Raw genomic sequence first — 72,089 nt, forward strand, 5'->3', positions numbered from 1 at the left:
CTACAAGCGGTTTCCACTAACCATATTATATTTTTTATTAAAAAATATAATGCCCCCCCACGTATGGTATTGACACTTCAGCATGACCACAGTAAAAGGTCACCGCTCGCCACTGCTATACGACCATATAAATCAGCATGAAAGTATAAAGAAAAATCAATCAAACTGAAATTATATTAACAACATTGAAAATATCTAGTGTAAATAACAAGCATATCAAAAAAAGTAAACATAGGTTACACATAATTTCCCCTTACATAGGTCCTATTACAAATACTCCTTAAACCTGTCAACCACTCATTTCTTTTCAACATCAGTGAACACTGATGCAGCGGCAAATCTTGGGGAAATATTGACCGTCAGCGCAAGGTCAGTTTAACATTAAATGAATGAGCAGTACCTCATAGTAGGCCCAGAAACCAGCAGTCCGAGTGTAGGGTCCAGCATCTGCAGGGCCATTAGCTGGAGCTCCCAGGCCAGTAGCACCAGTGCTGAGGCGGTAGGTTCGTCCGTAGGTGGGGAAACCCAGGAGCAGCTTCTCAGCTGGTGCTTCCAGAGCCAGCCAGTGAGATACTGAAGAGTTCTGACAACAAGGACAACGAGAGAGGCACTGCAGCATTATCTCTATATGTTGGACATAAAACCTTAGGTCAGATGCCCCCCTGTACTGGAAAATGTTTGCCAGTATTGTTGATCCAACTGTAAATAGACATAACACTCTGCAGGTCATTTTTTAGCTTTATGGGTCAAGCAGATCCCCCCTCAGGAGTTGGTGGAGAAACTCCCAAACGGGAGCTAAAAGTGGAGTAACTGACAATCAAATTCTAAGATAGAAACACGACTCTGAATTAAAGCTTTTGTTACTTGTGTCTTAAGGCTACATCATTCAGTATTGTATAAAGTCTCGCTGCAGCTTTAAGTCTACAAAGCTTTCTGAAAACCACCAATCAAATGTTCTCTTCAGTGAAATTACTCTTGAACTACATTTCGACAGTCACTGACAGGATATAATGTCAAAGTGTGTCAGATGGCCGTCTTTTGTCTTACGATATTGTGATAAGTGTGTGAGCCGGCGTCCACAGCGCTGCGGTACAGTGGGCTGTTGTGTCCAGTAGTTGCCTCCCAGTGTCCATGGAAGTCATAGGTCATGACATTCATGAAGTCAAGGTGACTGTTGATTAGAAAATGGTTTCCTTTTAGATCAGCAGTAGAAGAAGTTTGAGCATTGGTGAAGTATAAGGTACATGTCATTTATTGGGTTAAACAATAAAAGCTGCTTCACACCAAAAACAGATTTTCATCCAAAAATGGATCCATGTAAATGGACATAAACAAGGATTCTGTACCGTTTTGGAAACCTTACTTTTCCATTGAGTCCATTGAAATCAAACTCACTTTGCAATCTTCTTGACCTCGTAGGCTCTGTCGATGGTGGGACGGAAAGAAGCGACATTGGCTGATAGCAGCAGCTGAGTCTTCCTGTTGTCCTTGGCGTCGTCCTCAAAGGCCTTGTTCATCTCCTGAACGAACGCAGAACAAACAAAAACACCTCAGATTCTCCATCTGATTGTTTCTACGACACCACAGGATGATGAAGACCCCGAATAACTGACCGATACTTAAGGTGCCATACTGAATGAAATATATTAAATACAAATACATAATTAAAGAATGGCAGAATTAGCAAGATAGCTAACTAGCTGCCATCTGTCTGCTAGTTTGCTAGCTAGTGTTCTAATTCCGCTGCTGCACTGGTCGAAGTGATGCTTAACTCATACTGTGTAGTTGACACATGGGGGATTAAAGAGCCAGCAAGTCTCGAGTCATTTTTGTGAGAGTCAAGTCAAGTCATGGCTTTGGTCAAGCAAGTCACAAGTCAAGTGTTAGAATTATAATAAGCTGGAAGACAACTGTCTTAAAGTGCTGGACTTATATTTGCAACAAATATTTCAATATGTCGCAAAAAAAACATTGTATCAAAACAAAAATAAACTTCAACAAGTATGACTTCTATGTCCATTACTCCTTCAAAGAGGCCTCACTCTTTTAAGTGAGAATGAACCTTTAATGTAACTTGGTGTTTGTGTCATGATTAATCATGTTTGCATGTGAGGGCGAGAGAGAGACAGAGAATATCGGTACAGTCGATACAAATTATTTATTATGTGCATCACTTGGTTAGATTGGTTGCCAGGTTCGCCCACATGCAACAGGAAACATCCGATCGGAAAAAAAATCATATTTTGAATAATTCACATATTAACAAAGACAGCAATGACTTGCCAAGTCATTCCATGCAAGTCTAAGTCAAGTCTCAAGTCATGAATAGCAAGTCAATGTCAAGTCAAGTCTTTTATCACTGTTAATCAAGCAAGTCACAAATCCTCAATCTGGCGACTTAAGTCTGACTCGAGTCAATTCACTTGACACATCTCTGGATTTTACCAAATACATGCAAAACTAATGAAGATCCCATCAGTTACTGTGCAAATTTGCTAATTATGCTAACATGCTAAAATGCAAGACAGCAATGTAGAAGTGCCCATGTACCGAACAGACTGAAATCAGCATGAAATTCAACCCTTTTGAATAATATTAATATTATTAATAATATTTCTCACACATAGGGTCCAGCACTAAAGGTTTTTTTTGTCAGGTTTAAATGCACCAAAGGTATTGAATGGTAAGGTAAACACTGTGATCCATGCTTACCATGACCAGCAGCGTGAACTTCTCCTTGTCCGAAAATGGGCTGCCGTTGTGTCCAGGATATTCCCAGGCCAAGTTCAGTCCATCAAAGTTATGGGCGCGCAGGTAGCTGATGGCCGACCTGATGAAGGCTGCACGACTCTCAGGCCTGGCAACCATGGCGATGAATCTGGTGGGATGTACATTTTGGTGATACAGCAGCATAGGGAGGCATCTGACCTCTGAGTTGAACGGTGTCAAGGATATTGAGGAAGATTGGGGTTATATGTAGATGTAGATGTAGATGTAGGTTAGATGTAGGTTATATAACTTACGGGCTCACTCCATTGGCTGTGCCTCCGACGGACAGTAGAGTCTTCAGTGCAGGATTCCTAAGATTGGGACAAACAAAAACAATGTTTTCAGTCAAACTGATAACTTTTTTTTTTTTGTAAACAGCAATGATGTATTTTGTGGGCAGAGCAAAACTAATGGGCCTATATAAAAGTTCAAACTAGTTTCATGGCTGTTAGTCACCAATTAGCAGGGGCGGACTGGCCATCTGTGTGATCTGGAGAATCCCAGAACGGCCGGTACTCCAGGACGGCCGGCGGGCCACACCACCCGCCACGCAGTCATTACCTGTTTTTTTCCCCCTGCTAATCTACTGTTTCACACTCCAGTACGGTAGGTGGCAGCAATGCACCTTTAAGTTGGATGCCAGCTGCCCCGAAGAAGAAGAAGTAGTAGCAGCAGAAAGAATCAAGACTTTGGGTAAAATTTGTTGCTTTGTCTAAACCTAGTTGTACAGAGATATTTTTAGCCCAACCGGAAAAACTAAGTGGTTTTGAACGTAATGACAGTGGAAAAAAACATACTGAATAGAACATATCTGTACTTCCCGACTGGACACCTTTCTAATGACAAAAACTTAAAAACAGGATTCCTGTCTGAAAATGGTTTGAAAAGTAAGATAAGAGTACAGAGTGGAGGGAACACTGAATGCTGGTCTTGTTTGGGCTTTAACGTGTATATGAAAGACATATCAACTCACTGGTTCTTTAGGATGTTGAGCCTGACAAACTGCTGCTCATCGTTCCACTCGATGGGGCTGATCTGGTTGAAGCTGTTGATGGTGGCCAGAGAGTAGATGACGTGTGTGCACAGGAAGGGATCGATGTTGTCTGCGGTAAATTTGGCACTGCTGGGCCTGTACTGGGCCCAGTTGGTCATGTGGCACACCAGTTTATTGGACGAAGCTGAGGGGCGATAGTGTAGAGGCCGCAATGACACTTTGATTATAATAGTATTGGTTATAGTTTGAGGCTGAATTAATGTCTGTATAAAACTGATGCTTACCGATGTGCAAAACGAGCAGAACGCCCAGAGCTGCAAAACACAGAGAAAACATAATGTGAGACTTTGGCATATTAGACATGTGATGTATGGAGTAATACATCCAAGGGAAGAACATGGAGAATGAACAAGGCCCTGGTGTGCAAAACCATAATCAACTACAATTAAGGTAACTGCAAGTAAAATCAATTACAGTATAAAAGTATCACACAATTCATCTTGAAAAGTGGTGTACAATCGATGGTCACTAACAGAGCATTATTTACAATTTACTATTATTTACTCTGCATTGCTCTGGCAGAGAAATAACAGTTGAGAGTAGAGAGAGAGTGAAACAAATCTATGAAATGTAATTTTATAAATGTATTAATTTGGGAAAATAAATGTGTTGCTCTAGACCTTAACACAGCATAACAGCTTACCAGGGTAACGTAAATTACAACAAAATAGATTCAAAAATGTATTTATTGAGAGAAATATATGTATGAAATGTATTATGGCCAGTCACTGTCCTGCACTGCACATTTTAATTATGCGACAACCGTCCTCTACATAGTCCTCTATATAGTCCTTTATATAGTCCTCTATAGAGTGGTGAAGTCCCGCCCCTCCATTTCCGGGACATGGGTCCTCAAAAGCAAAAAAATATCAATGCGATTCAATGGGTAGATACAAATTATTTTCTGGTCCCGTTTGAATTGTGCCATGGATTTCACATATGTTCTTTGTGATATTTAAAGAAAATTTTTCACGCAAAGAAGACGACAATTAAGCGCGAAGAGTTTTGATAAAGTTAGGTTTTGTGTGAGCCGCTTTGTGAACTACAGCTCCTCGCTGTTCTCGTCGCGAATGATATACGTCACCACCCGCCGAGTCCGAAGTCCGCCGAGATGGCTGTTTCTCTGCTCCACTTCACCGCTTTTTTCCAAGGGCAGAATAAAAGTATCGAAAGGGGGGAGAACCACTATAAGTCGGGTCATGTGGAGAGCCTCAACTTCGCCGATGGGGAGGGAAAAGGGCGATGACGTGACGTCACATACGCGACACAACATGTAGTCTTTATCATTGTGTTTTCTCAATGAATTTTAACTGAAGAATTGCACAATAAACGGTCAAACTCTTGACATGGAAAATTATAATTTAAGCCTATAAACAACATTTGTGTAATCCAAGGCATAACGACCGGGGGATCAGATAATAATTATTTTCCGTCCATTGAACACCATTCATTTTTTTCGCTCCGAAAGGACCCATGGCGCCGTTACTTCCTGCTTCCGCTTCGGCACTCTATACAGTCCTCTACACAGTCCTCTACACAGTCCTCTACATAGTCCTGTATATTGTCCTCTATATAGTTCTCTACATAGTCCTCTATATAGTCCTCTATATAGTCCTCTACTTGGTCCTCTATATAGTCCTTTATATTGTCCTCTATATAGTCCTCTACATAGTCCTCTATATAGTCCTCTACATAGTCCTCTACATAGTCCTCTATATAGTCCTTTATATAGTCCTCTATACAGTCCTCTACATATTCCTCTATATAGTCCTCTACATAGTCCTCTACATAGTCCTCTATATAGTCCTTTATATAGTCCTCTACACAGTCCTCTACATAGTCCTCTACATAGTCCTCTATATAGTCCTCTACATAGTTCTCTACACAGTCCTCTATATAGTCCTCTACTTGGTCCTCTATACAGTCCTCTACACAGTCCTCTACACAGTCCTCTACATAGTCCTCTACATAGTCCTTTATATAGTCCTCTACATAATCCTCTACATAGTCCTCTATACAGTCCTCTACACAGTCCTCTACATAGTCCTGTATATTGTCCTCTATATAGTCCTCTACATAGTTCTCTACACAGTCCTCTATATAGTCCTCTACTTGGTCCTCTATATAGTCCTCTACTTGGTCCTCTATATAGTCCTCTATATATTCCTCTATATAGTTCTCTATAAAGTCCTCTATATAGTCCTTTATATTGTCCTCTACATAGTCCTCTACATAGTCCTTTATATTGTCCTCTATATAGTCCTCTACATAGTCCTCTATATAGTCCTCTATATAGTTCTCTATATAGTCCTCTATATAGTCCTCTACATAGTCCTCTACATAGTTCTCTATAAAGTCCTCTATACAGTCCTCTATAAAGTCCTCTATATAGTCCTTTATATTGTCCTCTATATATTCCTCTATATAGTTCTCTATATAGTCCTCTATATAGTCCTTTATATTGTCCTCTATATATTCCTCTATATAGTTCTCTATATAGTCCTCTATATAGTCCTTTATATTGTCCTCTACATAGTCCTCTACATAGTCCTTTATATTGTCCTCTATATAGTCCTCTACATAGTCCTCTATATAGTCCTCTATATAGTTCTCTATATAGTCCTCTATATAGTCCTCTACATAGTTCTCTACAAAGTCCTCTATACAGTCCTCTACATAGTCCTCTACATAGTCCTCTATATAGTCCTCTATATAGTGCTTTATATTGTCCTCTATATAGTCCTTTTATATTGTCCTCTATATAGTCCTCTATATAGTCCTTTATATTGTCCTCTATCTAGTCCTCTATATAGTCCTCTACATGGTCCTCTATATAGTCCTTTATATTGTCCTCTATGTAGTCCTCTACATAGTCCTCTATATAGTCCTCTATACAGTCCTTTATCTTGTCCTATATATAGTCCTATATATAGTCCTCTATATAGTCCTCTATATAGTCCTTTATCTTGTCCTTTATATAGTCCTCTATATAGTCCTTTACATTGTCCTATATATAGTCCTCTATATAGTCCTTTACATTGTCCTATATATAGTCCTCTATATAGTCCTTTATATTGTCCTATATATAGTCCTCTATATAGTCCTCTATATAGTCCTTTATATTGTCCTATATATAGTCCTCTATATAGTCCTTTATATTGTCCTATATATAGTCCTCTTTACAGTCCTTTATCTTGTCCTATATATAGTCCTCTATATAGTCCTCTATATAGTCCTTTATCTAGTCCTCTATATAGTCCTCTATATAGTCCTTTATCTTGTCCTATATATAGTCCTCTATATACTCCTCTATATAGTCCTCTATATAGTCCTTTATATTGTCCTATATATAGTCCTCTATATAGTCCTCTATGTAGTCCTCTATATAGTCCTCTACATAGTCCTCTATATAGTGTTGTGGAAAAATGAATCTGCCCAATAAAGATTAACAACCAGGATCTGCTTTTTCTCCGAGGTTTATTCCACTAAGTATTCTAATCTGCAGAGGAGGGACTGGTCACCCCTGCCTTCTGATGCAAAGGTTCAGAATCAGCAGGAACGACCCTGAGTCCAACAACAGTCTCCCTTTTAAGGAGGAGGAACCAAAGGACGGATCATGTCCTATCTTACAAAGACAAGATGTACAGGCAAGGTCAAGATTTACAGAACACAGGCGTCATAGTCCTGAAATTATCTTATGTCAATGTGGCATTCATGTTCATATCATCTACAAACAGGCATTCATTTTCGTCATAGCATAACAGTCAGATGAGGAGATGCGGATCGACGTCTGGCCTGAAAAATATTCTGATTATAAAGTACAAACATCCAAAATTCCCATTACAATAGTCCTCTATATAGTCCTTTATATTGTCCTTTATATTGTCCTATATATAGTCCTCTATATAGTCCTCTATATAGTCCTCTACATAGTCCTATATATAGTCCTCTATATAGTCCTTTATATTGTCCTATATATAGTCCTCTATATAGTCCTCTATATAGTCCTAGTCATTTTGACGTGTCATTGCAGGATAAACCCAGGTGCAGCTAATAACAATAATTATGGACCCGTTCCATTTCAGTGGTTCATGCTCACTGGAACTGCTGTGACACACTCAATAGAATGAGACCTCACTCTCTAACTTCTATGTCAAAATGGACGCTGTGAAACAAGCACATTTGTTACGTTTGTTTCTGATTAATCAAGGAGCTGGTGAAGGATTTCAACTCAGATGTGGAAGTTTACATAAGGATGGCAGCCTTATTGTAACGTGCTGTCATATAAAATATACAAATATTATATGAATATATATCATTTATTCCAATGTCCTGCTTATGGGGGAAAAGTATTTTCAAAACGAACGCCTTATGCATGTTGCCTATTTAGATGTGTTGGAGATTTTAATTTTGATGTGTCATTATTACATTTAATGTTAACCTTTTTGATGTTAATGCACACTAATTCCCATGAAACTATAAAAATGGCATATCGGATCCACAAGAATCTCAGCTTTCTAGTCAGAACCAATTCATGCTAATGTTTAGTTTTCAAGTACGGAGAAATATCATTTTTAGAAGTAATGAAAAACATCTATAATGCATGCAAACAACTGCATGGGATTATCATAGTGGTCATGTCTGTAAATGGGAGGATCGTTGGTAACCATAGAAACCAGTTCCAATCACATATTGTGAGGTCAGAGGTCAAGGGACAAAGTAGTGTGCCACAAGATAAATAGTTGAACATTCAAATATTACGCTGGTATCTTTATTTAAACATGAGTACAGTTGTACTAAATTATCAAAATGGTTAGAAAAATGAATTCAAGATAATTTTGAATTCTATGTTTAGTTTGAACTGTTTTCTTCAGGTAAGCTAGCGAGTATACGGCCTCCCTGCCTCTTTCTCCTGGAACTTAAAAAAAATATTCTATTTTGTCATGTATGCATGTTTCTGTGTGCATAGCTGGTATATGGAATTTAAAACATGAAATGAGTGAATGTTATTTACCTGTGAGGAGTCTCGTCATTGTGCTCTCTGATGATCCAACCAGTTTTCTGTTGCAGTGGTGAACCTCTGAATGATCATAAAACATTCATATGAGACAAACATGAAAAACAAAAGCAGACATCATGCAGTTACTGCTGAAATAATCAGTATGTTAACTAAAATTATTTCTACATTTAATACTCTTTCGTCCAATTTATTTACATTTAGCATGATTATTTAACATTTCATATCCTAAACAATTGACTGAATATTGAAAAATATATTAAATAATCCTGAAATAAATCCATGATGTACTTCTTAATTGTAAGTCTACACCTGCAAATATTTGCAGTAATCATATTTATGTTTTGCGCATGCAGCAACTTTCAGTTAAATGCTAGATGTACACGACACAAACATGATGCTGATGATCTCATTACCTTTCTTCAAGAGGAACCGAAGCGAAGTCGAGAGCTCGGTGGACTCGGGTCAGATTTATATTTCACTCATTAATGACTAATAGCTGGGAGCAAAGTGCAAGGAGGTGTGGTGGTGGGCATCCCGCTGACGTGTATAATAGCCCCCACTTCCAGGTAAGACGGGGCAAAGCCATGAAGGAATTGTACCTGCCCGGAAATGAGCGACATCACAGCCACTGCAGTGATAAGTGTAATCATCTGCAGGGATTAGTTAATAATGAATAGTAATAATTAATTAGGAAAAGTGGTTAGGAGGTTGTAGATGGAGACAGCCTTAAAGTCAAGCTGAACTGAAAAAGGTCCTTTTAACCTTTAAGTCACATTCCTGCACATGTAGTTCACCAACAATATATGCTGAAAATCTGTATTTTTCAGTCAATATCCAATTATTCTTCCTAAATGACATGTATCGACTGATATCAACCAATAGCATGACATCCATCCATCAGAGCTGGAGAAGGTGGTAAGCTTACCTTTTCAACGCTCCACCTGTCTGTCCTGTTTCACTCAGAAATATATCACCATATAGAAGATAGACTCTAGAAATTGTGTTTCAGTGTGTTTAATGTACCTGAAACCTGAAACTGAGCTTGCAGCTTCTGAGAATATGCTTTTCTGAGAATGCCAACTTTGAGATCAGAACCAGCATTCTCCAACTCCTCTGGTTGTAAAAATAAGTCTGATTGTATAGAAGTATGAGAAAATGAGCCTACTTCTCTCTTGATTTATTATATCTGTAAACATTGTAAACATGAGTTTATGGTCTCAATCTCTAGTTTCAAGTCTTTTTCAATCCAGCATGATGTTCATTAATGATGGTCCATTTAGAGTCAAACAGACCAGAAAGCAGGGGATGCTTTCAGGTGGGGCTACCTGCTGATTCACAGGTTGGTTGCGAAAATCCAAATTGAATCCAAAATGCCCAATTTGAGGCTTCAAAACCATAGTCCCAATCCAATGGCCATGATGACGTCCACTTCTTATATACAGTCTATGGTCTGGACCGATGGTTGGATCAGGATGTGCATGTGCCCCAGGTGACTAAATCTTATCTTATAGACATATATGATTTCAATTTAAAAGATCATTTTGAACATCAAGAAAGTCTTATTTCATGGTCGGTTGAAGTATAAAACTGTAAAAAACACATAATTCTAAAGACCTTCCACCAACAATGGAACAGTGATGTCTCTCTATGTGTTCAGTACGAGGATGTAACGTTACTATAACAACAGGTCTCTCTGTGTGTTGGGTACCAGGATGTAACGTTACTATAACAACAGGTCTCTCTGTGTGTTGGGTACCAGGATGTAACGTTACTATAACAACAGGTCTCTCTGTGTGTTGGGTACCAGGATGTAACGTTACTATAACAACAGGTCTCTCTGTGTGTTGGTACCAGGATGTAACGTTACTATAACAACAGGTCTCTCTGTGTGTTGGGTACCAGGATGTAACGTTACTATGACAAGAGGTCTCTCTGTGTGTTGGTACCAGGATGTAACGTTACTATAACAACAGGTCTCTCTGTGTGTTGGGTAGCAGGATGTAACGTTACTATAACAACAGGTCTCCTTCCTTCTCTTCCTGATGATGCAAAGAGTTACTGGATAAAACACATCAGCTAAGATAACTTTACATTAATGATTGAACGTAACTAAGTTAGCCAGCTAGCTAACAGGCCAATCTAACGGGCATGTTGGTAATGTATGTTGTGTAAGACCAACGACCAGTTTGGGATATAGGAAGGAACAGACTCTCCTCTCTATTCAATTGACATTCACTTCTTGTTGCAAAAGATCAAGATGGCCAAAATGTTGAACTCCAGGTAATCAACGTGACCGCACTGTATGTGTGTAACACCTGTGAATGTAGTAAATAAACACTTTAGCCAGATTTAATCCCAAGGTGTTTATTTGAAATCATATTTACAGGCAGCAACCCCTCCCTCCCGCCCCCACATTTCAATTCAATCACAGCTCTGAAGAGGCCCAAAGGCTACATTATCCAGTGCATTCAGCCGAACCGATGAAACACGGGCTCACTGTTACCACCTGAAGTGAGTGATGAGACCAGTCGATCTGCCCCACATTCAGGGACTGGTGGAATTACTTTATGGCTCTTCCATGAATAGAGGCATTGAGAAAACACAAAAACAGGACATTGCTTTAGTGCAAAGATGAATGTGAGGCTCAATATTTCTGACTGAAAGACAGTGATGGTGATTTAAACTAGAACTAGTTGGTTTTGGGCTGGCACCTTAATGATACCTACTGAAATGATAGTGGGCCCAGACTTGGACCAAGCTCAGTCCACCCGTATATTGGTCTAACCCAAATTTTAAACTTAAGTGTCAAAGATCATGTGAGCAATAATAATAATGAGTGTCTACAGCTAATAGCCTACAAAGTGGAATTCAGCGAAAGCATATTTGGACGTTTGTGATATTTCTGTTGCCAGCGTTTGTAGATAATTATTTTGTTTGGCGAATACATTGGTTTTGCTGCACCCAGAAGTATGAAGCATTAGGTGAAAAGTTACATTTCTCTGACAAAATAATACATGTTGATCAAGTCATACCATTTGATCCCTTGCAAAGCATGAAATGTAAAATAAAGTGGGTTCCTCCAGCTGTGGTAAACCAGCCGACGTGTGTCTTGCTAGATCCAGTGAATATAACTTGGTGAAATTCACAGAGCACCTCTGGATGATGTCATGAACTCAGACAGTATGGTGGAAATGTTTGGCGTGAATGCAGCGGAAGGCAACAACAAAAGACAGAAATTGTAAGCACTTGATGTCCATCTTTTCCCTGCTGACCAGACCTGACCTGGACAGGATAACTGTGTCGATGAATGAGAGAGACTAGAAGTCACATCCGCCCTGTTGTGAAGCAGACATGTTACATAAGCGCTGATAGACGCTGGCAGGTTTACAATGATATATGACACTGTTAACTGTTCTCTCTGATAACTTTGGCGACCGACTCTCATCTCCAGCAGTGACTCGTCTGTTTCATATCAGCATAAAAGAAGCCACAATAAACACAATAAACACCGGAGAGAAGCATTTTTTACATTGTTATTAGAATTATTCAAACAATGCAGGCACAAAAAATGTAAACGCAGAATTAAATACTCCCTTCATCCATTCAGTTTACCCCCCCCCCCAAAAAAAAAGAAAAATAGAAAAATGGAAACATTCGTGTGGACCGGTGATGTTTTTCTGTAGCGTTGCCATAAATATAGCTGAGACAAAAACACAAAACAAGCATACAGACGTTAGCAGGAAAACCAACGATAGAAACGTTTTCATGAGCGACAGATTCTGTGTTCACACTGAGAGCAACAAGACCAGCGAGTCACAACTACTTTAGTCAGGGGGGGTTGTAGGAAACGGGCCCATGTTAGATCCTGACATGATGGCTCCGAGGAAATGTTCTGCTGACTTCTGCTCTCCAGTTGAACAGAATGATATATATATATATATATATATATATATATATATATATATATATATATATATATATATATATATATTCCCTCAATGCTGAATCTTTTTAGAGACTGAACAAGGATTCTTTGTGATCTTGCTGAGCTTTGATTGTATATGATCATGTGTTTATTCCTCATTGTAAGTTGGTTTAAGTGGGCCCACTACAATGGTCGCTATGGCAACGGTTCACATAAAAAAGCCACCATTCCGACCATCCTGCTTGTGTTGATTTGAATAGGAAAGACTGTTCTACTCCTATTTTATTTGGATGGTCACAACCTTGTAGCTGTATATAATGGATTTGCTTTTTCTGGCTGTTTTGACCTTTTTGACAGCACACCTGATTTAACGTGGGGATGTGTAAACATTAGTTTGTGGTGCCAATAAGTTTATGCAGCCATCTCATTTTAATTCAAAGAAATAATGTTCTCTGGGACAATTTGGTATCTTTTGTCTTTGTCAAAGGGCTTTCCCGAGACCTCCTCAAGCTGTCAGAGCTATCAACACCTGCACTCAATGCATAAATATCAGCAGGTTTTTGGGAAAATGAATGAAAGCAGCAGACAGAAACATTAACAATATGTGTGAAGGTTGTCAAACAAGTTAAACAGATAAAAGCTAAAGTGTAAAGATGAGCCACCACATCACCTGCTGATCCAGACACAAGAGCATTGACTAGCATAGACAGATAGTTGGTCAGAGCTGGACCATGCTACGATATGATTGGCCAGTCAGAGTTTGGGTACCGGGACTAATAGAAGGGTAAACTATTACGGTGCTTAACAAGCAGTGATGTCGAAGATGCAGACCTCTACAGCTGTTCCCACAACGCCCACAACCAGACACATATCAGTCAAGTTGCTCTCAGAGTGAATCACATGTCAGGCTCTATGTACACAAGTTATGCACACCGTTGATACCATGAATAATTTACACCTGAAGTCTGTGTCTCATCCGCTACAGTTCGGAGGACATGGAGACGCGTCAGCCACAGATGTGATGGTCCCCATAAGGCATGGTTCAACCGACACCGGTACACAAATACACAACCAGACAGGGCCGCCCCGTACCCCAACCCCTTCAAAACATCCAGGCTGTTTTAAAAAAAAAACACCCTCTTTGTCTTTACTATTTAAAAAAATGAAACCCCTCCACCCTCCCTCACCGTCCAATCCCTGCAGTGCTACAACCCCCAAAAAAACCCAAAACACAGGCTGAGACACAGGACAGCTTTAGTTTCAAGCCAGCAAGAAGTCCACAGACTGGCTGAGATCACAGGCCTGATGACGACACAAGTGTGAGGAGAGTGAGGCCGGCGAGGAGGTGGAGGAGAGGGCGGCTGGACCGTGTGGAGGACGCCTCGTTCTGCACCATCATACCCGTTCCTGTGAGAGAGAGAGTCAAATCCAGTCAATATAACACCATGTAGAGTGTCCCTAGAAACGTGTCGCCTGCAGAACCATTGTGTTCCTATGGTACGACGGACAGAACTGAACCATAATGGAGTTTTGTGAGGATGACCTCAAAGACTGTGAGTGAGGATGTTGGGATGGAGCCTCTGAGACCCTTTACTAATATTGTAAAACTCTTTTTGATGGACCTTTTGGGGTTTCCACTGCTGGAATAGAGACTTGTGTTGCAACGCCATTGATCTAATCTGGTCCCATTGGTTTATGTTAATCTTTGTTATTTTGTCAGCCCTTGTTCGAAAACAAGACAACAAAACTAGCTAGTGTGAGTGAAGGTGTTCAGATAATTATTCTGCCTCCACCTAAGCTCCGCCCACAATAATACATTGTCATGTTTACTCACAGAAAAGGAGTCTATATATCGCTAGGTATGGGAAGCACCAAAGTATAACAAAGTGCCAAGTAGTAAACATTGGCATCAAGTGTCTGGTTTGGTAGATCCACATTTTAATTTTGAATTCTTAAAGTTTGTTCAAGGTTTACATTCCTGCACAGCTTCTTCTGTTTGGACATTTAAAAATGTAGTTCAATAAAAAAAAAAGGTTTTCACAAAGAAAGGATTTAGTCCTTTTGACCTTTCCTTTGTAACCAAATGACCTTAATTGTCCAACCATGATAAAATCTCACTGTCCCGTGTTTGTTTCTGATATTGCTGACATGTTTATGATCAACATAATAGATATCCTGATGTTCATATCTCTACGATAACATGGCCTTGGATGAATAAGTCTGTGAAGAGGGGTTACTTCCTTTTAAAGCACCGCCTCTAACTACAAGCCTTATAAGAAATCATATACATATATATCCTCAGAAATATTTGAACATAAAACCTAGAGAACTTTTTAAAATCGTGTCAGACTTTTACGCTCAAAAGTGCAGATTAAATCAACTCGGAAAGAAACATAATTGTGTTATTTTGTTAATTTCAGAGTCCACAGAGGTCATATTGCAGAAAGGATTTAAAAATAATAATAATAATGATCCATGTTAACTGATTGGTAAACCTGTACAATGATAGTCGACTATGCACGTTGGAGCCCTCCTGATCTCTGTGATTGAACGGTGTCTTAAATCAGCCAAATGCACAATGTTGTTGATCTCAATGAAAAATCATTTTGGGTTCTTTTGTCAGACAAAGTTCTTATGGTTGCCCGTAAATATTAATACCAAGCTGCTGGGCTGCAGACAAAAACATTATGTAATGATCACAATATTATCAGACAAATTACATAAAAATAAAAGTGAATGAGTGGCACTAAGGGGTCAAATGGTGAGAAAACACACTGATGTGGTTGATTATAGATGTTTGATTTGTTTGATTCTGATCCTCAATGCTGAGTTCTGTTGTCTCAGTCTGTAATGTCTCTGGATGTATTACATCATTGTTGGCATTGTTGCAAATCAGGACAGTTCTATGGCAAACTGGATTTACAGGGTTAGTAAATGCTTACATACTTACAGTATTACTTTTTTGACTTATTGATTATTATAAGCATCATTGGAAATATTAACATGCTTAGAATATGTCATAATCAACTTATAGCACGTTAGAATCATAATTGTAAGCACTCATCAATATTTAAAATAGGTTATAACAATAATCATAACACAAAGTATTCTTCCTCTACTCTGACCTCTTCTCTAAGTTGTCATTATTTGTTTTAATAAAGTGAAAATTCGATTTACTTTCTTAGTCCTGTCCCCTCCAGTGTCCACCATGGGAACGTGTTTCACAAAAAATATGTTTAGTAGTGAACGGAGAGAGACAAATAATATTTTGATCCTTTTCAAATTATACCATGAAGCGCTTGGAGCCTCTCCAACTCAAACACACTCAAACATGAACCAGGTGGACATCAAGACTTAAGGCCTAGGGGGGGACACTGGGACTGGATTATTGTATGAGCTACAGCAGATGGAGTTTGTAGAAACAAACAGGAGTACCAGCAAGGAGCAAAGTCATGTGCTGCTGTGTAGGAAAGAAAAATATATTTGGGGGGGCAGAGCTGTCTGACGGCAAGATGAATTGGTAAATATATATTTAATATAGCGAACACATGTATAAGAAGACATGATACTGGTACATCAGAGATGAATGATGCACTGTGGTTGCTGCAGACTTCAGATTTGGTGTGTGTTCTCAGTTTCTCACCTGAGTCCCGGGACACAATAATCTCGTGTGCCGGCCCATCCCCTCCCTCTCCCCAGGATCGAATCTCCAACACCACATAACCGTTGTCTTTCGGCAGTGGCAGGCTCATGGACGTCTTCGCCTTGTCCAGAACCTTCAGTGCTGTCTGGCCCTCATGTTTGTACAGAACCTGAACACAGCAGGTCCAAAGTTTAGTTCAGACCTTAATCTTACAAAACAACAGTTTACATCAGCTCACAGCTCACAACACACAACGCTGCTGATAGATGGCTTTTTTAGTGATTGGAATACAGCAATATCATTGTTTTTGTGTTGAAATCAAAGAACCATTGTTACAGAGCTTATAAACATGATCTTTGATTTCATTATACAGCCTATTTATTGGTTCTCATATCTCACATGTGGAGATTACATGTATCGTAATCTGACAAAACATTGGACATCAATGTGTGTACCCATGCCAAACTACACAAGGGTAATTATTATTTAAACTATGAACATAATCAGCACATTTGTGTGTGCATTCAGATCATTACACTGAATTTTGCTGTTTTTAATGGATCTGGCCTGACAGTTGTTTTGAGTGTGAATGTATATTCATACATAACATTAGAGTTGGGCGGGCGGATTTCTGATTTCACTGGTTCGGTTCGGTGTACAGGGCTAAACCGGTTTAATTTATGCACAAACCGGTTGAACCGGCATCGCAAGTGTTGGAGGCGGCCGGTGTGCAAATTGCGGCCGTCCCGCTGCTGAGCGAGTGGGAGGGGAAGATGTGCACGCCGTAACTTATGTTTGAACATCGACGTTTTGAAGACGTGTCACTTGACGACGTGCCACCAGTGCATTTAACGAGCTGAGAACGTTGATCCAAAGAAGCGCAATCTTCTGTGTAAAATGTAATGTTTCACTCGGGAGGGGCTGCTGTGGCAAGTGCGACAACTTGTGGTTAAAGTCCAAACTTTAACCACAACTTTAATACCAAACCGGTTTTAAAATTTTTTAACAGGCCCAAGACTAATTGACATAACGGGCCCTAGTTTCGTGGCGCAGCGAAGGGTGGCGCAGGGTGGCGGAGCCGGCGCAATGCAAGGTTCGACCCGCGCAGCCTTGCAGCCAGTTTGTCAGTTTGGTGGATCGCCTGCGCCAAGATGGGTGTGGCGGCGCAGCAGGGGGAGGCGTCACATATTCAGCTTGGCACAGCGGAAGTTCCGTGGCAAAAAGCCTCTCTGAAACTGCGCCGAAAGCCCGCCAGCTCCAACCTGGTCTACTCTTGGCGCAAGGCGAATTACAGCTGGCGGAGTGGCAGTTTGGCTCACCAGCTTGCAGTGCACCCACGTCACCAAGACCTCACAGGCAGGTTTCCACAGTTCCAGGCACATTTAAATGCAATAAATAATCACAAAAAACACTATTTAATGCAACTAATTGAATCAACACGTGAATTTATATCTATATGTCCAGTCACATCTGACGTCAGATCAAAGGCGGATGGCACGCGTAACGGAAACTCAGCCTGACTGAATTAACACAGCTGAGACTTGGACCTCTCGGACTTTGGCCGTCTGGCACTGCTGCTGTCTTCTGTCCAGCACCGCCGCTAGCCATTTTGGTGCCCTAAGCAGAATTCCTTCATGATGCCCCCCCCCCCCCCCCCCCCTGAAAAACAGTGATTTAGGGAAGCGCAGGTGGCAGAGTGGTTAGAGCACATGCCATGTATGTTACACGTATGCATACGCCGCCGACCCCTGTTCGATCCTGTCCGAAGGTCTTTTGCTGCATGTCACACCTCCCTCTCTCTCTCCTGTTTTTCATATCTATCCACTGCTAATAAAATGCGTCTATGCCTGAAAAGGTGCACTGCGCCCCGACTGCGCCTGGTCTACGAAACTTGGGCCCAACACGTCAAACTGCAAATCAAGTGTCATGTAGCACGGCTATTGAGCTACAATCAGCTGATATCACGCACGTAGTCTGAACCAGGTAGTAGAGAGTGTCTTGTGTCTTTAATGTGCCACATTACATGCAGACAAACACACACATTGCTACACACTAAACTCACTTTGTAGCCCAGTACTGTAGACTCATTGTGCATGGCCTTCACATGATCCCACCTCACCGTTACCGAGGAGCTATCAGTCTTCCATGACACGTTGCCTGGACGACGATTAGGAGCTGAAATAAAAACACATTTTTCAAAAATGTAAATTGATAGAAAAATAAAGAAAATCAGACTGTTGGTATACATGGTGACAACACATGTCAGTGGGGCTGTAAAGTGATCTCACAGCTCAGGAAGCAAGAGGTGACAGCTGTCTGGGTAGTTAGCTTGTATCTAGTTAGCTAAGTAGCTAGTTAGCTTGGTATCTAGTTAGCTAAATAGCTAGTTAGCTTGGTATCTAGTTAGCTAGTCAACTTGTCCCCAGGATGGGGATAGGTTAATTGATGACTCTAAATGTGTGAATGTGAGTGTGAAAGGTTGTCTGTCTCTACATGTCAGCCGTGTCCCGGGTGACCCCTGCCTTCGTGGCGTTAACCTCTCACCATGGATCCTAATAAGCTGCAACAATAACCTGATGAACAAACATGTCAAATCTTCATTTATCAGCAGCTGCAGTATGAAGCGTGTAACGGTTTGACAGCTGTGAATGTATCAGTTACTACAACAAGAGTGACAAGAGTGTGTGGATGGAGCATTATTCTTTCATTTTCCTCATTTAGTGGCAGGCTAGTTGGCTAGCTAGCTTGCAAGTTCTACCATGATTTCATGCTGGGCTTGGTCACATTACTTCAAAGTCAAACTGCAATGAAAAATGCGTTTTTAACCCGTTTAGATCACATTCTAGGTGATATTGTCCTATGACGCAACAAACTATGACGCATGCTCACATCAGCTAGTACCAACAATATATAATAATATATAATCTCTATCAAAAATATGCTGACATCCATCAATCAATCAGAGCTGGAGAAGTTGTTGCTGAAGGCTGATTCCAAACCAAAAGCAAACAAAATGATATTCTTAACTTTAATGTGTTTCTGTTCCTCTTTGTGACCCCAAATTTAAATGTATTGTGTAGTTTCCACAGATGTGACTGTAGGGATGTGAGTGCTGCAACCATACGTGGTTTCCTGGTGGTGACAGTGGTGCGTGGCGAGGGTGGCCCAGTGCCGGCACTGTTGTACGCCAGAACGGCGACGTGATATCGAGTGCTGGGTCTTAGTCCGGACACTCTGGCTGTGGTTTCCAGTCCTGCTGTCCGCACTCGGTCAGCTGCTGCTTCCCGCTCATGCTGCCGCCAGTACCGGATCTGAGGACACACAACAGGACAAAAACGCTATTACAAACCAGTGCCTCTCACCAGGAAATTCAACAGAATGCCTTTAGAAGAAAAAACAGAATCGACGTGAGCTCAATTTCCATAACCACTTACACAGCGCAGGCGTTTTCTCGGTTGAAACAATAAGTTGTTCTATCTTACCCATTTAGGGGCTGGTGAGTTAGTTAGCTTGCTTGTTACAGAACATAAACAACAGCACACAAACTGCTGGGCTTGAGCTACATCACTTTAACATGTAGCTGGAATTGTTTTTAACTTAGTTCATGATGGTCCTTTCAATTAGCTTATACTAATCGCTAGTGCTAATGCTAACCACTAATGCTAATGCAAACCACTAATGCTAACCACTAGCATGCTGGCTATTGTTATGATTATGGTTAGGTAAGTTATATCCTGTTATAGTGACAAAATACAGTTTAAATTCATATAAATATTGTGAATTTGAGTTTACATGCAATAATTAGTATTTAGCATAAGCAATTCACAGTTGCGTGACAAAAACTGGCTCCATATAAGTCACTACTTTGCACGTAAATGTCGCAATTTGAACCTAAATCAATCATAAATATTACTAAATACCCAGATACGTTGGTATTCAGCTGAGAAAGCGGTTTGATGGTTTAGTGCTCTTTTAAGATTTTGCAGTGTATCAGATTTATAAATCTCAGTCACAGTGGCAAATGCACTTAATTTGTTAATATATTATTCTGTTTGCATCAAATGCGTCTGTGGTTCTGTCTAATGAGGCCATCCATCTCCATCAATAAGAGAAAATGAAACAGACTTTACGTGTTGAGAATGCTGATATCAGCCAATTCGGCACTAATAAAGGCATACACTTGTTAGGGTTTTGGCAATTAATACAATCAGAGTTGATGAAGTGACAGCGTGATAAGATAATAAAAAGATTAGAACGTTAACTGCAGGTTAGAGGACTGTGTATAAATAAACCAGCACAACCTTGTCTATGAGAAGTTTGAGCTTGTTTACCGCATCAAAGAAAAACACTGATTCATAGACTCAGAGACAGGGCCAAGGAACCATGATTAAGTAATGTCTGATAACGAGAAACTGACCTTTGTATAGAGATATTTTACAAGTATTGGTCCAAAGTTGTATATTAAGGATGTGTATAGCCTATTAACTCCCCCGCACCGAAAAGTGAAGGCCAGGCTGAAGTGCCTTGAACCTGAATTCTCTCTTCTGGCCATCAGGGGGCAACTGGTTGCAAAAAGAAGTCTGATCACATGGAGGTCTATGGGGAAATGATCCATCCATTGTCTACCGCTTATCCTGTATTCAGGGTCGCGGGGGGGCTGGAGCCGATCCCAGCTGTCATTGGGCGAATGCAGGGTACACCCGGGACAGGACACCAGTCTATCACAGGGCCAACATGTAGAGACAGACAACCATTCACACTCACATTCACACCTACGGGCAATTTTAGAGTAATCAATTAACCTATCCCCATCCTGCATGTCTTTGAACTGTGGGAGGAAGCCAGAGAACCCAGAGAGAACCCACGCTTACATGGGGAGAACATGCAAACTCCACACAGAAGGAACCCGGGCCGACCTGGGAATTGAATCCGGGATCCTCTCGCTGTGAGGCGACAGTGCTACCCACTACACCACCGTGCAGTGGGGAAATGTTCCTTCTCACTTAATTTATTATCTCAGTAAACATGAGTTTATGGTCTCAATCTCTAGTTTCAAGTCTCTTCAATACAGCATGATGTTCATTTAGTAAATGATGGTCTTTTTAGAGACAAATAGACCAGAATGCTTTAGGGTGGGGAAGCCTTGTGATTCTGTGTTGTAATTAGTGATAATTAGACAACATGTCAAACTCTAGGCTTCGTAACCATGGTCCACAAACCAATGGGTGATGTCAAAGTGGTCCTCTTTACATATTCAGTCTATGGTAATACATTGAAAGTAAGTAGTTGTTTTTTTCTTCTTCTTTTTTCTCTTTAACTTCATTTCAGTGGTATTATCCCTTTTATAATTCTTTCCAGGGTCTTCAGTGATATTTGTTTGGCTTGTTTACACTGGGTTTATATATGTATTTTTTAGATACATGCTATAAATAAATACATTTACGCCTCTCTTTCTTCCCAGGACTATGGCAGAGTAATCCTTAATATGAAGCTAAACTGTTTTCCCAATAAAGGGAGCAACAATCCCTGATAATCATGTGTACAAATTAAATTCTTCTCTAATCTTATTCGTTGAATGTCAATTGTTCACATGAGAAGAACAACATTTTCTAACCCTGCTCTGTGATTCAGTAAGATGCTGTTGAAGGAGGGCATGCTGATTTAAATAGATTTACACCAAAGTTCGAATGCATGTCCTAAATGTATCTGGTACAAAAAACGAATGACCAGTCCATGACTTCAGGTCATTTTCAGCCCCTTTTTACCACACCACTGATTCTGTCACATATTTGGAAGTTTGCTGTTCTTGACAAACATCCACATGAGTATTTGTGCAGCTCATCACCTCATATCCTCTGAGGATGCCGTTGGCGCTGAGCTGCTGGACAGCCTCCCATGAAACTAGGATCTCGAAGGCGGTCAGTGCCGTGGCATTGATGCCTGATGGTCCCACCGTTGGCTCTGTGAGGAGTTAGAAAGGGTCAGGGTGGGCAAGATTCTTCATGTTCAATTCAATCTTTCTACAGGTTCAGTCTTCCCCCTAGTGGTGACAGCACATACTGCAGGTCGATCAAATCAAACTTTTATTCATAAAACATAACATGCATAATACATGGGTAGCCAACGGAGCATAAATAATGGTAGGCATGTTCCATAGGTACATGCATAAATACATGAAAATAATAAATACATAAATAAAAGCATAGAAACATGTCATATATAAAATAAAATAAGACAGTGAATGTTTGTTATAAACCTTACTTCTAAACTCCTAAAGTTTAAAACAATTAATAAAACATCTTGCCAGCAGTAAAAGCATGATTAATGTTCAGTGCATTGAATTACAATTGTCTTAACTGCAGAAGGTAGGTAAAACACCTCCTGTAATAATGCTATGGTGACATTAGAAAAAACGGTAGGCAATATCTCCATGACAACGCTGGGCTCTGCTCATTTCAGAATCATCAAACTAGGCTTGTCCTTCCAGTCAGAGGAACTCTCCCATCTCACAATGGTCACTCTTCTTCAAGCTTACTAAATGGATTGTCAAGTCTTCTCCATTTATATACGACTACTACTACTACTACTACTACTACTAATAATAATAATAATAATAATAATAATAATAATAATAATAATAATAAATAAACAAAGTACAAAATTCTTCAAAGAGAAAATAAAATACCACAGTGACATGAACAAATAAAATAATATAAAATAAATAATAAAATAATAATAATACCAGGATATGCCTTGTGATAAAAGTTTTTTTTAGAAGAGACTGACTCAGCCAGTCATATTTCATGGGAGCCTCGATCGGGAAAGCTCGGCCCCCTTTAGTTTTCATCCTGGAACGCAGCCCGAGGTCTCAGATAACATTTAGGTTCCTTAATGAATTAAAAGGTCTCGAATGTAGTCTGGAGCCAGGCCATGAGGAGCCTTATGAGTAATCAATAACATCAATACTCAAACAAACAGGGAGCCAATGTGAAGAAGCTACAACAGGTGTGATGTTCTAGATAAAAGCTTGTACTATAGCTTCTGAATCTCTGCACAATAGGTCTTATCTTTGAAATAGTTTTCATGTGGTACAAAGTAAATTGGACAAGTTTTGTGCTATGTTGCTCAAAACATAAATTACTGTCCAACAGGAGACCGACAGGCTAAATATGTTGTGACCAGTGACCAGTAGATGGCAGTATTTGTTTGTCATATGCCAGGCTCAAAAACAAATATTTCTGCTGTATTTGAAGTGAGCTGGAGAAAATGTACAGACACCCAGTTTTCTCTGTCAGACAGGCAGTCCTGTAGACGTACGCCTGTAAGCTTTACTGGGAGGTACAACTGAGTGTCATCAGCATAACAAGGGGAGCATGTATATGAAGAACATGCAACCAGAGTTACAGGATTTCAGCAAGGAGCCAGACTAGGATATTAAATGCTCTAATCATAATATAACATCTTAAAACCTGGCACTCCTACTGATTATTTATGTTAAAACATTTTTTTTGGGGGGGGGGAAGAGGGATGTTGTATGCTGTAGAGATTGTTAAGACTGGACTTGAATGAAGTCATCCATAGAGCACACTGTAATAGACTGGAAATATGTATGAGTCGAAGCAAGGAGACCTCTGGAGATGGTAGATGTCTTATGCAGAAATATTTATTGATGCCCGACGGCTATCGTGAGAATCAAGGTTTGAGCAGTACAACAGCTACAAACTCAACAGTGCAGTGCCAACCTCAATTCTGCCTCCTGCCCTTATGGAAAAGCATAAACGCATTAGTTATCTTAAGGAAGCCGCCACAGTGTATTATGTCGAGGTTAAAGGTAAGAACTTTGTGTTCGGCCCTGAGAGACACACTAGCGTTTGTGACCTTGCCTCGCCTGGAGAAGCAGACACTTAATAACTCGGATTGAATGTGAATCTATTCATAAGATGACATGTATTAATCTTACACTGAGTGAATCAGGTAAAGAGAAAATTCCCTCACATACATTACACCTTCTAAAAGATTCTAGGTGAAGCTGCGAGCCGGCGACACTATTTCCTCACATGTTCCAACACTTTTGGAGTCATGTTCATCCAGGTAACAGATTTGTCTTTCTTAACAAGTTCTAAATGTTGATTCAGATATCAGTCTGACGTGTTTACAATGGATAGGGTTGTTTTCTGGATTCATGGCTGCCAATGAAACAAATCTTTCAATTGTGAAATACACTTGATTTTACATCATGACTGTGGATAAACAGCTGAATAGTAGTTCAGTATGTGTGGACTCGGCCCAGGTACACGTGGAGTGTAGAATGGTAGCTGTAGAGGTGCCCGTTCCCACATGCATGTGTATGTGTGTGTGTGTGTGTGTTTATTTACGTGTGTATAACAAAGAGAGGAAAAGTTAAATCTCCCTACAGAATAAATACAGTGATTCTTGTTATTAGTGTTATTATTGTTAAGCTTCATATCACAAAGGAAGTAAAAACCCTACACTGTTTACACAAACAATAATGCACTTTAGATCTGCTACATTTATGTAGGCCACCTTACATAACATTACATTTATCTGTTCTGTTTGTGTTATGTATTCTCAGTTTTCTGATCACAGAAAACTGCTGGGCAGTAACACAAAATATTTGGGTGGCCCACCCAAATACATGTAACCCTACTGAAAAAGAAGTTTGCATTTCTGTTATTCCTCATCTTGTTCAGGTTGACTGCAGGAATGCTGTGTTCATGCACAGTTCATAGTGTATCTTGTGAATGTAGTGTTGTTTTGCAGCAGATGGATGTTCTTTGGTGGCGACCAACACAAGTAACTCAACCAGTAGGAAACACTGTGGATTCTGTTGCAAAATAATCCCAATAGTCCCTGTTAATAATAATCATGATCAGTGTAAATGTTAGCATGGTGCAGCACGATGCTCCGAACAGCCAGAAATGGTTGAACTCACCCTCCTCTGCAGAGTAGACCGCAGCGATCTGGCTGAACGGACCTTCTCCTCTGCGGTTGTAAGCTTTGATCTTCACCTCGAAGGGACTGTACGGCATCAGGCTGTCGTTGAAGTAAACGTATCGGGACGAATCCACATGAGCCACACGCTCCACCATCCAAGACGCTGCATCTTTCCTCCTGAATGCCAGGATGTAGCCGAAGCTGTCACCATTCTGGTACTCTCTGGCCATGGGCTGGAATGTTGAGCACAGCACTAAGAGGTCAGACCTGAATATTCTTACAGTGTCTCTGTGTGTGAGTATAACTTTAGGGCTGTCCCACTTCATCAGCAAGCATCTGAGGGCTCCCTTCCACACCTTCATACACACTATTCTCTAGAATAGGTTCACATTCTGTCTTTAGCAATAGTCATCAAGTGGATTTCTTCTAGGCTCAAATGATTCCTCAAGAAACTCTGACCAACACGATTGTTTGAAATCATTGATGTCTTCGTTTAATGCCACGTCCACACCAACTTGGGTTTGTGGCGCCGCTCATCAGCGGTGAGCTGATTTAATTAAACAACAAATCGGTGTTGAAATTGTCAGGGGGAGAGCTAATTAACATTAGCTGTTAGCTGGTGGAGGCCAGCACTGACCTGCTTGGCTAAATAACGGAGCTAACAGCTGACATTAACAGAGGTTGCATTATGATGTATTCAAGCTCTATTGGATGTAATTGAAATGTCAAAAATGTTGTAAAATTTAGTTTTTGGTGAGACCTTGAATAAATCTAGTTTTTGGAACGAGATGTTTAAACAGAAAAATGTAATAGATTAGAAGTGAATAATGACTTGAATGAATGAATGAATTACAACATTATATATATATATATATATATATATATATATATATATATATATATATATATATATATATAAAACTAGGATCATGCGGTGCACATCTTCGATTACGAGAACAGTGAGATTCATCATTATAACACAGCAAATGTACTTTAAGAACACATCATGATGAATCTGATGTAGATTTTCTTAATAACAAATTTAAGAAACAAAGTTGGAAGATATCGGTGAATGAGGCCCGTCAAATACTGGCATTTAAACTTATTTTATTATGCTGCAGCACGTTTCATAGACCCAAACCAGTCATCCACTCACCGTCCAGGTGACGATGAGTTCATTGCGGTCTCCTCCTCCTCCTCCAAGACCACTGGGGGCCACTGTGGGAGCTGGAGGGGAAATACACAAACACAAGAGGAGCAGCATGAAACAACACAGTATACCGTTAGTTTCTTCGCCCACAACTCAATCACATTTAAACGCACGCTTTCATCTGACAACATTGTTTCTTTCGTACATTTGGCAGAAAGACATGTACTAACAGAAGGGACATAACACTCGAGTCTAACAGCTTCAGGCTAAATTAGCCGCTACTAACGGCTCAGTTATTCCCAGGCTAACAGCTCACTTAGCCCTGAGCTAACAGCTCCCTTGTTCCTGGGCTAACAGCTCATTTAGCCCCAGGTAAGTACAGTATTAAGGCCTTAAGGAGTACTGAATGAGACCTGTGGCGTCTCACCTGCTTGCTGAGTGCGGATGGTGTGTGAAGGCACACTGGGCTCTCCGCTGCCCAGGATGTTGCTGGCGATGACCTGGAATTCATAATCCATCCAGGGCATCAGTCCCTTCACACGAGCTGACTCTGCATTCCCCTCGATGTTCACCGGGTCTGGTGGGCAGGGAGATAGCAAGCGTTTTCCTGATTCATTTAGTCAAAAATATCAAAAATAATGACTATATGTATGTTGATAATAAATTCACACAACGCATAAATCATTTTTATGTATTAAGTAGGACCGTTTGGTTTTAATATTTTAAAAATGACCTGAAGTTAATTGCCTATCAATCACGGGATTGTTTCAGTATTACGCACACACGCGCGCACACACACACACACACACACACACACACACACACACCTGTCCTCATCTTCTTCCACTCTGATGAGAGCGACGATCGGCCCATGATGACATATTTGCCGATGGGACTGTGGTTATCGTAGCCCCGACTCCACCTGAGCTCCACCGAAGACTCTGCAACGTTCTTCACCAGTAAACCTCCAGGAGGTCCTGGGGGGCCTGGACAAAACAAAAACAGGTTTATATTTGACCAAGTTAATAAAATGATTCACATACAGGCGTTTGATCAGTACTCCATGAGTCAGATGTCCACATGACTCAATAGTAATGAGGACAATATGTCACGGTTCTGCCAGGACAGTGGGAGGGATTTTTGTGTTTCTGTGTTGTGTGTTTTCCCTTGTCTGTCTTCCCCCTCCTTTTCCCTCTCACTCTCCAGCCGCTCTGGGGGGCGTGGCCGGTGGGCGTGCCGGCAGCAGAGGACCAAGCGGGCACACCTGATGCCAATCATCAAGATCACCAGCAGACTATTTAAACCTGGCGTCCTCATCACTCCGGCGCCAGATTATTTCGTCCCTACGGTGATGTGTGAAGCTCTGATCTTCGTCTCTGCAAACAGTGCTTTCTCCTGCCTAGTCGTAATCTTTACTAACGCCTTTTTTGTGACTTTCGCTCTCCAGAAGGACTCCAGCGTTCTCCCGTTGGACTCATCCCTGCCTGCCAGTCCACCTGCTTGCTCGTCACCTCAGCAGTCCTCTGCTAACCAGCTCGAACGGACACGTCACCCGCACCAGCCTGCTGCACCATTCATTTCTGGTTACAATAAACATCTTAAACCTGCCTTCTGCCTCTGGTCTCTCAGTCCGGGTCCAATAGACAAAAACACAACACAATATATCGAAAGAAACTGGTTGATAGACCAGTCTTTTCTTCATTTAGAGGTACTACTCCTAAATTTTGATAGAAATGTTGTACTTTATACTCATCAGCATTTATCTCACAGCTGTGTTTCCGAGTTATTTTGAAGGTTACAATGAAAACAGTAAGCTCATAAAATATGGTAATATGTATGGTGAAATGTAAAGTTAAACCAAAACCTTGAAAAATCATCAATCTGTCAGTAAAATGTGATACGAAAGTTTAAACTATCAAACTGTACAGGAAGGACTTTGGTACCACATGGACCAACTATTTTATTTACTACTGTCGACACTCCAAAAGCAACCATTTATCAGCATGAAATGAAATAAAACACATCAGCTAAGATCACGTGACATTAGTGATGGAAGGTAGCTAAGTTAGCTAGCTAGGTAGCTAGACGAGCTAACGGAAGTGTTAGTGATGTGCGTTGTGTGAGACCAGAGATGTAGTTCACTGAGTGGTTTCACACTAAACGTAAAGATACAATGAAAAACCTACGACACACTGGGACTATCTCCACTTCTAAAATGACCTTTTAAATTGACAAATATCATAAATGGTACAACTCAAACAGGATCAGCAACATGTTTGTCTCTTTGTCAGTGACTATCTTACATGTTTTCTCTGAAATAAGGTCCCATATGGGGACATGAGAAGGCACAAAACTGCTTTAGTATAAAATCTCTATAGTCCATATAGAAAGTGGTATCTGGTTCTAGTCATAAATCTGTAATCAACAGTGTGTTTTGGTTGGGTGACAATTCTAATGTTGCTATGCTAGATCGTATAAGAGCTTACGATTGAAGTACATGATGACCATATGTCTCATCAATTGCTTAAGTTATTTTTGGGTTGATACCATTTAGTACACAGATTTGGTTCTAAATGTTACCATTTTGACCACTCAAGAATCCAAAATGCCATATTAAGACACCAAGGTATCCGCAAATTAATTAAAATTACTCTAACTACTTTGTAAATGTCACAAAAACGTAAAATTATCATCGGCCTATATTCTGGGCGGTTTTTTTTGCAAAACTGATCATACATAATTCTAAGGAGCAAAATGATTGAACAAATATGATCATTTCTGTACATGTGGAATCTGTGTTTATCTTCTTCTCGTGTCTCTGTAATAGTAAAGTAAAAGACAGCTCTGAGGCATCTTACCGCGAACCACCAGTTTGGCTGAAGCTGAAGCGCTGTCCACCACAGTCTGAGCCGTGCAGGTGTAGATCCCTGCCTGACTCAGCTGAGCATTTACAGTCAACAGATCACCGATGTTTTCCTTCTGCAAGGGCACAGACAGATTAAAGAGTTAAACACTGTCACAGTCTGCAGTATAGCGGATAGTGAATACAGTGGAGCAGAGCTGCAGCAAACCGACCAGATCACAGGAGCTCATTTTCAGTTGGACCTACAAGTAGTTAATAGCAGCATCTCATCACATCAACATTCATTAGTCATTGAGACACATAGGAACAGGGACATGAAATGGATAGTTAATCCAATATAGGAGTGTATTCCTGCCAGCCTGTGCTCAGGTACCATGAAATGTTCAACTCGCCGTCCTGAAATGAGCTAATTATAGTTGGAAAATATCCAGCACGTAGTGGTGTTGTCATTACAGCCTCACTGTTAGAGATTTGAATTACCACCTTGTGGTTGTTTGCGGTTGTTTGCCCCACCAACCGGTCGGTTTACAACGATGTCATCACTTCGTCATGTTATCCCATTGGACATTTGTTTGAAATTATCAGAATTTGTTCTTGAGTTATGTTAATAAACAAGCTCCCAAACTAACCACCAAAGCCTGATATATCTTCTTCCTGCTTCCAATAAGCAACACTGTTGTACCGGCTGACATGTTCCTTCACCATGAACACACATGGTAGTTTAATCTGACTCAGCCACAAGCATCCTGCTGCTAGAAACACTGGAACTATTTCCTCCGAGCCAGACGGTTTAGAGAAGTTGTCACTGCTTAAGGAGTTTGGTGGAAAGAGTAAAAGGCCAATGGAAACATAAACATCACAAAAGAGCAGAACGTTGATCCTCATCAGTGACGCCATAATGAAAACTTTTGATCAAAGAAGCAGCGAGTGTTTGGCAGAGAATTACTAACTCTAACAACCTGGAAGCTCAGGTGGACTCTGTTAATGGTCCACCGTGGTTCTTTGTTTGTTTGATGTTTTCAAGCCTGAGTGGAACTGATGAGAGCTGCAACTATCAATGATTACCCCTCTTCCCACACAACGTTTTAACAAACACAAAGCAACGGTAGCATCGTTCACAGGACTCACCCCTTCCACGCGGTGGTACGGACCAGCAGACTCCTCCAGGTCCAGCAGGACCCCATTGAGGGCCCAGGTGAAGGTCAGGTCCATGGTCGGGTCGTGGGAGGCGTGACACTGCAGCGTCACATTCTCCCCTTGGTTGATGTCGGCATTGGAAGGAGCCAGTGTGATCTTAGTGGCATCTGAATAAATTCATCAAATTGTGAGTGTTCCTGGCTCAGTGAGAACCAAGAAGAGAATCCTTGAATAAAGACAAAGTCAATTGTCCAAATAACGGTACAATAATAAGACAAATTTTCAGACCCATCGATAGACCTTTTTCACAGCAGACATTTTAGGATGTAATAGGAAACAGGGCTGGGGGCAAACAGTCTTCTCTGCCAAGGTTCTTCACCAAAGAAATAAAACGGCAGTCCAACGGTTGAAGTGAGTTCATGTGACGAGTGCAAAAGATAACAGTGATTGTTGTTAGTTGTTGTGGTGACAACACCCGTCAACATTGTTGTCGCAGCTCACCAGACTAATTTCCTGTAACCAGTGTAGCATTAAAGAATGACAGAATCAGGAAGTTAGCTAATGAGCCAGCTGTCCACTAGTTAGCGAATTAACTTGCTAGCATGCTAATTCCACTGCACTGGATCTCTCATATAAAACATCGGTCTCTGAACACTAGCTCTCCTAAGAGCTCACGATCCGCGCACCAAGCTTTTTTCAATTTTTTATCCGCACACAGAGCTCCACGGGATCTTTTACAAATGCTGAGACCATTTTCTCCACGGTGCTTTCCTCCACGTTAATCTCTTATCAGGAACATAACCTGCTCCGGAGCAGGTTAAAGCACTTTGAAATGTTGCCCCCCCCCATTCTCCTCCAGTGGTCCATTCCATAAATACAGAATGGTCCATAAGTTTACTGTATACAGAAGTGGCCCGTTATAACGGTTGCAATGACAATAGTTGCAATGACAACGGTTGCAATCGTAACTGTTGGTTGCAATGGCAATAGTTGCAATGGTAACAGTTGCAATAGTAACGGTTGGTTGCAATGGCAACGGTAGATGTAAAAATGGCCTTAATCATACTGAAAAATGTATGCTACGATTTCTTATTTAGCTTCCATATTCGCCACTACTGACATCTTAATATAATAAGCAAATGCTGCATGAGTTGCTTTTTGTTGAATTATTTGGGATTCCAAAATGTTTTATGTGTTTTTATCATGTGTTTTTTTTTTAATTCAATTAAGGGAAAAAGATAAGATTATATTTATACCTGCAAAATAACAAAAAAAAAGTTCATCCGTGCAAGAAAATTAAGATATTGCTCAAAATAAGGAAGCCTGAGTGGAACCGTCACAGCTCACTCTAACGTTCCAACACAACTTTTTAGACTGTTTTATTTTTTAAGACCACAAGGCTGCTGACACTGTATGCTGTGCGCGCGCATCTGTGTGTGTGTGTGTGTGTGTGTGTGTGTGTGTGTGTGTGTGTGTGTGTGTGTACCTCTGACGGACAGGTGTCCCGTGCTGTTGGCTTTGCCCAGGTAGTTTTCAGCAAAGCAGGTGTATTTGCCTTCATCTGCCCTGCTGATGTTGTGGATCCACAAGATACCGTCTGGAGTTACTGTGACTCTGAGGAGACAAGTCACACACAACACTAACGTCTGGTCACATACGCACACAGGTCCCAAGAGTGTAGGCCACGTTAACGGTTCTCTTGCTAATCCCGCCAGGAAGAAGAAGAGTCCACATAGCACTCGTCTCTCCTGGATGCGGGCTTAATTACCACTGAACACTCGCTAAGGTAGGATCGCCTTAGCCAACCAGGTGTCAGGTAACTAAATAGCTGGGATATTGGCCTATAATGAAGCCGACCATTAATAATATATTCCCCAACAGCAGCGATAAAACGGTTAACACCTTCAAAGAACTATAAGTGAACTACCTACATCGTGGCACACATCGGCCTTCTATTGCCATAACAGATATTGCAAATTATTACAGTTTTTAACTGCAAATTCGACCGTTTTGTTTTATTTAATAAGATAAAGTTGTCAGTGAAGCAGACAGAGTGACCAACACGCCATATTTGCTTTAACCAACTTGCTGCCAATCCTGCAGACTTTACCCATGACCAAACCAGAATAAACTCAGCACCATCTAGTGGACTGAAGAAGTAATTATTACCAAAAGTTTGAACTTTTATTTGCAATATTAATAGTTTAATATAGTTTATATAATAAAAGAGTGATACTAGGCGTCTGTGTATCGATACCATATTGCCACACAAATATATCACAATATTATGCTACATGGATTTCCCCCCACCCATAATAATTAATAAGTAGTGAGTTTAATCATTTCCTTGGATCAACAAACACAGATTGACAATGTCAAGAGCATAATTTTTGACCAATGCAAATCGTTTTGCATAAATAGTTGTATCTGAAAGGTTTTGACAAATAACAAGCTGTATAAATACACGTAGAATCATTAACAGGTGCAGATGCTTCCATGCAGGGCTAGAGGTTTGATGAGTACAAAAATGATGTGAATCATATATAAACTTTGATCAATCACTGAGATCAAGATCATGTTTCTCAGAGAGACCTGCGTGCAGACGATAAGAAGGAATTGAAAGCTCTGCTGGTCTTCACAGTCACAGATTGGGAGATTTTACGAGTGACAGCCGTTTCAAAACACTCAATGAGGTGCTATCCTTTCCAGAGAGTTGGTTGATTAAACATAAATACTGTAGTACAACATGGTTTGTGTACCTGAACTATAGCTTGCAGGCTTCGCTCCAGCCGCGCACACACAGCCCTTTCACAGTGTTAATTAGAGTGTGTCACTCTCCTCAGCTTCACTGCCAGATAAATGGCTCAGAGCGCATCTGATGGTGTTGGATCATCACCATCATCTCAGCAGCCTTCGGTGAGTAATCAGAACAGTATCCTGCACTGTCTGCCTATCTGGCAGACATATCTCACACCCACTCATAACTTAACTGTGGAAATAACTTTTCGTCTCACTACAAATTGACACTGGTGTAAACAGCTATCGATCGCACATGTAGCTTTAAATGACTGACGGTTAACAGCCACTCTGCTGCTTCAGCACTGAACGACTAAAGGAGCGCTAGTCCATTAGATGATGATTAAAACCAAATGAGTAACTGAGCCTCTTGAATTCATCTGATGTGATCTTCACGATTAAGAGTGCATTAACTCTGAAAAGGATGTTAAGCAACTGACATAGTGAAAAGGTTTGCGACCATTTAAACCAATGAGGAATTCACAGGTTCCTCAATTTAAAAAGAAAATATGAGGACCGTTTGCTGACAAGCAATCAAGCATATAAAAGGCCATTTTTTAAAAAGGAGTCTGGTGCAGCGCGCACTTCCTTAGAAACACACAACATGAGAATGTAGCAACGACTGTTATAGGAGTGACTGAGACGTAAAAGAGCCATACATGTGTAATTCCCTCAGAAACGTTCTCGTCATGTATAATCACTGGTACATCACCCGCTGTATGTGTTGGCAATCATAAGAAACATAATAACTTACACTTTCAGGGTCCCACCTGAGCTGGACTAGAACAATGTATTAAAACAACCACAACAACCGCTCAACTCCCTCTTTAGTCGTGAACATATTCTGGCTCTACACTGCTGCTCTGATGTCTGGCCTTCTTTTCCGCTCCTCCCCTCATATATTCATCTTCTCAAAATTTATTGTGAATTGGGACATGATGGTTTGTCATTTTTAAAAAGTGGGTCCCCATTAAAAGTTGGGAAACACTGTGATAGACCATACAGCTCTCTGCATCCACAATACATAACCATCCATAACTTCCTGCCCTGCATGCATATCTGCATATCATGCTCATTTGTGTTATGCTGAGCCTCATAGTTTCTCTATTTCATGTACATCCTCTATAGTGTGTTATTTATTGTTTTCCAATACAAGAAGTACCTGAACTCTGAAATCACAGCACAAGTCTCCCTCTGGCGAATACTCACAGGACAGATATAAATATTGCAAAAATGAGCAGCAGTGTTTTAACGAGGTGTCAGAGCACGAAGCCCCATGGTTTGCGGGAACATCAGCTGGGCTCGGTATTACCTGCTGCTGTTGGTGAGCAGCTCGGTGCCACGGCTCCAGAACAGGCTGGGCTTCGGGGCGGCACGGGGCCGACACTCAATCATCACCTGCCCCCCTCTGGCTGCTGGGATCAGTCTCCTTACTGGGTTCAACCTGAAGTCTGGAGCCTGAACTGGGAGGACAGGACCACAGCACAGGTTAATGGATGAGAGTGTGGCACAGGATTACATTGTGTTAAGGTTAAACTGACATCAACGCACGGAACATTTCACCAGAACCCGCTGGGCTCTATATTACACCCAGACTATCATTCCTGCTTTCAGATCAGCCCCCATGGTGTGGATGTTGTGTAGGCAGCAGATGTACGGGGGCCCATCTGTGCACCCATGGACATGTTGCTCTTACAATGAGGTGTGGTCAGGTGCATTGTTTGCTCACTGCTATCTTGAATCAGCAAAAAGCAGTTGTTCCATTGACCAATGAAAACCTGTTCTGAAGTCAGCCCTGCAGTATTTTCCTCTAGACTAAGATGGCAAGATGTGCTGACACACGTGAGACCTGCACCGTGTATTGTTTCTCCATCAACAATGCGATGTGTGCATGCTCAATAGTCACGTCTCACTACTAGTATTTAGCTGCTTGGTACAAAGGAAACCTCCCATGGAGGAGCCAGAATTCAAACCACCAGTCTTCCGATTGGAGGAGGACTCACTCTACCTCTCAGCCACGGTCGCCCTGATGATACCAATTCATTAATATTACACCCAAATGATTACACACCTATGATTAATTAAGAGACTAACTGCAACCCCTTGGCCTATTGAACCAGCAAAAGTAGAACTGGAGACGCCCTAAATGGACCATGCTATCAGACCTTTTAAACAGGGCCCTTTGTGTATTTTACCTGTATGTCTAAATGTTCAACAGTTAATGAGGTATAATATGATATTTCCATTAAGAAATGAGAAATATGTAAATTAAAAGTATGTTGAATGGTGCTTCCAACAAGGGAAACTGACGACGGGACTCTCGGCTTCTACCTTGGACTCTGAGCTCAGCACTGGAGTAGATTGTGCCATGTTTGTTCTCAGCCACACACTGGTACATCCCAGAATCCTCCAGGGCCAGGTTACTGATCTTAAGACGAGCCCCGTTCACCTCTACCCGGTCCTGGGGGGTTAGAAAATGTAGAAAAAGGAAAGTAAGCAGGATGAGTGAACTGTGAAACAAAGTACATTGTACATAAGTGTGTATAATAATAAAAGAAATATAAAAAATATATATATTAAAAAAAAATAATAATAAAAATAATAATAATAATAATAATAATTTATGTTTGCTCTATGATATTTCCTTACTCCTGTGAAAAGGTCTCTATGTTAACTAGTTAAATGAAGTCCCTTTTGTTCCCGAATGCTTTCACAACTCTCATTAATACAAACATATCCACACACTGAGTCATATGTTGAACATCACATCACAATAGTTTGGAACACATACCTCTATATCAATATTACGGTGATATTGTTGGGTTGAGTGGCTGCTTTTACAAAATATTTACACAATGATCCAGATGACAGATTTAACCCAAAGATGATCTGAGGTCTGTTTAATCTTAGTGATGATTTCCATCTAAATGATTTACTTTGATTTTATTGCGCAAAAGGATGATTAAACTATTGGTACCAATCCTTCACAGCAGGGGAAACTATCTGTCCTCCCTCCACTTTAATGAAAGGTTTAGTAGAAGGTGGTTTCCCTCCATGTAGCCCATCTAGTTTTACAGAAAATTACAGAAAATGGGACCTTTTTATGGGTTAAATATAATCCCTAATTGAATAGAGTATTTGGGGATTGGGAATGGAAGAACCCTGCACATGAGCACCCTGAGTGTTCTGTGCTACCTGCGTGCTGAGTGGCTGTCCGTTGCGTAGCCAGCGTACGGAGGGTCTTGGTTTACCGGCAGCAATACAACTCCACAGAAGCTCTGAGCTGATCTCCACCTCGGAGTCGCTCATCACCTGCAACCACTCCGGCTGGGCTGGAGAGACAAAGAACGGAAATCTGTCAATGACATGCAGGGAATAGAAATGCATGAAAGGTATAATATGCAGCAACTTCCTAAAAACAACGTGTAGACTGATGGCCTAAGTGTGTGTGGTGGTGTTTGATCTACAGTAGGGCTGAGTTTGTTAAATGTTGCCATCAGGTACAAACTGAATTATGTCGTCCAACCAGCTATGGAAAAACTTAAACGGTAAACGGTAACACATTCCCGTGCTTTACGGCCGTTGCTCTGTTGCCTTAGAAGTGGAAAACAAGACGAACATTCACCTGCATGCAATATCACGTAATAAACGTTTCAGTATGCGATCCAAAGTATTAACAAACAGGCTCGCTGGTGAACGACAAAATAACTTGCCGACAGATTCTGTTTATTGAGCTAAAAATATTTTTTAATATTTAAAAACTCCTTTCAGTGTGGAGCATTTGAAGGCATCACACAGATGAGAGCCGGTCGACACTGTTGGGTGAGGGAGATTAGTCCCAAATGCTTGCCTGCAGTTCCAACTACCACCAGAGAGGCCGCTAGAAGCAACGCATCTCATATCTTACGGAGTGCAACTTCAACGGAAACATGATAAATGACATTAGTGCAACCAATAAGCACGACAATCGGTGTCCAATATGTACTAACCCTTTCCGTTTCAGTGTCACCAATGCTGTTGTGTGGTGGTGATTTGTTGTTGTCATTTGCCCCCTGGGGCCACCGTAGTGTGGACTTTGAAACAACCAGAAAATAACTCTTTAACTGTTTTACACTGCAACTGACAATGTGACCACATATGATGCCTTTAACGAAATGAACTAAAGGTGAATTACAATGAGATGTTTTGCACCTTTGACTTGGAATACATTTAGTTGCTTGTTAATTTAAACACATTTATTCACTATCTATTGCTGAAGGACATAATGGTGTTTGAACCAATGGCCCACTGATGAAAGTATTGCAACATTTATATACAGTATTCACATTATTACAGAAGTGGGTCTCTGTATTCCAGTTTTTCTTCATTGTATTCCAAAACTGGAACTATGTGCACAATTCTGACCCCAGGCTGGCAAACTCTATGTACATTGTTTTCACTTAAATTAAAATTCTAAATCAATCAGGACTGAAATCTTAAGGATTGTCACTTTGAAGGGACCGTTTGTTTTGAAGTGTGCTTGTATGAGTTAACTACAGGAGGTACCAACAGTAGATGGTATTACCAGAGCAAAGCAATGTTCTGCTGTAGACGGAGGCAACAAAACCTATTATAAACACCTCAAACATTCAGTCACAATCAATCACAAGTGTAAACTACATTTAGAATATTCCCACAGCTTCATCTCGCTGTCAGAAAACAATTTCTGAACTAAAACCGTGTTATCTATCTATGCTCTCACCAAGACTCCATTGAAGGGAAATCACATTTTTACCTTGCAGAACAAAGTTGCTTCATTTGTTTGTGTGATTGTGTGACTTTTGTTCGTTCAGACTCACCAAAGTCACACAAACAAAGTTAAATTACTGTTTTCTTCAGTGGAGTCTGGTGGCTTTGGCAAGAGCGTAGAAACCAGTTTGGGTTCCCATCAACTGTCGTCACCTGGTGAAGTAAAGCAGTGGATATGTTCTAGATATACTTTGAGGCGTCTTTGCTCCGATGCTGGTACTAATGTCGGTCTCCATTAACCTCCATCTACTGCAGGGAACACACTGACTATGGCCCTTTAAAGCAATGACAGAGGAAGCTTTTACATTGATGTTCCTCACGCTTCATTCAGGCACGGCAGCAACAGTGAAAAGGCTGAGTGGAAAAATGCTACGACAGCGAGGAAGAGGAGGTTTCTGTTCTCTCCCCGGCTGCATCGCTGCTGGGTTTTAAAAAGCATCATCTTTGAAGCCTCAAGGACCACGATGAGTGTGAAGGACAAACGGAGGGAAAACAACCGATGCATTTTCACATCGCTTTAATTATTGAACTTGAACTGCCAGTTCTGCTGCCTGCCTCATAATATCCATCAGAGCACAAGGACAGCTCAGTTTAATTCTGCCCACATGCTGCACGTTAAAACATTCTGCTGGATACTCATTTATTCATCCACGCAGTGGGCATGAAGGAACAATGGAACTACATTTGAGGACTGCTGGCCAGTTGATTATGTTAAGAGGTTTTTTGCACTGCGAGGAAAATCATTTTTTATAGACCAATCTGATATGAGAAGATTGATCTCTTTCAGAGCGTGTCATCCTCCATTAAACTGATTTAATGCGTGCGTTACCTTGTGCTGCTGCTGCTGCCTCGACACAGATCTGATGCCATTCAACTCAAACGTGTGCCGTGTTGAAAGTGACTGACTTTGACATGAGCATGAGTGTGCCGTGATCACACTGCACTAGTCCTCATTGACTTTGCATGGGTTTGCGTCACATTATGCCAAACTGAATGTGGGTCGGCTCCGCTGCATCGCTTGCGTGAATTTTTTTTTTTTAAAGCTGAGAAAAGTTCCGTTTTTCAGGCGCTGACGGATCTGTCAGCCAATCAGATTGTGTCATGCAAATATATGCAAATAAACTACTCTGATGCTGGCCAATAAAATCGCTGTATTGGTACGACCCGGGAAAGCACATGTAAAAAGCCGATATAAACAAAACCTGGAGGAAAGGTGAATCATTGGGAACAGGCTGATTCTTTAGTACGTTGCTGTGTTTATATACAGGGACTGATTACTAAAACATGTAGCAGCGCTCTTCTGGCTTTTGCACTGTAATAATAAAGAAGCTGGAAGTAGTCTGAATTAGCCGGCTAGCGTGAAGTGATTTCAATGGCTGCTGGCTGCGTCCGCAAAGGCATCTCCCCCATGAACCACGCCTTCCCTCATCTGGCACCGGCCTCTCAACGGAACGGTGCAGTGTGAACACGGGCTGCGGTGGAATAGTCTTTTTTGCTTAGGAAGGTTCCTAACTGAAGAAGTGACCCGGAAGTAAACAAGTGGCCGCCATGATAAGAGCCGTTCAGATTATCTAAATGCAAAGGAAAGGAAATCCAATGCTTCCTTTCAGAGCTCCTTTAGCATAGGATGCAACGGACCTTCCTATATGAAAGGAAAGGAGATCACGCCGACCCACAATTCCAAACATCTAAAGTGCTGCACACCTTGTTCATTCATGCAAACACATGATATGCCTATTTGCATATTTAACAAATGTTACAAACAGGAAGGAGGAGCTGCTGGACCTGAAGTCGGTCAGTGAACCAGCTGTTTATAAAACCAACAACATGGGGAGAAGTGGACGATGTGCTTTTTGTAGTCCATTATTGTAGTTTCTCCAGCGCAGACGCACATTAATCAACGGTGTTGATCATCAGCTGTCAATCATCAGCAGCATTATAATGATGTAGCTTAGTGAAAGTCTGGTCGGATTCTCTGAGCTCTTTCCTGAATCCTTTTGAGTTCTCCTTCTAACCTTCCTTAACCCCGTGACGTTTTCCCCCGAGGTCAAGGAACAGGAGTTAAAGTTTTTTTACTTTTGACCGCAGCCACATCCTTATTCACATGTGAGACTGACGCGTTTAACTGACGTCAGATTAACGTGGAAAGCAGCTGTTGGGTCAGGATGTTTTCCTACCTTGCACGCTGATGCGCCCTTGGTACGTGTCGCTCCCTTCTGAGTTGTAGGCTTCACATTCGTAAACACCCTCGTCGTCAAAGGAGAGTTCTGGCAGGGTGAGGGCGGGACCCTCGGCGCTGGAGCCCGCCTTGGACGGCATCAGACCGTCCACCTTCCTCCACCGCAGCTTTGGGACAGGACTACGAGACAAAACGTTTGACATGAAACAGCAGGGACCAGATGGGGATGAGGAATGAAAGACGTCTGGCAGGGAACATTAAGACTTGGGATGGGACGATATGAAAATTTTAAAAATGCCATGTTAAGATTATACTTACTCTATTTTTCACTTCTCAACCATGACAGGAAGCTAGAGAGCTTTTTCAAGTCACTCGAGACAATATTTCTGATTATTCTGATGTTGAAGAATTCACCACGATCAACTTATCTTAGTGTTTTTCATCCTTTATTGTCAAGTGTAAAGCTGGACAATACGCCGTCTCTCACACCAACATAGCTAGCAGACACAGTGTGCAGTGATTTCAGGGTTGGAGTCTTACTTTCCGTAGGCGAAGCACTCCAGCTGAGCGGTGTGTCCCGCCAGAGCGTAGGTCTCTGCTGGGAAACGCACTTTGATGTTCGGAGCTGACTTCCTGGGATTCGCTGTAATAACAGTTGCACTTCTTAATGTTAACATACATCTAAATATCACACACACATACACACAGTACAATAGTGAAAGGAGCCCTGTTAGTGAGGTTGGCCTGTGTTTCAGTCTGGAGCAACATTCTATTACAATGACTGGCAGGAGAGTGGAGATTGGTGGATATTCATGATCCCTAGATCAGAGGTCTTCAACCAGACATATCATATCAAATTGTAGTGATATGTAGTGCAGTCTATAGGGCCATGTATAACAATACTTTGTAATGATGTATGTAAACAATGCTAAGCCATTAAAATAATAATTGACAGATTGATATATTCATAGAACATGTTGTAATTCTATATTGGCATTTCTACATCACAATTTCACATGTTGTATTCATGTTCATTTGTATTTTTGGACATTTTAAATTTTGGAAGAAAAAAGTGTCAAATAATTTTAGAGACCGCCCTGCTGTAACTCTGCAGACCCCCTAGGGGTCCCGGACCCCCTGGTGAAGATCTCTGGCCTAGAGGAAGATTACTACGGATTTCGATGATCACCTGATCCGTTCTCGTGCCCTGGACGTGTTCTCCACTTACTCAAAGAATAATCTTCTTCATCTCAAAATGAAATGAAATCTAGTGAGCAAATCTGGTTCCCCAGATGATGAACCCCGAAGCTTCATTCTAAAACCTCAGAAGAAGCTTTGAATGTGAAAATAAAGTGACATTGGTTACAACCCTAGTGGCTCAGTCTAATAAACGTGTTGACGGAGCCGCGGCTGTGGACGGAATGACAACAGCAGGAGATGTTTGCCGAATTTGACAAAAGGTGTATTGGATTTAAATAGCCTAGGCTTCATCTTCATTCATTACAACATCATCTTATTATGATTACAAAATTAAAGCTTCACTGCCTTCACTGTCACGGACTATGAAGAGCAGCCTTTCCTTTGGTTGTTTCTAGAAAAGGGCGGGCTCAGCTGCTTGTTTCGTCCCACATAATGTTCACACCTAACCCAAACCTGGGGGTGAAACTCCAGATATCCCTCCGTCCTGTTTGTCAATATGCATTCATCAGTTCCACACCGCTTCTGCAGAGCTCCCTGGTGGAGCGTCATGCGGCGGACGAAGCCTCCCTACCATCGGGCAGCACAGTGAGCAGGTTGGCCTTGCTGAAGGTGCTTTTGGTGCTGATGTCCATGTTGATGGTGGTGAAGCAGAAGTAGTTAGCCGTGTCGTTGGGCTCTGCTTTGGCCACGTACAGGTTCCCCGTTACCTGGGACACGAACCAGCGGCCGTCGTCCTTCTTGATGAAGTTGGGGAACTCGTTGATCAACCAGCGGTAGGACAGAGCTGCAGAGGAGTCACATTCGCCATTTAGACAGAACGTACCACCCTGCCGGTGCTCAGCTTTCAATATCCATACATACAAGCACACACATTTTTCTCATTCAAATGAATGGACGAATGCTCAATCTTGACACACATTTCAAGCACCCACTCCACCTTCATACAGCTTACTGCCTCAAACTGTAAGCTTCACACATCTTGTATACAGTATTGCTATTAATCAACTGTTGAAGGACATTTATGTAAATAAAAACATCTCCACCTATTATCTACCACTACTACTTCAGCTTCTCACTCATAAATGCAAGGAATACAGTCGCGTTAGCTTTAAAAAAAATACAACTATTGGAATTATTCAACTTTCTAATCACATTCATGCTGATTAGACTCTACTTTTTTTTTTACTATTTTTTACTTCTTCACTTTCTTAAACCGGCGTGTCAGTGTAGCGTCAGCTTTACAGCATCCAGAATGCAATTTCCTCCACAATTCCTTTTCTAATTTTCTATGCTGCTTAATGGATTGTCTCCTCTTCTACCTGACTTAAAATGCTAAATAACTAGTGTATACTAGTATTAGTTTTAGTAAGCCTGACGTAGAGTGAATACCTGGGTAATGAACTGGGGGCTGACAGGCCAGGAAAGCTCCTATGCCTTCATATGCTGTCTGGGGACTTCTGCTGTCTGGAGGGAAGTCATGGAGGTCTGGAGGAAAGTGCAAAGTAGGCGTAAAGTAGGAAAAGAGAAAATGGGGGGGGACAGATTGTAAACAGAAGCAGCAATAGTACACAGTTCACAGTGACTGAAGCACATTAGTGTAAAGTAAAATCCTTCTATATCTGTCTCCATGACAACGGGTCACTCACAGCCAAATTTCAGGTTAGCAGCTCGGCTGATGATGGTGCCACAGCGGTTGATGGCCAGACACTGATAAGAGCCGGTGTCTCGAACTGACTCGGGGCTGCTGATCACCAGGTTGCCAGCCACCAGGGTGTAGCGCAGGTCGAAGCCCAGCGGGACCTCGGTGCCATTCACAAGCCATCTGCAAGACAAAGAGCCGGGCACAGGCATGGTAAACATAACCGGCAATGACAAAGTTCCAGATGATGTGATGTGGGAGGAGTCAGCCAGGGATGTCCTTTCACAAGTCGCCCGATGCTGTCATTCAACCGGACCGCCACTGGAGCCGTGAAAATAAATAAAGATAAAATGAAGCCCCGACCCGCTTTCCCGCTGCGACTCCATGTCCGTTCTCCACTCACGCAGATATCTGTGGTCAGCACCTGCTGCATCTCCTCATCATTAGGGTCATTCAACCAATGATGATGAATGAAAATAGCTCAGTTGCCAGGACAATGTCTCCTCTTTTCTCGCACAAAACCTTCCATTATTTCTCCCTAAATGTCAGAGGCGAGAGTGTCTGCATGTGTTCCCCACCTGTAGGATGCAGCTGGACTGGCTCTGGCCTGACAGCTGAGGGTCACCTTGCCTTCACTCAGGCCTTCTGGGTAGATCACACCGTTTGGCTGCTCTTCAAACACCGGCCCGCTGTCGTGACCCGATACACACACGTCTCCACCTGGGAACAACATTATCAACAGCATCACAATCCCTGACCGTCTTAACGACTTCTGACATTGAATCTTACACACAAGAGTTTTAAATATTTAAAAAGGCACAGGAGTACACCACACTAACACACCATTGATGAGCTTTGAATAAAAGGAGGGTAAATGCATTACAACAACAATAACAACATTGAAGTTGGTGTTAATTTTAACAAAAAATACTATGTGATGGTTTAAAATGGAATTATGGGTCATGAACATAGACTGTGGAGGAACGCCGCGTCTCGACTAAGGCTTCTGAAACGTGAAGCAGCATTCAGATCAGTCCTGTTCGACTGTGGAAACATGGTGGACTCCATGAAGAGGACCTGCGAATCCTCGTGAATTAATATTATATTCCATTTCTGCTCATGGATCACCCTAGATGCTGTGTCCTTAAAAAGAAAATAACATATTTGAGACAGGGCTGCACGGTGGTGTAGTGGGTAGCACTGTCGCCTCACAGCAAGAGGGTCCGGGTTTGATTCCCTGTTCTGCCCTGGGTTCCTTCTGTGTGGAGTTTGCATGTTCTCCCCGTGTAAGTGTGGGTTCTCTCCGGGTTCTCTGCTTCCTCCCACAGTCCAAAGACATGCAGGATGGGGATAGGTTAATTGAAGACTCTAAATTGCCCGTAGGTGTGAATGTGAGCGTGAATGGTTGTCTGTATCTACATGTCGGCCCTGTGATGGACTGGTTACCTGTCTGTCTCTACATGTCAGCCCTTTGATAGACTGGTTACCTGTCTGTCTCTACATGTCAGCCCTGTGATAGACTGGTTACCTGTCTGTCTCTACATGTCAGCCCTGTGATAGACTGGTTACCTGTCTGTCTCTACATGTCAGCCCTGTGATAGACTGGTTACCTGTCCAGGTGTACCCTGCCTTCGCTCAATGACAGCTGGGATCGGCTCCAGCCCCCCGCGACCCTGAATACTGGATAAGCGGTAGACGATGGATGGATGGATGGATGGATGGATGGATGGATATTTGAGACATTACATCCTCTGTACCAGTGATACAATTGGCCACATAATAGATTTTATTGAGTCAAAGTACACAAGCGCATGACATTCTGGTGGGTCAGCTCACCCTTTCACTTCAGTTCACAAAAAAACAAGACAATGGCCAAATTGCCAAAAGATCAAATTGAATTGAATTAAAGCTTTATGACCCAGTGTGAAATAATCCTATTTCATCTAGTCTGTCTTGAAATGCAGGTCTAATGGAAGGTGAGCACCTTAAGAGTGTCGTCAGTCTGCAGTCTCTCTTTGAAGCTGGATGATAACAGGAGTGAACTGCCCACAGACACAGTGGGGAGACTACAGATTCATTACGCAATACATCCACTCAGCAGGAGCACTGCACCAGCTGCAAATACTCCACCCAGAGCGTACACTGTCCTTGTTTGATCCGCAGTTGGAAAAGCAAAGTGATGGGACGGTGTAAAAATAAACCAGACATTTGTATAGTTTACAAAGTTTTGGACTGATATATTACACATCTTTAAATCAACTTCATTTCAACTTCTGATATTGTGAGAATATAAGAGACACAATCACAGATCTTAGTGGCTGAACAGGGCATCAAGTGTGGAGGGAAGGCTGAGAGTAAATCTGGAAATCTCCTCACACACTGCTCACAACAATTATTGTGACCCAATGCATTGTGGTCTAATGATGTCAGTCCCACCAAGTTCCTAACCACGAGAGATGACTCCCACAATGCCCTTCAGCACAGAGGAAAACACTGTATCTTTATTTGTTAGAGTCTCTACATCCACAGGAAGCCAGTCACTATCACATTCTGGTCCTGTCCAAAAGTCAAGACTCATATTACATGAGTGACTGGATTTGGGGGGGAAATTACTTCTAATTGGGACAAACTCTAGTTTGGGGTTCTATATTCAATATCCAGAAATCACATTTTAAATCAAATGAAAAGAAAATACATATTTGGAGCATTGAGTAGAGCTGCTGGAAAAGCAAATACAAAGAAATAGCTCAAACCACTATAGAAGATTGATATGATGTCATTCATGAACAAACATTTAATGGAAAGAATCACCCTCTCCACGAGATTCAAAGAACTACATTTGAAGAAATCTAAAAAGTGGAGAAAGTACATAACAAAGTTAAAAAAAAAAGTCCTCTGTGGCGGGGCAGGACTGTGAAAAGCACATCCAATTATTTTCTCCGGGCCGTTACTTGTAACCATGTAAACTAGCTATGTAATCTGCAGCTAACGCTACCTGTGTGTTATTTATGTTACATCTCTGTGGCTTTTAAATGTATTGACTATTATTTTGTTGAATAAATAAACAAGAAAATAACCTGGCAGGGACATAATTGTTCACCCAAAATATTGGTAGGGAGAGCATCCATATGCAAACCTATGCCTTTGTACCAGAATAAGGTCATACAGTCAAATTTAAATATTTTGTTTAATATGTGATAACTATGACTTATTTTACATGTTGTGCTAATGTTGCTCTGTCAATCCATTTGCCAACTCGTTCAGGTGACAATATGTCAGTGTTTACAGCTTACTGCCACCTGGTGGCCAAGACGGCTGTAGCTCTAAAAGAGCGATGTGTTCATGCTGATTTTTTTTACCTGGACACTATGCAGGGCTCCAGACTAACTTTTTGCATTGGTTGCACTGGTGCGCCTAACTTTTTTTTTTAGGTGCACCAGCACAAAATTTAGGTGCACCCACATTTTTCATCGCGTCGCCTTTAACGCCAAAAAGTCACCTTTTTACATAATGATACCCCCTTATGGCCTAGGTTAACTGCAGCACCATCAGCACCCAGAGCACCCGTTTTCTCCAGCCAATCTGCACACTGATGCCCAAGCGCAGTAAATGCTTGCTTTGTGGCAGCATAAATTCCTCAAGAATAAAAAGATCATACAGGTCACTAGTCTATAGATTGCAAATGGAAAACTGTTTATGTGATCTTAGCCTAGCCTAATTATATTTTTACTTAGGCTATTCATTTTTAATAATAATATTAGGAATAGGCTACTATACAATTTCAGATTCAGATTCCTCAGCGGACGTGATTGATACAGCCTGACGCTGAAATGCAGCTGGATGAGGGGCCACTTTATTAACACACTTATCACGGCATGTAGTATGCTTTTTGGACATATTGCGCTTTTTCAACGTCTCGATGCGAAATGTTGTTGACTCTTCCACAAACGCACTATTACCGGCCAAATTCTGACCGCACTCCCGACAATAAATGCAGTGCATTGAGTCCCTTTCTTCATCGTACATCAGCCAGGGAAATTGCTTCAACCAGTCCTGTCTGAAGGCATATTTTTGGGCTTTTTAATTAGTCTCGGGGCGAGGCTTTCTGCCTCTCTTCATTTTCAAAGAAAATCGAAGCGCTCAGCGTCGAAGCGCTCAGAGTACCTGCTCTGCTCGCTCGCATTTTCGAACTGACACAATTTACAGCAGTGAAAAGGACCACAGCCAATCAGAGGCAAGGACCCGCCCGAGCTCTGTCTCTTATTGGTTTAGACCACGATACCGTCAGGAGAACATAAAGAGATGCTGCGCTTATGATTTTTTTTTCCACCCGAGCAGCGTTAGGTGCACCAGTGCGACCTAAACATTTTTTCAGTCGCACTCATAAAAATTTTGGTCGCATATGCGACCAAAATGGTCGCACTCTGGAGCCCTGCTATGTCACCTCAATTTTAGGATACAGCCTTGTATGTGACAATATTGTATCAATCTTCTATTTTAAATTATTAATATTGCAAATAATAATTAAACCTTATGGTAACACTTGCTTCATCTGTCCACTAGATGCCGCTGATTGTTTTTCCTGGTGTGGTCATGGGTAAAGTGAGATTGACAGGAAGCTGGTTGTAAGATAGATGGATTGTTAGATAATAAATTGTAATATATGTTATGGTGATACTCAGCATTTTTCCCAAATGTTTAAAATCACAACAAGATCGTGACAGAAGATAAAATGGCATCATAGGGCCTCTTGTGACTCACACCGTTAATCAATAATGTAGCTTTAGCTGCATTCTGAAGAATTACTTCTGAAGTTTGTTTAACTGCATCCAAGTACGAGTGTTCAGGGAACCGACTGCACATTTCAGCACACTGGCAGAGCTCATTACTTCCAACATGAGCGCCACATGATCCACATCTACCTGCAGCATTCATCACAGCGGTGCATTCATTCAATGTCAAGGTTGGGTGGAGAACAGAGTCTCCTCGGAGAGAATTGAATCCTCTCCCCCGCTGTTAGAAACAACAATCATGAAATTTTAATCTGGCCCTTGAGGCCCCGAAATGAGCCTCACCCACATGTTTAACTCTCTCTCTCTCTCTCACACTATTCTTTATATATTTATTAGATGCTTCGTAGCCACTAAAACTTTTTGATAGTTCTGTAAGCTAGGAGACATATGGAAATAGCACTGGATGCCAAAGCACCGAATTTTGATCATGTTTGAATTGCATCATGAATAACACATATGATGTTTTTCCATTTAAAAGATCATTTTCCATGTCAGGAAAGTCTCGATTTGTGGTCTAGCTGTTGAAGTAGAAAACTGTGAAAACACATAATTCTAAAGCACAGGGTCTGTAGTCTCGACCAACACTGCAAACTCGTTTTGCCCTTTTTGCTGCATCACTGTTTGCCAGAGACCATATAAGAGGCAACTCAACAAAAAAGTTAACAGTAGCCAAGTCCAGAGAGCTAAAATGGTGGAACGGGGAACAACCGGAGTCATGTCAACGTTGACTGTGGAAACAACCTGGCAAAGAGCTCTGTTGACGAAGGAGGTAAAGTGATCACAGTTGCAAAAGAATCATGGAATGTAGACGAGCCATTTCATTCCCAAACTAAATCCCAAACTCAAATTCAAACTACTCCCAACTAGGGTTGGACTGATATCCGGTTTCACCGGTCCGGTTCGGTGTACGGGCTAAACCAGTTTAATTTATGCACAAACCGGTGGAACCGGCATTTATCCTTATGACACGTTCTGGAAAATTAAAAACATCCGTGACCTGTGCCGACGGCGTCACGGCACTAAATCAACGTGTCTTTTATTAGTCATAAGCAGCAATAATGTTGAGTGATTAACATAATATTGTGTTTATGTAAACAGATCAGCGAGTGTCGAGTTGGCCGGTGAAAAGCCGCCGACCCGCTGCTGAGCGAGGCCGGAAGACAGAGATCACGTTTCAGTGGAGGTGGGAGGGGGAGATGCCCATCGTACCTTGTGTTTATTTATGTCGACGTTTTAAAGATGTGTTGCTAGGCGACGCATCACCGGAGCATTTAACGAGCTGATAACGTTGATCTGAAGAAGATAAAAAGCCAAAAAGTTGTTGGAACGAGGCCGCCGGTGTACGCAGCAACACGTATATGATGCAGCAACTTCTCCTGCTGATGAAGAGTTGTGTAAATATGCGACAAGAGCAAAAGTTCACCCTTCAGTTGTTTTGAAGCCACGGGCTAATCGTAGTTCCGATGCTCATTGAATATGTCGCACGGCCTGCGTCTCTCTCGTTCCACAAAGCCGTGATGTTTTGTAAAAAGAGACGAGAAGAAAAGAAAAGCCGTGATGTTTTGTAAAAAGAGACGCAGTTGCTGCGTTACGCCACAAAGCGTTATTTATAAATGTATGAGGCATATTTTTGACTCTCCTTTCCGTGATTACGGCGCAATCTTCAAAAAAACAAATGTATCACTCGGGAGGGTGGGAAAAAGGTGGGAAAGGTCGGTATCGGTAGACCGGTTTGAAGATGTTTAAACCGGCCCAAGCCCACTCCCATGGGTTCAAGCTAAACCTAGCTCTGATGTAATCATCAACACCAACACTCATTCTGCATTGAGTCTAAAAACACACATGGACATAAATGTGTGTGTGTGTTTGTGTGACCTTACCGGCAGCCTCCTTCAGGGCTGCTGAGCCTAGAACCAGCAGACACAGCAAGCGCTCCATCATGTGGATCCAGCTGGATTTCAACAGAACCACAAACAGATCAGGTTCAGGAGCAGATGGGATCAAAACCTGTTCAGCTGATCTCACGTGAGGAGGAGCCGTTCAGTCTGGACCTGTGAAGGAAAGAGAAGAACAAGGTTACTTACATGACATGACAACTCCCATAACTCTACGGGGGATTTGGATTCATTCAGCGGCATCCAAATCCAAGCGGCAACCTCTGGTTCTGAAAAGCGAAGCTGAAGCTAAAATGCCATTAATCTGCATTCTTTCTAATGGCCACCGGGGGCGACTCGTCTCTGACTGAATGGAAGTTTATGAGAAAAGGACCCTAATTCTCTCAATCTTTAGTTGCAAGTCTTTTTCAATCCAGCATGATGTGTCAGGAAATTTGACTGTTTGCACTTAGTGAAAGAAAAGTACATAAAACATGAAAATGACTTTGCAGGATATTCATGATTTCCTTTTGGTTTCAAGTGTAAAATGTCAGGATTTTGATAGTTGGAATGCTGCATTTCCAGCATAGGTAACATCAGGAATTTGAAAATACATCATAACATGAAAAATGGCAAATTCAAACGGGTCCTCAATAGATTTGAAAAATTCCAAATAATGACATTTCCCTTTTTTTTTTGCTCAAACTGCATCAGATCCTTCCAAAAAACATTGTGATAACTGGTGATCAGGAGGAAAGATGTTGCCAAAGGTAGACTATTCTCTGGATGAAGGGAAGGCTGAAGGACGTAAGGGGAGACCACCAGAGTTTTCTCTCAGAGTTATCTACAATCATTTGGTTCAACAGCAAGGTTGGACGCAGACCGGTTCAAGGAGACGGCTACTTTTGACATATTTGGGCTCTGATTGAAAGAGTAACAAACGGGCTGCTGTATTTTTTATTTTGTTGCAGGGAAACAGTTTCTCTCAAGGTCAGCTATTCAGCAGCAAAAACCTTCTGTTTGTTTACTTGACGTGACGTAACGATTGCTGTGAGGACACTATGTCTCTCTGTGGACGACGTCTCTGACATCATACGCTTGTTTTTGATGTTGCTTTTGCTGCTTTTTTCCCACAAATATAATTTTCCATATTGGAATTCTGTTGTTGTTTTGTTGACGGCCCTAGTGTGTGAGTGTGTGTGTGTGTGTGTGTGTGTGTGTGTGTGTGTGTGTGAAATTAATTTAGGAATAAAAGGCCTCAAGAAATAATATAAAGATGGTGACAAACACTTTGCCCTTGCCCTGATGAAGGCCTTTTAGGCTGAAACGCGTTGGCATGTTTTTATTAGATTAGCCATGTACCAATAAAGGCTTTTTATCATTTACCTTCTTGAGTGCCTCAGATTTTTTTCTTCAAAGTTCTACTTGGATCCCAAACTGAAGAGCACCAGAGGGACACCTTTTTCTACACCCAAGTAGCACTCCATGCATTCTGTTTTTTTGATTGATGGTGTAAAAGCCTTCTGAAAATCTGAGTGTGATGTGTGGAGACGTAACTGAGTGAGGTGGAGGAGAGAGAAAACTCCCAGCTGACCTTCACAGTTTGGTAAAGTGTTGTAGTCCTGATCCTTTTTGGCAACCGAACCAATTTAGAACCGTTTTATTCTCACTGGGACAAGTTGCCTTTTTAATGAATAATGCAACAATAACAATAACAAATATCCCATATACTGTCTCTCACGAATCTCAGATCTGTCCCAGCATGACATCCCCAGAAAATAATACAAGTAAACTAACAGACATAAAAGCATTTGTATGTTTTATGAAATCACTGTGACACGAAGCTGCTGTTTAAAGTGATGGTTCGGAGTAAAATGCACCCTAGGTCATTTCCACCATGACATCCAGCCAAATACCCCCTCGGAAGCATTTTTAGCGATGGCCAACATTGGTCAAGATAGGGCTAATCAGCCGATTATAATGCATGGAATGTTACCAAACTTCTGCAGTAGTACACATAGGGTCTGTACGCACAAAACGAGGCATTTTAAAGTTTGTAAGTACACCAGGAGTTTATTTAAAAGAACACTTGCCTGATAGCTTCTATCCTCGGCTGCTATGCTACCGCAGCGTACACGCTACTTCCGTGTTTACCCAGCCGATGCCGTGACGCGAGTTTCACGCGAGAGTATGAAAAGTTTAGCTGAATTTTTATAAATGCTTTTATTATCAGGTCAACACTTGTCAACACTTGTTAACCTGATAATACAAGCATTTATAAAAATGTGTTGACCTGATAATACAATAAAAATTCTGCGAAACCTTTTCATACTCTTGTGTGAAACTCGCGTCACGACATCGGCTGGGTAAACACGGAAGTGGCATCTACGCTGCGGTAGCATAGCAGCCGAGGATAGAAGCTATCAGGCAAGTGTTCTTTTAAATAAACTCCTGCTGTACTTACAAACTTTAAAATGCCTCTTTTTGTGAGTACGGACCCTATGTGTACTACTGCAGAAGTTTGGTAACATTCCATGCATTAGTGAGGTAATTTACGAGATATACCCTCTGTACCATAGCGCTAGTACTAAGGCATTCGGCTGATTAGCCCTATCTTGACCAATGCTGACCATCACTAAAAATGCCTTCTGAGGGGGTGTTTGGCTGGATGTCATGGTGGAAATTACCTAGGGTGCATTTCACTCCGAACCATCACTTTAACCGGCGGTTTACTGCCTCACAGCCCTTTCTAGTCGTGTGAAGCAGCTGCCATCTGTCCTCCTGTCTCCGGTCTCTGCTCGGAAGTTGAGGCTGTTGAAGGACACTTGAAGACAGCAGCAGCAAAAGGTCAAAACGGCTCCTCACAACAATAAAACTGTGGGACACAAACTCTGTCTGTCCTTCCCCACAATGCATCTCTCTCTCACCTTCACGCTCCATAAAGGAGCACGACCGCTCAAGGGTCTGTTGTTTGTGTGTGTAGACATCTGCTGATGGAGGACACCCTCCCTCAAAGACCACACACACACACACACACACACACACACACACACACACACCAGGGCAGCACAATATCATTTAAAGGGAGGTAAAAGAGATGTCAAGGAAAGTCGACCTTAAGAAAGTTTACAATATTTAGTGGGGTTGTATGAGGCGGGGACAAAATAATGATCACTATGATTTATGTAAATATAATATATATAAAGTAGAAATGCAAGAATATTCAGCCTAAAGACATCATTTTGTAAGCACCTTGTTAAACTTAAATGCATCAATTTGTTATATTTCACTTTGAGTGAGCAAACTGAAAGTTGTAGTTCAATGAAAAATATGCTTTAGTAAATAACTTAATCATAAACACACTGGTTATAGATATGCGTGACACCCACAAAGGATGGTAAAAGACACAGGATCCTTGTTTGAAGATGGGCAGGCGTCACCACGCTGAGTAAGTAATATATCTTAATATTCATAACTCTTCTACTGCTGCTGTAACATTCAGGAAACGTTCTCACAGTGTTTGATTTGATATCCATCATTGCAGTTGATCAAGTTCATTTAATTGTTGGGAAACAAAAATTGTGAGTGCGATTAATATGTGATTAATTGTGCAGCCCTCAGAGGTGCTTCTCCATCGTCAGTGCTTTAGCTACAGTACAGAAACATACAGGAGGCCCAGCATGGGAGCAAAGTAAGGTTCAGCTATGGAAACATTAAAAAAAATCAACATCACTTCCAGGGTACACTATATATAAAGCAACCCGACTCACTTTGTGTGACTTTGGTGAGTTCAAACTAATAAAAATCACAACAAAACACAAACAAACTAATCTGATTAAGGCCAGCAACTTCTGTGATCTGCAGGGTTAAAAAAGCTGTTTTTTTAAATGGAGTATGGTGGTTTCGGTGAGAGCAGAGATGGATACAAGTACAACAGCTTCGGCTCCGTGTCTCAAAGTGTTCGCTCTTTATAGAATATTTTCATCGCTTTATCTTGCCGTCAAACAGACGTTTCAGATGGCAGGGCTCAACCCATCATGGTAAAAAACCATGATGGGTTCAGCTTTCACACGTTTTTCTCAATATACATGAGGAATAAGCGTGAAAACTTTGTCGTTACTTGATAACCGCCAATAAATCAAATTGTAAAGGGGAAAGTCGATTTCTGATCCACTTACCCAACATTTAGATATTAATGTTTAACCTTGGGAAGAAACTGAACTGAATGTGAAATCTATCTAGCATAGATCTTTTGAGGTGTTTCAGATAAGTCCACAGCAGCACATGGCTTTGCTCGTGTGCTACAAACCCCCTTTTAAAAAAACTCTGAATCAGCCTGATTATTTGTGGACTGAGTCCAAGTATGTTGGTCCACCCGACCTGCAGTGTGGATGATTGGAGCGGTTTCTTGTCTGCATGCAAACCAGTTTCATGGAGAAGTCTAATCAGGCAGGAAATTGTAAAGCTATTTTAGAGCCACAGCCTACTTCTGTTGTTGTGTATTTTACTGATACAAGACATTAGCTCCTGATTGGATTTGATTTTCTTCTTTCTGTGCCGCGATGAAGAGTAGAAATGTCCACCGGCTCGCTGACCGTAGAGTTTGTCTTGACTCCAATAAACGCCTCGGCCTCATTTCCCCATAATAAAGTAGATGTCTTCTAACGACCCTCAATACATTTTCCCAAAGCAGTTCTGAAGAGTCCAAGATATAAAGTACTGAATTCTGAATCCAGCTGGTTTTCAGCTGATCTTCATCATCGTCGTGCATAAACTCTTCAGCTTGAGTGACGAAAAACCAACAAACTTAATCAGACTCTTATGATATCGTAATTCATTCCCATCATGCTGCTCAGAGTCACAGATTGACAGAGAAGTCTCTTCCAGTCGAACAGTCCTACTTATAACGACGCTAACAGCTAACTGCTAACATTAACGGAGGTTACATTATGATGTATTTAAGCTCTACTAGTTTAAAAGGAGTTAAGGGGGGAAGATCAATTAGAACGTGTTCATGATGCGTTCAAATGTAATCTTGTCAAATGTACTTCTTGGTGAGAAGCTTGAATCCATCCAGTTGTGTGATGGGGATGAGTTCACAAGGATATAAAACAATTATGAGCTGTTTACCATCCAACAGTAGCTCTACGCAGCGTATTTACCATTATTAAAACCACTAATGCCAAGATGTATTTTAATCAAAGCAATTATTTAAACAAAAATGATATTGTTCATCTCCTAATCATTTGAATGATATTTGTATGCAGAGAACCACTAAAGATGACAATAACATCGTAAAAAGGATAATGTATCATGTTCGTGCTGACCTAGAGATGGTGAACATGTTTTAACAGATGGTGGTGAAAACAGTCTGAAGCTGACTATCAATAGTTTTGAAAAAGAAAAAATCGGAATCAGAGCCGCCAGACTATTGCATTGGCTGTATCTGCATTTGAATTAATTTGTATGTTCATTTAATTTGATTTTCTTATTTTGTAAAGTAACGTGTTTCACTCATTGTATATCCAGCATCACTTAAAGGTCCAGTGTGTAAGATCTGGCATCATCAAGAGCAAGTTTAGTTTGTTCCTTCTGGGCTTCTGTTCAAACATGTCGGCCTGTTTGTCTTTAAGCTTAGAAGTGTTTCCCAAAAGGATCATACTGATTATTAACAAACACATTATTCCAGCAAGATCCAGTGTGTAATATTTATTGGCTGGAGATTAGATTTAATATTAAGTATATTTTCTTTAGTGTATAACCATCTGATCACCTGGAAATAAGAACCGTTGCATCTTCGTTACCCGGGTCCTCTTTAAGAAATGTTCATATGCTGGACTTTATGATCTTAATCTTAACATGATTTGGGGGAAAGAGTATCACGTCTATCTAGCTGTAGGTATCAAGTTTCTCTTATCAACTCTGCCTGCAGAAACTGGGTTTGTCGTATCTGTCTTTTGTAAGAAATCTGATTACTTCTCTTCAAAAATCAAAAATGTAACCTATCAGTGTGGATCAAAGAATTATTTTTGCTGCTTTTTTGCCACCCATTAAATAAGTAAAAATTCTAAAATGCATCAATTATGAAAAAAAAACATGAGTAATCTATGTCAAAAAATATCTGATCAAAGAATATGTACTCGAGTCTTTTCTTGAGGTTCTGGCGGAGAAAACCCCGATTATTAAATCCTGAATAATGAGCACAAACATGAAAAATACTATTTCAAACATTTAAACATCTACATCCTCCCTGATATAAGATACATCAACCCATGTTTTACACACACACATCTGACCCTGGGAGGTCAGAGAGAATATCAGAGCAACAAGCAGAAAACCAACCCCTGCTGATTCACATCACACACTCAAACTCCCAGCTCGCCTTGTCGATTCACCAATAGAGACGTGAAAGCAACTTCAACATCAAATTGCGGCCATGACTTGAATCCTGACAGCTCAAACACTACAGTCTCTGACTCCTTCCACCCCGCTGTGTTGAAGGCATCATTAGCAAGATCGGGATAGCACTCCGTAAATTGCAATTTCACAGATAAATGTGTCGAAAGGTGGATGCTGAGCATCTAACATTTCTCTGGCCCTCATCCAGATAAAAGAAAACCTGATAATACAATAATTCTATTCATATACTTCCAATTTGAGATTAATTCCTAGTCCATGTCAGTTTGCCCATCATCCCCAGAGTCTACCATGTGGCTCTCTTGGAGAGAAACACTAGTATGGCTACATGGTGGACCGGCTGCTGTCATCCAGCAGACCTCAGCCCTTCAGCCCCTCCATCACTCCTCGCAGGTCAGCAATGTTCTGTCAGTCTGAGTCTCTCTGACCTTTTGCATGCACAGTGTGAAGGGGGCCACCTCTTACTAAAATTGGACACCAGAGTTTAATACAACCTTAGTCAAATCACGTTGGTCAAGCACTGTTGTGTTAAGATGCCCTTTTGAAAAGCAGAAAAGAAATATTTGACATTTGAAAAGTATGAACTGTGGGATTCTTTTACATTCACACTGACATTCGTCACCACTTTCTGTGCATCAGACCCCACCTTTGTGAGAATATTTTAAATTCTCCATTTCTGAAAATGAACACACACATACCTGGTGGTACTGTGATAGGATGCCACCTGTGCAACAAGTCCAGTCGTGAAATTTCCTCACTCCTAAATTTGATTTGAAAGGGAATCTGTAATCTCTCATATTTTACTTCAATGGAGCTGAAACCAAAGAGAGAGAAAAATAATGTCTCTGCTTTGTCCTGGCAGTAATAATGTGCCTCAGTCTTTATGGACCTTTTATGGACCTATATATCATCACAACAACAACAACAACAACAACAACAACAACAACAACATACAAATCAATGTAATCAGGATGGTCAGAGCAGCAACCATTGCAACCCTTAACTGGGCCACTTATGTTATAAAGTAAACCGACTTACATCAAGTGTTGGACTCACTGAGGTTTTTCAGTAACGACTATCTGGTTAGCTAGCTACCAAGCTAACTAGATACCTACCTAACTAGATAACAAGCTAATTAGATACCTAGCGAACTAGATAACAAGCTAACTAGATAACAAGCTAACTAAATAACAAACTAACTAGATAACATGCTAACTAGCTACTGACTTAACCAGCCACCTAGCTAACTCTCTGTCCTCCCTAGAGCTGCATCCTCTCTCTTCCTGGTGAGTTGCTTTCAGTTAAAAATAAGGGTTTAACAGGTGGCCCCAGACCAGGGCCTCCCTCGTCTCCCTGGAGAATTTGTCCGGATGACTTGAATCTTAATTTCTTACACCAGGACCAGACAATCAGAGCTGCTCCTACAGCTGCAGAGAGCTTGATAATGACGTTGTCCACTGACAACGTGTCCAGGTAGCAAACTACCTGTTTTGTGAATGAGAAATATCTGCGCTAACATCATCAACATCACATGTGTGTTGTTTTAACCTGCCGAGTCACTTGAGGTCAATCTCTTGCTTAACTTTAACGGAAGCTGTTTTACAATTAAACCCTTTTAAAATGACCTGACTGGTTTATACAGCTCCTTGGCACTGAGCCATTCTTCTGATACAAATACATTATTAATGGCTGCTGAGTCAAGAGAGTGCTCTGTAGAGTGCTTCTTGACCTTAGCTTGACCTATTACAGTTTTTTACGATTGTTTACACACTAAAATAAAAATGTCCACACAATTTGCGAAATTCTACTCCAAGGAGCAAAACACCTCCACAGATTTGCACAACATTACACACAATGTCTGCTTCACCCTTTTTGCAAAACATTACACACAGGGACTTGTGGGAAACTCTACACACATTTTCACACCTTAGACACAGATAAGGATTGTGAGGTTACTTCCTTGTCATTACAAAGCCCCGGATTGCCAATGACCACACTAATGAACAAATTGGATAATCACATCCACCAAGTGTGGAAGCACACATGTGCTTATTTGAAAATGCAGCACTCAGGTGTGCTATAAAAGGCAGCAGGTGAGTTCACCTGTCTTCAACAAAAATGGAAGGAGCTAGAAGAAGAAGAAGAGTGAGAATGAGAGGGGGAGCTCAAAGAGGAGATGAAGGCGGTAGAGGAAGAGGAGAAGGAGGTAGAGGAGGAGGCCCAGGTAGAGGAAGAGGAGAAGAAGGAGATAGAAGAAGAGGTAGATGAAATAAATACTTGAAATATTTAGTCTGCAGCATCAGTGTTGTGCAGTGCTTGGTAAGTTTATAGTAGGCCTAGTTGTGTACATTCTCCCTATATCTCAAACTAATCATGAAGAATGTTATGGGTTTGTCAATATTTTAAAAAAATCTAAATTATCCCTTCCATAACAATGTCTGGCCAAAAATCTAGCACATGCTATTTCCTAAAATCAGTTTTTTTACAAATGTGTTTTTTATGTATCACAGCAGTGTGAAACTGGCTGCAATAGTGTCTGATCATTGAGGACTGTGTTGGTTAAATGAAAACTAATAGCATTTTCACAAATATGTGTATATGTTTTGATTGAAGTGTGTATGTTTTGACTGAAGTGTGTCATTTTGCAAACAATCTAGGAATTATGCAAATTGAGTGTGGTGTTTGGATAATTGTTTTTATATTTTGAAAAAAAGAACCCGGTTTTCAAAATTGCATGTAAACAATTACAAAAAACTGTAACAAAGGCTGGATATCACCATAGTCCAGTCACAATACCATCTTATTGAGATTTGAAACATTTTGCGAAATGCTGAGTATTACCATATTGCGATGTATCAAGTTTTTTTTGACCCGCAAATAATGCAGTTTGTCAACCTAAATGGCCCTGCAGATGTACACAGAGAAGGGGTTTGTGGGTGCCATCAACTCACAGGGAAAGTCTATGTCTGCCCCTGCCGTACCTCAGCAATGAAACCACATCAAGGTGCATCAAACAAGCCGGATGATCCAATGTCCTGTCGGGAGTTGAGGAAAGTTGTATAAAAGGCATGTCATTTCTTGTACTCGGTCAGAAACATCTAAACATTAAGCTGTAATGAACTGATTGATATCACTCACACAAGCAAATGTTCCAATTAGTCATTCAAAAAAAATGAACAACTAAAGCTGTTAAAATAATTTTTCCGTAAACTAATAAATTCACCCAAGGAGGAGATCGGAGACATAAGTAAAGTCGACGTCTGACTTTAATCTTGTACAAGAGGAGCAGTTACAGTGCAACAACGTGTGAGGATGCTACAGAGGAAGTGCTCAAATCATTGTTGTGACTTGAGTCTTTTAAAGGCACAGGAGATAACGGGTCATTGAAAACATGTAATACAAGACATCATGTGCACAGGGCCCCTGATAACGGTTAGCTGTTCTGCAGGATAGCTTTAGGCCCTGTTTAGGTCATCAGTGGAAATACTAAAGTCATTAAAACACTAAACATGTGGTTATACAAAATTCTTATAACAAAAGCCTTTAAATCTGTGCTGGGGAATTAGGTTAATCAAAAAGAAGCTAATCTCGTCATCCTGAAACAAAATACATCCCGCCAACAATAAGACACCATGAAATGTGTACAATATAAATTGAGAGCGCCATGCAGACAAAGCGTCTAATTAGCTCTCTGGGGGAAATCTTGCTGCTGCACAGCGTGCACAGATCTCCTGCCGCCACTGTAATGCAAGTTAGGCATTAATTGACTGACCGCATGCAGGGGAAAGCACATTGACTGCATCATTAACGGATGGAAAGAATGAGCGATCGTATCAGGACACGCTGATATGTTCAGGTACCTCACTAAAGCTGCAGAGGACGGTGCATTACAAAGTGCCCTGAGTCGGTAGCCAGGCAGCCAACCGGGGAAGGATGGAAATCTCCACCCTGACCCAGCCATTACTCCTCATCCACTAACGAGTGGAGTGTGAGAGCAGGATGACTTCACGCCCAAGGCGACTGACTTCATCAGGACACAGAGAAACACATCTATTATCTCTGTTTGTGAGTCTGATCTTCACAGAACAATGTGGCTCTGTGAGTCTCCTTCACCACCTCTGCCCCGTTACACAGAGAAGCAGTTAGTGAAGTCACTACGGACACAGAGGGCTCACAGTAAACCGCAGCACTGCAGCAGAAAACACTCAAACCACCAACATCAGGATTTTTACACAGATTTTTAAACAGAAGTATATATATATATATTCACTGCACTGCATTGCGGTGTCAGTTTCACAGAATTTGTGAAACAATGCAGTCTTAGCTTAGTCCCTCTTTAACTTCACTGCCTTGTTCTACTTTTTCCACTGTCTCATTGTGTGTGTGTGTGTGTGTGTGTGTGTGTGTGTGTGTGTGTGTGTGTGTGTGTGTGTGTGTGTGTGTGTGTGTGCGCGTGCTTGTGTGTGTGTGTGTGTGTGGGTGTGTGTGTGCATGTGTGTGTGTGTGTGTGTGTGTGCGTGTGTTTGTGTGTGTGTTTGTGAATGTGTGTGTGTGTGTGTTAGCAATGTCAAGTGTCGCAGCCAAAAGGCCGGATGTGTGACTTCTGACCTCAGATATAAGTGCTGCCGCTCAGTAATCATCTCCTCTGACTTCCTGTCCTTACTTCTAGCTGACCTGAGGTCAGAGGAGGCTGTTGGCTGGAATAAGGTCATCGGTGCATCGAGGGCCACGAATGGACAGCTTGTCCACTCGAGTTCTTAGGAGACCACCGTGTTTGTTCTCTCATTCTTGGGCTTTATTTATCAAACATGTCAGTGAAGGATGGGTTAAAAAAAGTGACCCGCATTTTGCTCAACTTTTCATCGGAAGAGGAAAACCATTCATTCCGCCCCCCACCCCCCTTTTTTTTATGTTGAAAAGTCATCCTTCAGGATTTTGTCTTTCCTAATGATAGCCAGTCTACAACTTCTTGTAATTGTGTTTAGAGTAAATCCCGGTCGTATTGCTCACCTATTTAACAATATATTCAAGCGATCACAGAAAAGTCCTTCATATCTCAATACCACTCAGCAGTTCAATCAAATGTAGGGCTTTAATCGATTTAATTGATTCATTTGCATTTTTACTTTCCTACGGTTTGTGAAATGGCTGAACTGCAAAATCGATTTAAAAACAGTTCTAGACTCCACAGAAATGCTTTGCTTTTGCTTTAAGGGACTCCGTAGTACACTGTCAGAAAAAAGGGTACGCCTGAGGTCCATTCGTGTGGTGCTAATATTCCTGCCCCTCATCTTCACAGAGAAAGTGGACCACTTCATTACAATTGGATAGGTATGGATTCAGTTCTTATATCTTACTGAAAAAATAGTTGAGGGACAATCCTTGTTTGTATCTCTCACTGGAAACAATATATTATTATTATTATAATTATTATTATTTCATTTTTAAGAATAATTACTTATATAGCACATTTTAAAAAACAGGTTTACAAAGTGCTTGTCAAATTGTTACACTTTCACGTTTTTGATCAATTAAAGTGAAGGTTTGGAGCATTGATAATGAAGCTGTATCTGTTTTAGTTATTTGCTTCACCATTGTTTTGAATTTTTTTTGCAGTGTGACAGTCAGCGTCCCTATCCAACTGTACAGCAGGTAGACAGTGACTGGAAAATGGCCTTTACCAGGAAGGTTCCTGTTTCAGTCAGGGTGAACGGTGTGGAGCTGTGCCAAGGAAGAGGAGTTGAACATGGGGAAATGGCAGCCTTCTATGCCTACTTTGTTTTCGACCTGGCTTTCCCACCCTACATGAAGAAGACGCTGACCTTTCTCCAACATGCTGTACTGAACATTACTGAGATGGGTGACAAGGATTTTCCAGTCACTGTCACCACAATTATTAATCTACTCTTCTAAATATGCCTCGACCGTATCGATGTGCCAGGAGTAGAAGAACTACCTTCACCCTAATGAAACTGATTCAACATGTTGGTCTTATCAATGCACACAAATCCAACTTCAATATGACTTGTGGACTAAATGACTATAAATCATCTTTACATTATATGAGTCCTACAGGCGTCATGTGTATCATAAGCACAGGAAACAGGTGCTACCTGAGAACAACAGGACAGTGATCTAAACAACGCAAATGACACTGATCTAAGTGATGGAGATAACTCAGAAAATGATTTGCAGCCTCAGGCAGATCTACCACCTATAATGGATGCATTATTTAGAAATTTTAAAGAAAATCTTTGTAGCTATATTCTAAAATGTAGAGAAAAGAATAACATTCCACAGGCTGTCCAGCAGGACATTTTAAAGCAACACTAAAGAGTTTTTAGTGCCTTAAAATAATGTTTCCAAAATAGTTTTAGTGGTTCATCACCTCAAAACCGGGTGAACGGTACTTCCGCACTCGCTCTGCGGCCCTATCGGCTGTAACCGCACTATGTAACTTTGCCTTGTCGGGTGGTTGTTTTGTAGTTCTAATGAGACTACAAATTTGCATGCTTTACGGCAAGCGTTACAAAAGCCGGTAGGTGGAGGCTCTGCGTAGAGATCAGTGGGAGAACACCCGGCAGGTGCGTGGAAGATATCTTGCAGCTAGGTAGTTTTTAAATTGACGTCATTGCAGAGCCTGCAAAGAAAAGGAGGAGTATAATGTCCGATGAGGCGAAGGAAAGAAAACAGGAGCATGACAAAGAAAGAGCTCCAACGAGAGTGAATAACGGACCGGCTCACACTCGTTGGCGAGAGCTGAAGGAGGCTACAAAATGCAAGATGGATGGTGACTTGGCTTTGTTGCTGCTGGACTTGTAAATAATACCGGTAATCAGTTTTTTCCAACAGTGTGCATCTGTGTACAATACATTGTCGATTATTTTATTGGCTCATGTTGGCTAAGGTGTTAGCTCTTGTGCTAATATATATGTAACTATCGCTATGGCTACCTTGTCACTGTACATCGTTCAACTTGTACATTGATTCCAGAGCCGGTTCTGCATACAAACAAATAACGTGCGTGCGACGGTAGGCTGTGGTAGGCTAAATTATTTGCGACGGCAGTGATGGACAATTCCACTTCCAACCTGTAGGGGGACCGAAGAGGAAAACTTCTTAAGTGTTGCTTTAAATTACATACATTTTCTGTTTTGTTATTTTAAGGAAAATTGCGATGCTTTTATTACATACTATCTTCAAGGAAATGGGTTCAGAATTTTGGAGTGTCCTGAATAAGAGAGGTGATACAATCTAATGACTTTTTGGAAAAGCTTCAGCAGCTGTCAAATCGCCATACATGCTGAAAAAACATTGTTAGTCTAGGTTGAATTTGGTTGAACCTGTGCATCACATTTTGAGGTCAAATGGTGGACACAAAATAGGTTCATACTCTTATGTGCCCATCACAGAGGTTTTGGCATGCTACTGTTCACATGAGGACATAATTGATGAAATTCAGGCCAACAGTCATATGGACAGAGATCCTGATTACTTGAGCAACTTCTCTGATGCTACTTACTTCATGGAGCATCACTTCTTCAAAGTTAAAACACTAAAACACACCGTAAACAGGCATTAATATGTAGGAAAAAAACACCTAATCTGGCAACACCAGCCACCAGTGTCGCACCGCCGCATACGCCATCAAAACAAAAAACAGCAGAGAGCTTGCCTGTGGACAGGTACCTTCAGCCAAAATCTCACTCTGAACTAAGTTAAAAACTGGAGAGAGCCGATGTAGGTGAGGATGGGAACAATCTAAGATTTCTGTGCAAACTTTGCCCGCTTTCAAAAAAAAAATCTGCACTTCAGTCACATCAACAGCAAACCTGAAACAGCACATCGAACTGAAGCTGTCCTGTTTTTCTTGGATATGAAGATGAAATCTGACACGTAGTTTCTGTGTTAAAACTGATCAAATAATTGCTGTCTGTGGTTCTATATAGGCTGTGGCAATCTTGAAAAATAATAGCTTGCAGCAACATATTGTAAAAAAGAACTGTGAACTAGTTCATTTATGGAACTGTGAACTTAGTTCAAAATTGTAATTATGAACTATGAACTGAACTAGTTCATTTCATGGGTAAGTTTTGTCAAAATGTTTGTACTAACAAGGCATCGCGATAAAGGCTAGTGTTGGCATTTGAAGCACTAAGGGTGAAATGCTAGCGCAATACTCTCGCTAGCGGTTGACAGATTAAGTTTGCTCACGTTACCAAAGATTGAGGGGTTTACTGTCAGTAGAGTTGTGTCCTGGTTTGTTCGTCCTGTTTATCTATTAAAAACGATGTTAGTGTTGTCAGTTGTCGCACTTAACCTATGCAACTTAACCGCCATCTTGGTCACAGTGTAATTTCCAGTGTTTCTCACCGTTCTTGTGGAAGAAGTTGCTAGCTAGGGAAATGTCGTAGGAAACAACTGCTGGTCACGTTGGAACGGAAGGCAGGAGCGGTAACGTGTTCACGTAAAATATATGTGGGATTAGCATGATGAAGTTATCGGAGACCAATTACCACTGCATGAAAAGTGGGATTTTCATCAGTTAGCGGCCCTGTAAATTGCCGTGGAAGTTCAGGTTTACGACTGCAAACGGCAATTTGCAGGAAACACCGAAAACTGACGTAAATTGCCGGGAATTGACGTGGGCCTTGCTTGGCAGTTGTCCCCCCATGACCCCCCTCCCCGTAATCCTAGGGGAGACTTTAACATGTAAATGAAAATGCTGTGAGCTATACAAATGCAAATCAGGGTAGCAGGGGGAGTTTTCCCCCAGGTGACATTTTTCTGAAAGGTGTTAACTTCATTTCATCTTCATTCAAAGATATAACTTCATTTCATCTTCATTCAAAGATACACAAAACAATTTGCTTCAACAATTACTTTTAATCAGGCTTTGCCACAAAGGTAAAATGTACATTCATGCAAACAACATCACAGTCTCCTAGAGCTCAACCACTGTGCATAGTGGCATGACTACAGTGACCCTTTCTTTGGTCTTGCTTAAATGCACAGTGGATGTGTTAACCACACATCTCCCAGCAATGCGCTCAACAGGCAGAAATGAAACGTGTCTGTTCCCTGCAAGCTCCAAACTTCTATTGGCTTTCCATAAAAAAGTCTGTCCGGATGGGGATGAAGCCAGGAAACTTGCGCAATAACATGTTTAAATGCAGTACCTTTTGACACAACATTAACAACTATAAACTGCTTTATAATGGCTGGTCGTAGTTCTGCTAGAGGGTCAAGGATGGGTTCATAGATCATAGATCTCGGCTGTGTTCGAAATGCCATACTAACGTCCTACTCGTACTTAATTGTGACGTAAATTTGAGTACGTAGTGCATTCACATACAATAGTATGTGAATTTGTGTACGTGAGAAATGCCCGGATGTATACTGCATTGGCAAGAATTTCTGAGTATACAGCGGACCTTGCTAAATCTACTCAACTTCCCAAAATGCATTGCGGCTCGTCTGACTTCACAAGTTTTGGATAATGGCGGACGACTGCGGTGATTCTGGCGACAGCCCGACACAAACCGCGCACATGTAAGTATACTGTAACATGACTTTTATGTTTCCAGCTGACTTTTAAATCGTATTGATAATGAACGTTACTTTATTGTTGTTGGCATTGTACGTTAACGTTACGAATCGAAGGTCCTGCCAGCCGGCTAGCCTACTGACGGTAATTTACCATAGAGGTTAGCGAGCGCAAGCTAAGCGGCAAATGTGCCGTTTTTACCGACGTTAACTAATAATATAGTGCTTATTAGAGTTGAGCCGGATACTCGGCTGAAACGAGTAAAGCACTTTTGCCGAGTACGAGTATTATACGAGTAATACGAGTCAATATCTGTGCTCGGATTAAATAAAAATCCTCATTGGGTAGCTGACTGTGTCTGCGTCCTGTGATATGCTACAGCCCCTCCCCTACACACTCGCAGATGTGTTGTTGTGTCCGCTCTGATCACTCACACACAGAACAGCTCTCTGTCTCTCCCTCAGTCACTCAGGTTCGCGGGTCGTTTTCCGTTAATGTTTAGGGTTTCTTTCTTCAGCTTCAGGTTTGTTATTACTTAGGTTGGTACTTACTTATGAACTAGAGTTCTGGTACTTCGTTCAGACGTGGTGCCGACTCGCGTTGCGTCTCTGCCTGTCGGAGATTTTTCTTTTTCTTTTTTTAACCGTCATCTGGCTGCCTGGCTCTAACACTTTCTTGCTGTATTTCGTGAAAAAATAAAGCTGGAAGTAGTATAAATATTGGAAATCAAGCTACACACATGCACACACACACACACACACACACACACACACACACACACACACACACCTGGTGTGGGAAAAAAAAAAAAAAATATATATATATATATATATATATATAAAAAAAAGATCACACTGATCATAAAAAAAATTAAAGTTAAAGGAAAAAAGTTATTGTTGAGTATGAAAACTCTTGTTCATTACATTTTACTTGATAATTGCAACCGCATGTGTTGTATTCATTGTTGCAAAACTTGTTCTGTAAATAGTTCGTTTGCTATCGTGATCAAAACCATTGATCTGAAGCTCAATGCTGATGCTGTCCTGTAAATAATTTTCTAATCAGCAATAAATAACAATTTCTGATCAGCCCATATCAATTGCATGCTTAAAATAACATACCAGTTAAAACCTCGCTCATTTCAAGACAACCAGACCCACTTCCGGGTTGCATCCCGCCCACTTCCGGGTTAGGCCCCGCCCACTCCGAGTACAGATACAGATAATTCATATGGTTAACAGATACAGATACAGATAATGCTGTACTCGCTCATCCCTAGTGCTTATGTTAAACCGTGGTTATATATTTACTAACGGTGATTAATAACGCCGTGCACCGTTGTCCGTTAAAGGGACGGATGCAGACACCGGGCGCCTCATTCAGTGGGGGGAACGATGAGGAGATGTTCACCGGCAGGAGGGATGCTGCTCTGAGAGGCTTCACTTAAGAAAATGTGGTTTAAATGTTATAATTCTTATATCCAGGACTGCTGGAGACTCTCAGGATGATTGCGGTAAGAATATGTTCGGTGACTGCTAGCTAAGCTAAAATTAGCAAAGCAAGCCCAAGCTAAAAGTAGCTTAAAAGCTAATAGTCCAAGCTAAAAGTAGCATAGTAGCCTTGTAAAAGAACAAGAGAGAGGAACCAGTGTAACGTTAAGTTGCTTTGTTAAGTGTATGTTGTTGGTCTTTTACAGGAAGCAGTACGCCGTCTTCACAACTCGGAGACGAATTGTAGGCGCTACGAACCGGAGCAAGGGTACGATTTAAAGAATATGCTTTCATTCTGCTGTATAAGGAAATAGATGCGTTAACAGTAGATACCGATCTTAACTGTTCATTTTGTTTTCACAGACGAACCTCGCCTCATAACGAAGCTGTGACCTCTTACTTGCTCGGAGCTTTGTCCGCAAGTCCGGATTTCTATGACGCTGATAGTGACGCCATTGTGTGTAAGTAACTTTTACTGTTTTCTTCTTCCTTGTTTTAATTTTACTGTGACTTAAGTTTTCTTATTGTTACCACTCATTTAATTGTTTTCCAGCTGCCTGTAAGACATACTATGAAACGGTACGCAGGAGCTTCAGACACACACAGCCTGATCTCGCATCGCAGGCGGAAGCTGTGAAGACGTCAGCTCGGAGTCGTTCCAGGAGAAAGAGGGTAAGACTTATTAGATTTATCAGATCCGTTTTTGGTCAATGTGACCAAACCTACCTAAACCTATTTTTCAGGTGCATTAATAGATGTGTTGTGTCCATGCGCAGTGCATCGCGCAGTACTGATTGTCTTTATTGATTGTTTTACAGCTGCTGGAAGCGAGACGGAGTGTGCTTGCTGGCGATGAGGTGGACCGTTGGAAGTGCGCCACCACAGACATGATGTCTGATGAGGAGGACGCCGTCGTTGGCGTTGTGTCTGGATGGATTGTGCGACCTCCATCCTCTCGTAGCCAGGAGCTCACCGAGCTCTGTGCGACTCTACAGTCGCGATTAGAGAAGACTCCCAAGTACAGGGCCACGCACCGCAGGCGGCTGTAAAATTGACCAAATTCGGACAGAATGTCGACAGGTTAATTTGTTTGTTGTGTGGGCAAATTTGTACAGTTGTGTGTTGTGTTGTCAATAAAGCTCTTTCTTTGAATACTTCCTCCTGGCAATTTTTCCTTTCCTCAATAAATTCATTCATATTTATATTTATAAATATATAAATAAATAAAAAATAAATATATGTGTGTATATATATGTATAAATATACATATATATATATATATAGTGATAGATCTGCTAACCAATCACTAGTGATTATTCTTGTTTAAAAGACCCAGTGTGACCAGTAGTAACACATCTGCCAACGGGGGTGGGGTTTACATTTATAATGACTCATCAGGTTGACCAATAGTGACAGATCTGCCAACGTGGGTTGGCTTTACATTTATAATGACCAGATCTGCCAACCAATCACGAGCGATTATACTTGTTTAAAAATAGTGGTTTCATCCAATCCTGAGTGAGGATATTCAAGCCATCTCTGGCCAGGCGCGGTTTCGCTGCTATTCATATGCTAATTAGAGCCTTCGCTGTGGTTCGTTTTCGGCAATTTTCGGCACAGACGAACGCGGCGTTCGCAGCCTGTAAATTGTCGTTAACTCCCGAAAATTAGGGAGATTTCCGGGCGTTTACAGGGACGAAAATCCGACTTTTCATGCAGTGTACTTTGTGTGGCGACGTTTACATTTATCAAGTTAACGCCTCTGAAAACTCTCGAAACGAGAAGGTTGATCGGGCGTTTGTGGGTTTTTCGAATTGGATATTAACATTAAATCCAAGGCATAAGCAACCGTTTTTGGCTAAAGTTGTGTTGTCATTGTTTTTGTAATGGCAATACTTTCTACTCCTCGTTGGCCGGTTGTTTTGGTCAAGTGTTTCGGAAACATGGAACCGTGACTGATTATGGTTGTCCTGTCAGTGACTTGCTGTCCTCGCCCGCTGCAAGGTTAAGACTATACTCATTTCTTTAGTTTCTGACTTGAGAAATGTGTTTCTACAAGGTTTGGTCTCGCTAACCACGATGATGAGTCATGATATTTCCCACTGAGTGTGAAACGGACTTTGAGTAATGATTCATTTCATATGCTCTCTGTTGTTGATGACTGTTCTTTGCTTGTTTGTGGCGTAATGGTGTGGTAAATATGAGCAGAGTGGTAGCTTACACATGTATAATGTAAGTCAAGTTCTACAACAGCAACTGCATGTGGCCTGTTACTGTCTCCTAGTATCAAAGCAGATCAAGTGTAAATTATGTAAAACACACACATTTTGACAGAGTAACAGTCAGTGAAACTATGTATCCTTAACCAGTAATTTAAACAAATTGATTAAAAGCTAGTCAATTTTAACTTTGTGTAACTTATATCTTCCTTGTTACTTATGTAAGACCTTTACCAAAAGCATTTCATTCACTCAGTACTGTCTCTCTCTCATCAGTGATTGGTTGTGCTATGCAGCTAATTTGCATAAATGTATGTGACTGGACTAGATGTGACAACTCACAGAGCCAAAGCTGAGACTATGGTAAGGTGGCAAGTTGAATGGGAGTCAGAGAGCTCAGCCAGATTCTATTACAGAAACCAGAGAGATGTTGGAGGGAAAATAATCACAATAATGGGTCTAAACAGACAGGAAGAGGTTGTTTTAATAAGGTTGTCGTTGGTCATACTGGCCCTAATTCCACATTAGCAATAATAGGCAAAAGTAATGGAGTATGTTCTGAGTGTAATGTTGTGGAGGATGTCAATCATGTCTTATTTAACTGTAAGACAGTTGATCAGTACAGGCAGAAATGGAAAGAACTGGACGAAGAAAATTACATACACAATATTTTACAAGAGCAGGGAATAGAAGGACAATGTATGTGTATCTGAATTATACAGAATTAATCAAAATAATTTAGAAATATCATTATTCATTATCATTAGGTCATATGCTCTCTGTCATGGAGAGTTGAGGTGGTTAATATGATCAGAGTGGAAACCTCTGTATGTAAATGTAGTCGTAGTTCGTGAGGGCAAATTTTAAATATGTATATCATAAACATCTTATAATTTGGATGACATTGCCAATCATACTGTGCACCTTTTAACACATGAAAAAAAATATTGCCGCTATGTTGTTTGATCAAAATCTTTTTCTTCTGGCAAACCATGATGCATTCTAACATCAACTATTACCATAGAATTTAAACCAATAATATCACAACATCTATCCATCAATCAATCTGCAACTTCTTCACTGCACAGAGCTAGAGAAGATCATGAGCTATGTAAAACCAATGAGAACAAGATAAAATGTTACCATTTCTTGAATGTAAAGTGGTCTGTTACTGTCAGGCTTTCCATAGTCAGTTAGAGAAATTAGCCTTTTGTATTTCCAGTATTTATAACTTCCATTAAAAACCAGTCAGTGTGATGGCCGGTCAAAGCAGGTGAAACTGAGTCTCAATCACTTCTCCTTCCTAAATGGAGGAACCCTGATGGAGAATGGTTCTCCTCTGAATGAGATTCAGTTTTCACCCAAAGACAAGTTAAGACTATACTTTCAGGGATCATTTCTATAGTTACTGACTTGAGAAATGTGTTTCTAAACTGTTTGGTCTCGCTAACCACGATGATGAGTTGTGATATTTCCTACTGAGCGTGAAGCTGACACAGAGTAATGATTCAGGTCATATGCTCTCTGTCGTTGATGATCGTTCTTTATTCTCTTGTGGAGAATTCAGGTGGGAAATATGATCAGAGTGGATGTCATGTAAAGTGAAAGTAAAACTATTCTAGTGAATGTATCAGCTCTATTTAACTGCTCTGTGTTTGAAACGTGTTCTATTGTGAAGAGAAAGTTTTTCTTGCAAATACACTACTGAAATAAATGAAGGAACCACTACATCATCAGAGTATAACACCAAGTCGTTAAACTCCAGTGAGATCAATCCGTCCATTTAGGAAGCAGACCTGATTGTGAATTAATTCTACCTGCTTTGCTCCCTCCTCCTCCTTCCTGACTGATTCTTATCTAGTTTTGTGTTCTTCTAGTGTATTTGGTCCTATTGGCAACCTTGATAACAAACATCAAACAAAGCTCAAGCACATCCATCTTGCTCGATTAGTTCATCAAACATTGGTGAAACGTTGTGGTTTACAAACTATTTTAAAACCCATGTTAGACGATCTTAAAAAACTTGAAACAGGTGGCGTCACTAACACTATTAATGGGACTGAGCAGACATTCTATGCTGCAATAGCAACATTTTCAGCAGATAATCTTTCAGCCCACATGTTGGGTGGTTTTTCTCTGTCTTTTAACTCGCACAGTTTGTCGCTTTTGCATGGCAACTTATACAGACATTAAAGAAACATTCAATGAGGAGGATTTTGTCTTGAGAAGCCCAGAGGCACACAAGTATCATCTGAAATCGTGTACTGAAAACCCTGAGCAGAAAGTGACATATGGAGTAAATGGGCCTTCTCCTTTGAGTGAGAGAAAACACATTTCCACCTGATATAATGCATGACTTGTTAGAAGGAGTCATTCCACTTACGTATACTGAAACCCGTTGTGTGCCAAGCACAAAGAGAAACACAACCATACAAGAAATCAACAAAGAACTACAACATCTAGCGATTGGTCAAAATGACAAAAAAACAGACCAGTTCAACTGTCAGAGCGACTAATGGAGGGCTCAGGAATTTCAGAGTCTGCTGCTTTTTAATAGAACACCGCGTTCCTTCCAGTTGTGGTTATTGGGATGTGTTCCTGAGGGGTATTCCATCAAACTCGCTAAGCACA

The 72,089-nt window shown here is 41.1% G+C and overlaps 2 protein-coding genes and 1 long non-coding RNA gene across 3 annotated transcripts in view; 1 reads left to right on the forward strand and 2 right to left on the reverse strand.

Moving 5' to 3' along the window:
* The window catches only part of chia.1 (chitinase, acidic.1), a 13,087-nt gene extending 3,525 nt beyond the window's left edge, over positions 1-9,562 (reverse strand). The window contains exons 1-8 of the mRNA XM_084025717.1: positions 8,838-9,562; positions 4,048-4,077; positions 3,743-3,947; positions 3,024-3,080; positions 2,713-2,878; positions 1,396-1,520; positions 1,048-1,171; positions 401-583 (exon numbers count right to left, since the gene is read on the reverse strand). Of these exons, the coding sequence (XP_083881843.1) occupies positions 401-583; positions 1,048-1,171; positions 1,396-1,520; positions 2,713-2,878; positions 3,024-3,080; positions 3,743-3,947; positions 4,048-4,077; positions 8,838-8,922 (975 nt within the window). The 5' untranslated portion in view covers positions 8,923-9,562. The remainder of the gene's footprint in view (positions 1-400; positions 584-1,047; positions 1,172-1,395; positions 1,521-2,712; positions 2,879-3,023; positions 3,081-3,742; positions 3,948-4,047; positions 4,078-8,837) is intronic.
* Positions 9,563-13,968: 4,406 nt separating this feature from the next.
* Positions 13,969-49,946, reverse strand: cntn2 (contactin 2). The gene is made up of 22 exons (XM_084025502.1): positions 49,792-49,946; positions 43,697-43,838; positions 43,126-43,301; positions 42,869-42,964; positions 42,051-42,263; positions 40,820-40,922; positions 40,278-40,459; positions 36,508-36,644; positions 35,644-35,773; positions 34,625-34,775; positions 32,003-32,130; positions 30,508-30,683; positions 29,375-29,495; positions 27,344-27,502; positions 26,944-27,093; positions 26,523-26,593; positions 25,365-25,599; positions 22,257-22,372; positions 19,536-19,722; positions 18,474-18,586; positions 16,412-16,580; positions 13,969-14,175 (listed from the first exon to the last, which is right to left on the reverse strand). The coding sequence occupies exons 1-22, from the start codon at positions 49,850-49,852 to the stop codon at positions 14,063-14,065; spliced, it is 3,129 nt and encodes a 1,042-aa protein (XP_083881628.1). The 5' UTR covers positions 49,853-49,946; the 3' UTR covers positions 13,969-14,062.
* A 17,655-nt stretch (positions 49,947-67,601) lies between these two features.
* LOC311021352 lies at positions 67,602-68,333 on the forward strand. The gene is made up of 3 exons (XR_014598001.1): positions 67,602-67,700; positions 67,793-67,911; positions 68,058-68,333. It is a non-coding gene; the product is annotated as an uncharacterized lncRNA (long non-coding RNA).
* The last annotated feature ends 3,756 nt before the right edge of the window (positions 68,334-72,089 follow it).

The sequence above is a fragment of the Eutrigla gurnardus genome, assembly GCF_963514095.1.
Source record: "Eutrigla gurnardus genome assembly, chromosome: 2".
Classification (NCBI taxonomy): Eukaryota; Metazoa; Chordata; class Actinopteri; order Perciformes; family Triglidae; genus Eutrigla; species Eutrigla gurnardus.

What these genes read in the sequence shown, in the direction of transcription:
- cntn2 (XM_084025502.1), bottom strand. Translation starts at nt 49,852, where the DNA reads ATGATGGAGCGCTTGCTGTGTCTGCTGGTTCTAGGCTCAGCAGCCCTG. An exon ending in TGCTAACCTGAAATTTGGCT is followed by an intron (nt 42,965 to 43,125) that starts GTGAGTGACCCG and finishes ACTTTCCTCCAG; the next exon opens with ACCTCCATGACTTCCCTCCA. An exon ending in AGGGCGCATCAGCGTGCAAG is followed by an intron (nt 36,645 to 40,277) that starts GTAGGAAAACAT and finishes TTGTCTCTCCAG; the next exon opens with CCCAGCCGGAGTGGTTGCAG.